The 72,089-nt window shown below is 29.2% G+C and overlaps 1 protein-coding gene across 2 annotated transcripts; it reads right to left on the bottom strand.

Annotated features, from left to right (window-relative positions):
• Positions 1–19,638: 19,638 nt before the first annotated feature.
• On the bottom strand, positions 19,639–66,354 carry LOC107456088 (uncharacterized). Of its 2 annotated transcripts, XR_015435667.1 has the most exons (7): positions 65,832–66,354; positions 41,890–42,141; positions 38,790–38,893; positions 37,865–38,205; positions 27,835–28,641; positions 21,571–21,984; positions 19,639–21,485 (listed from the first exon to the last, which is right to left on the bottom strand). XR_015435667.1 is itself a non-coding variant. In XM_016073862.4 (6 exons), exons 1-6 carry the CDS (start codon positions 65,874–65,876, stop codon positions 21,959–21,961), a joined length of 1,575 nt encoding a protein of 524 aa, XP_015929348.2. In that variant the 5' UTR covers positions 65,877–66,354; the 3' UTR covers positions 19,639–21,958. The 2 variants fall into 2 exon arrangements, 1 of the variants encoding a protein (XP_015929348.2); XM_016073862.4 differs by having other exon boundaries at positions 19,639–21,984.
• Positions 66,355–72,089: the final 5,735 nt, after the last annotated feature.

Below are 72,089 nucleotides of genomic sequence, written 5' to 3'. Positions count from 1 at the left end.
ATCCAATAGCTATAATTCAACAGTAAGTACGTTGTAAACAATGGCTCACTATAGTCAAAATCTTTAAAAAAAAAATTCAGTATGTTGCAGTAATATTGTTGGAAATTATGATAGCAATAGTATATAATTTGCTTTATAAATTGCTCACTAACTATATTTTTGTATAATCTGCCAGAATGAAGTTTCCTTATAGCTAACTTCATCTTATACGTAAATTTTAATCGAAATATTAACTAACATTCAAAATCTTCTCCCTTTAACGAAGGGGTTGTCTTTCTATATTTATTTTTTTTTAATGTTTTTTTTCTTCCATTTTCGTCATTTTCGGAATTTTTCTTAAGTGCTTCTTTCGAATTTCTGTTATTTTTTTAAAAAAAATATGGAATTTCTTTACAACTAATTCGCTTTCATGTGTGTCTCTTTTTTTAACAGCTAGAAGTTTTGATAACTTATCACAGACAAAAAATAAATAAATCAATAAATAAATAATTTAATTAATTTGTTACGAATACATTACCATACTATACCATAAGCGAATACCTGTCTTTCATCTGTTCTTTGTGACCGTATGAAATTTTTTATTTGTTTAAGAGCAGTTCAGATGGGATCGCTAAAACGAGATCTGAAAATAGCTACTCGCCATGTGGCGAGTCAGTGGAAAAGAATGGCGACTGAAATTTAATAAACAACCGGTCACTTTTTGAAATAGTTTTTTTTCTTCTTTTTCTTTCGATTTCTTTTTATTGCCCGTCGAAATTTTTTAGTTCGGTGATGTCGAATCATCACGTCTAGCTAAATTTTGTCGTATATTATTTTTATTGTTGAATTAACTTCTTACAGCAGTAGATTATTTCTAATAGAATTTTTAAAAAAAAATCTAATTTAATCCAAGTAAAAAAAAATAGCTATTAAATAAATAGGACCTAGTCATCGGCTATTAGAAATTAGTCATAAACTCTTTAAGTTTGAGGAAAAAGTGTCTACTGTGTTATTAGTCTACCGGCCACTGTCCACTAACTGAAAATTTAAATTTTCATGTCTAACTAAAGCCCCTTACTACCACCGAATGTTTATTTTCAGAGTTCATTGTAACGGAGTTAAACCGTAATTGTTATTCGATTATGTTGTGAAAGTTTTGTTTGTTTATGGCAACCTGTGATGAGGCCTTCTCTCTCCTACAAGGTATTGGATTGTCATTTATAATTTCCTTTTCCTTAAAACAAGCTTGAAGGAAAATGATTTCACTAAAGAAATTTTCCTGTAAATTAAGGCCCTGTTGATACATGGCGTTTACAGTAATATCATATATATTGGTCAACAAATGGTACAGTTTTATCACTTGAGAAATAAAATTTAATATTTTTTTTTTTCTGTTTGTATACTTGCAGAAAGCAGGGAGATTTCCGTATCGTGATTTGTGGCAGAATAATCGCCAAAAAAAAAAAAAAAAAAAAAAAAAAAAAAAAAAAAACCGCAAAAGGACACACTCAAAAGGGGTAACTTGTAACCACCCCCTGGCAAACATCTACAAGTTTTTTTTTTCTTTCAAATTTGCAAGTTTAAAATCTATTTGGCATCTTGGCGATTGTAGTTGGCGTGGCAGATCAGGATACTGAAATATCCCCCAGAAACTATTGTCTATGTGAAAAAAAAAGTTTTTTTTTTATTTGTTAGCCGGAATAATTAATTACAGAGAAATTATAAGAAAGGTAAAAAAAAATTGATTTAAGTAAATTTTTGGGATGTTTTTTATGGCACATACGTAAATCACTTATTTTTTTGAGTCTTGCAAAATGGAAAGAAATATTCTATACAAATGCCCTACAATATGTAAGTGCTAAATATTACTTAGTCATTTTTTATGCAACAGTTGGAAATGGTTTAAAAGCTTTGATTATATTAATCGAAGTTCTTTTTTACAATACTTTATCGCATTTATCAGTTTATTTTCTTTTAAATTACACATTTCCATGATAAAAATCGTATTTTCAACCATCTTTTTAAAGCACTGCGCTCAGAAGGCTGTAAATTATTGGAATATAATTTTCTAAAATGACATATTGTGGTATTTGTAAACACAGAAAAAAGCTCGATATAACAATCATGACATATTGTGAGAAGTCCGATAGTATGACAATATTCTAAGTCATAATAATACAAAATGTACAATAATTGCACGTTTATAACGACTTAAAAATTACACATCATCCGATATTACGAAATACTTTTAGGGCGGGGCTTGGGGATTTGTTCTGCCGCTTAAATCGCAATATTATAAGGAAAATGGCGAAGTGTAAGAGAAATTTTTTTTATTTATGTTAGCCATACAGAAAACTGTAAATGAACATCAATTCACCTTATTTCCTTCTTAGTCTTAACCTCAAATGGTTAGAAAGAAAACGCGTGGACGACAACCACTCATTTTCTTTGTAATCAGAAGTTATCTTCTTTTATAACAGAAATTATCTTCTTTTACAAAGGAAAAGTTTTTTATTTTTTTTAACTTCGACCTGGGGGGGGGGGAGAAAAAAAAATTTTTTGTTATCGAAATTAACATTCAGTGCTCGATGTCAAAAATGGACTTCATATCTTCTTTTACAAAGTTATCTGCTTTTACAAAAGAACAGTTTTTTGTTTCGACCAGCTGTGCACTTCCAAGAAAGAAAAAAAAAGGAAGAAAAAAAAAAAAGTTTGTTATCGAAATTAACATTTAGTGCTCGTTGTCAAAATTGCACTTCATATCATCTTTGAGTTTCTTTTTTACTAATATTTTAACATTAAATGTGAACATTTATTTATAACGATAATCTAGCTATTACGACTATTACTATTGTACACAGACTTTTATTGAATAAATTTTTAGTCTCCTTTATGAATTCCTACTCCTCATTTTATGTAATTCACCCTTATACAAATCGGTCTAAACTGGTAACATGGAATATAGGGTAAAGTAAAAAGGGGCACATTTTGCCCTTTTCTGCAATGGACGGTGGTCGGAAGTGATGGACAAATCTGTAAGAGGGCGGATTAATGGTGCATTGTTATGCGTCCACCCTCATTCCATTCTACCTATTGTTCTGCATCGTTAACCTCGACCGCAGGAGTAGATGGGGGCCGCCCCTGCACTCAAACGACGCGAGGACAATTTGAGTGGGAATAAAACAAAAGGCGTGTTTATGCTACTTTCTATTGGATCGAAAGGGGTGGTCCAATTAATCATATCAGAAGTATTAAGTGTCGATGGAAGAAAGGAATTCCCTTTTTTTAGATAATTGGATAATGTTTGTAATACAGCTGATAAAATTGGTGCTGCCGCTCATAAAGATAGATTCTTAGATTAATAAGGGATAAAAAAAATACCGGGAAATCTTTTTTCTTTCCTTTTATATATTTTCATACCTCTATGTTTGATTGTAGTTACTTGATTTTTTTTAAGAAAGTACAAAATAAATAAACATTTTGTTAATTAAAAAGCACAAAAATGTTGTAGTTGTTTCAGTACAGATCTTATTTTAATTTTAACGAGTACTTAGTAGGTAATGAGTAGATAATCTAGATACAGTTGGACCTCGATTTAACGAATTGATTGGGACTGATAAATCCGCTCGTTAAATCGAAGCAATTCGTTAAATTGAACATCAATTTTTGAAAAGAGTATGGTATGGTATGGTATCACTGCAAAATACCCTTAGATATACAGATATGAAAAAAAAGTGATTATTGTTTACTACGAGCTTAAAAATTATAAGTTACACGTTAGGAACACGTCAACTTTAAACTGATATTAATTCTTTAACGCTACTTCCTTAAAAACTTAATACATACATATAATTGCAAAATTGGATAAGGGTGTGAAACATTCAAAAATTTAAGTGCGATAAATTCAAAATTTTAGTTTTATGAGTGAACTAGTGGGCTGCGCCCCCTGCTCGCTAACGCTCGCCAACCCCCGAAAATTGCTACGCAATCTTATATGGTTTGCTTCGCTCGCTGCTAACTTAGGTACATTGCAAATGCACAAAATTCTAAGAATTCAAAACAATCATTCAAATCCATATAAAAACTTGTTTTTTATGGAAAATTGCATCTTTTTAGTAAATACTAAGTCATTAAAATAAATTTGAATTCAAATAAATGACACGTAATTCGTTAAATCTATTAGAAATGTGCTATAGTATAATTCGTGATATAAATCAAAAATCGTCAAATAAATTCGTAATATATAAATTCGTGAAAAAAAGCTCTTTCAACAAAATACTAAAATAGAGATCTATCGACAAAGACTACTCACTTCTGCCTAGCTTAATAGTATGAGATTGCCGCAGCTGATGCTCTCTGGTTATTTCTGTTTCCGTTTTTAAAAGCGCTATATGTTGAGCCACCTCAGCTAGATTTGGCATGTGACATTTTTAGCGGCAATCATTGGTCGATTTTCTAGCGTTGCCATTCGGGGAGTTGTAAAGAGGCTTTTTTTTGTCGCCATGTAAGAGAAATAGTAACGTAAACAGAACAAAGCAAGCATTGCCACCGGCGAAAATGAAATGCATCCAATATTTGGGAGCCACGTAAGAGAATTATATATATTAGATTTTTTTCCAGGGATTGTTGTTCGTTAAATCAAAGCTAAATTTTTTTCAATGAGAGCCTTTTAGAAGCCTTTTTGTCGGGACGGAGAAAATATTTGTTAAATCGGAGAATTCGTTAAATCAGAGTATGTTAAATCGAGGAAATGCTTCACAATAACTTTTGCTTCTTATCAGAAAATAGTTTTTTTTTCAACGAGAGTTGAAATATTCCACTTAAATTATATGAGTAAAATAATTACAAAATTAAAAACGACACCAAAACTCAAAGGACTTCGCATCAAATAATTAAGAAAACTGTACTATTACGTTTAATAAAAGGGAAGATTTATTATAGCATCGCCTTTCCAAAAGAAAGCTCTTATACACTCACTCAAAAACAATTTACATTCCGAAACTATCACCGTGGCAACCACAAAACTCTACTCGTTGCCATCTACTAACTGACATATAATAAGTAAATTATTTTACGAAAAATACTGTGCGCATAAGCACATAATATCTTACAATATGTACTGAAAAAAATTCAGCTTGCTCTATGCTTGTGCCCCACTTCCCAAGTCTATCAGTAATTTCATTAAATTAAATGTTTATTTTGAGACATATTTAATTGGTAAATAGTATAAAAGATTTCGGATGATTCTATTAAAATATAGAATGATATATTAAAATATGAACATGAATAATTTCGCTTAGTAGCCATTTTTTAAAAATAACATTTAAAATGAAAGGTAACAACTTTGACGAGTTCACAACCGTAATTCAATTTGTGAATCCATCACATAGTACAGGGAACTGATAATTAAAATCTAAATCATGTAAAGAATCTCTTGGATGGTATTTTATAATAGCATATTAATGTAATTTACACCAAAAAATGCTAATTGTAAAGTGTTTCAAAAGCTGAGACCCTGTTCTCAAATAAGTTTATCTTAAAATGTCACGTAAAAAGGTAATCTTGAAGAATAACTTGAAAACGACTAAACAACTTTTCAGTTTTAAACTCTTAATTTAGAAAATAGAAAACAATCAAAATCAAACACGCAATATTATTCGAGTAAGATAAGAAAAATAAATATTACTGGTAAACACCCCTTTAAATTTAGGATATAAAATTATTTTAAAGCAAGACAATACATTTATGACTTTGTTAATTTTATGCTGATGACAACCAATCGCAGAGAAGGATCTAGATTTGTGGGAAATCTAGATCCTTCTCTGCGATTTTTGGGCCAATAAAATTGTACCGACAGCAATAGAACTGCAACACCATTGTATTTTTATGTACAGTAAAATAAAAAGGCTTGATTCAATCTAATAGCTTAATTTGAGCAGCGATGGCTCAGGAGATAGAGAGTTCGCCTTCCAATGAGGTGAACCGGGTTCGAATCCCAGCAATGGCTGGTCGATACGAATTCCGCATCCGGCTTGCATCGACCACAGTGTTGACGTTAAATACATTCGGTGGTAAACGGAACATAGGTTAGTCCTTTTGCCGTCATGCTAACCATGGGCGGTGTATGTGGTTTTCTTCTCCATGTGACGCAAATGCGGGATAAATGCAGGTTATACTTGATCCAGGAGTTCTCTTATCTTCTAGATTTGGTTCAAAATTATAAAGCTACGGAGTTGAACATTAGTAGTCTTAAACTCAAAAAAGTGGGCCGGCTGTTCAACGACGGTTATAAAATAAAATAAAAAAAAGTTTAAATTGAAAATTTGGGATTATTCGAATAAATCTTTCTGCTCTACTCGTCTTTTAAAATTTTACTTTACGATGCAATATTTATTGAATAAAATAACACTAATTTAGCATGCACTGAGCAAATTTTCTTTTAATGAAAATATTTTATAGCCTTAGAACACGAGCAACCGAAACTATGTTGTCATAGTAACAAAACAATAATTTAATGCTTCGGACTGATAAGAACAACTTCATTAAGCTCATGTTAATACTGTGTAGTATTACTTTTAACACGCAAAACTATTTGTAGATAGCAAATGTTTCTCACTGCTGTATAAAATTAACTTGTTTTCTTATTACATTTGAAAAGCTTTGATCACGGTTAAAAATTGCTGTAAAAAGTACTAGCACGACTCTGAGTACAGTGTCCGTGAAAACCGTTTACCATTAAATCCATTTTTATCCTTAAGTTTCATACCGTAATTTTTACCATGATTTTTACAATAATATTTATTTAATTACGCTCTGCAAAAAATTTCTGTTAAGAAACATAATTCTGTAATTTCCCTGTAGAAAATTTCTGTTCTTAAAAACTACATGGCAATCTGTAAAGAGATATTTTTTCCATTAACAAATAAAATCTGTAATCATTGATGCAGATGGTATCTGTTTGGGTACAGCAATTTTCAGTTTCGAATATGAAAAACTTTGGTTTCAAAGCTGAAACAAATTATTTGATACATTTAAACAGATGCCAAGTTTAGATGATTATTTTTCAAATACTAATTAATCTTAACGATCAAATCAATCCTAACGAAATCGTCCATTACGTTAAAATTAACATGTTATAATAATGTTCTTACGTAAAGTTACAATCATTGTATATTTTGAAAATAAAATTTCTCTGTTTTGTGGAAAATATTGATGTTTAAGGGGGGGAGGGGAGGAGAAGCAATTATGGAGATTAGTAAGCAGAGACTCCAAGTGTTTTAAAAAGTACAAAAACTACTTTCACAACAAAATTATTAAAAAAAAAAGTTTTAATTTTCATAGTATGAAGGAACTATTTTAAATAATTATATCCTGCGCAGCTTTTAACACATTTTTTTTTCTAATTTTAAAATGATAAATTTGCAATTAATTAAAAATTGCTCCGAAAATTGTGTTTGATTTTATGAAAATCTTCAAAGTTATTGAAAAAAAAAAAAACATTTTTTTAAATAAAAATGTTCATATCTCCAAAAATATTTAAGCTAGGTGTACGAAATTTTATACAATTATTGCAAATAATAACCAAAATAATTCAGACAAGTTACAAACTTATTGCAATATTTTCTGGCATAGGATGTTCAAAAATATTAGTTTTCGTTCATAATTTATTACCGATCTCTCAAACCTTTATAAACTTAATAAGTAAAAGAAGTCGCATGACCTCTAAAATTATTAAATAATCGCCTAAATATTTATTGAGAAATTTAAAAAAAATGTTAAAACTGAAGGTGTTTCTTTATTGTAGGGAAGTGTATTGTTATCTGAAAATCTGTTTTCGAGTTCATGGGAAAGAAAATAGTTAAGTCGTTTTTCTTGAAATCTGTGATGAACCCCTTATATTGATGTTTTTTTTAAATTATATAACAGCATTTGTATTTTAAAATTAAAAATTTAGAGAAAAGTGTTATTAGATGAATTATGACATTTCTAACGATAAGAAAATGTTTTTAATATTATTAAAATGCAAACAATTTCGGCAGGATGACTACCCTGCTGCGTAAACCAGCCATGATTTGAACTTTTCTCTAAACTTTATCGTAGGGACCGAGGATGTGCGGTATTGGTCCTCGTTAAACTGTTCTACCTTAAAGTGCTCCACTTCGCATGCAGGTCGTCGAGCTACCGAAGCGGGGATGAGATCCCCTCTGCAGAGGATCAAAATCGTGATGGCATGTCATCAGATCATCCTCAGGGATGTTTCCCAGACCGTCGCCAATAGCTCATTGTGCAGCTCTAGTGCGATATAAATGAACTACAACTACAACTTTCTAAACTTTATACTTTAATATGGGCGAACCGACCTGTGTAGGGGTCAGGGAACTGGCCTTGAATCGGAAAGGTTCTGGGTTCGAATCCCGGGCAAGGCATAGATCATCCTCTGTACTATGTGTCCTTTTTGTGGGAGCAACGTTGGCCCACCTAATAGGGTGCCCCTGAAAAAGTGGCCAACAAATCTGCCCTGTAAATGCCTGTATTAACGAATGTTAACACTGGTGGGTATTTGAAATAAAATAAATAAATAAATATTTAACATGCTTTTTCAAAGCTCTTTCTCCAAGGAAATTTTTTAAAAAAACCACAGTTTAAGTGGCTTATACTTGAAGCAAGGCTAAAATTTTAAACTGTACATGCCATCTTGTTGTGAAGCATTATCTGGGCTTTATAACGGGCAAATAACTAAAATATTTTAAATGTTATTATACTTTTTTTAAAAATCACCAATTTGGCAAACTTTTTCCACCTAGATGAAAATTATCAAAATGTATGCCTTATTCCCTTTTTTCTCAATTTTTAGGAGCCCAGATAATGCAGGTTTGTAGTTTGTTTTTAAGTATTAAAAAATTAGACCACAAACGCTTTTCATTTTCTCAAAACTGTGGCTTTTCTTCGATATTGACGTTTTGTGCTAATTTTAGAATAAAAATGGTTGGGGGGGGGTGGCTAAAAATAGGCTAAACTTGACCTAACAGTCAATATCGAAGACTGTTAGGTTACAACTGATCAGATCAAACTATTTTTATTTTATTTTGTAACCGTCGTTGAACAGCCGACCTAATTATGGGTTTACGACTACTAATGTTTGACTCCGTAGCTTTGTTATTTTGAACCCAATCCAGAAGACAAGGGAATTCCTGGATCAAGTATGATTAGACATTTGCAATTGTGGAGGACTTTTTGATGGAACTAACCAGGATTTGAGTTACATGGAGAGGAAACAACGAAAACCTCTCACTGTTAGTCAACCACAAAGCTAACGTGAAATATCCTCAAAAGCAAAGGCGGGTTATTACATGGAGAAAAGAAACACGACAACCTACCACGGTTAGCTTGATGGCAAAGGAACTCTAATCCATGGTCCGTCTTCCACTGAGGATATTTTAAGTCAGCACGGTTGTCGGTGCAAGTCTGGGGCACTCAGATCTGTTATGAAAATGGCATATCATTCGCAAAAAACAAAGGATCATTTCATGCGACTACAACGCCTTCAGAAAACAGCTTTCATTTACAAATGAAAGGTGAAACGTAATTTGCCTAGCAAAGTTTCTCCCTAGGTATAGTGTGCTCAAAAGAATTCTTTTTTAGAGTGCATATTTAATTTCAATTCGAAATACAATTTAATTTGCTTTCACCAGGCCACACAAACAAAATATTATCACAGGGCAAATATTCTTTAAGACAAATTAGCCTAAACGTCAATTACGGCTTCTTGATGATGCGAACCACGATACGAAGTTGGGCCGGAGCGCGTGTTAAAAGGAAGTTTCGATGGTTATGGAATGAATGTGACTTCCTCCCCCCACTTAATGCGCAGGATGTGACGAGTTCTTTGTTTTTGGAACGTTCGTAACTAAGGTGGTTTGGGTAATTTTCAACTTACCGAATCTCTGCAACCTCGTGATTGCTTTACTAAATAGACCTCTAATCGACTCCCTTCTTCAGTGCTGACCGCAGTGTTACATATCGCATGTAAAAAACAGTGTTCGCCAGTTTGGCGATTTTTTTTCTTCTTCTTCTTTGTATTTGTATACTTTCCGCATTGTTATTAAGCATGGGCGAGTACCGCATAATGTCCTCTTTTACATCGAGTAATTTATTTTCGAGAAAGCTTTCTCTTTTTTAATGATCCTTGTAGACTGCGTTCGTGTCTGATTTTTCATGTACAGAAGCGCGAATGAGTAGATTTGATAGTGTCTCGAACTTGTAGTTTTTTATTCGTGAATTCATTCACGGGAATAATTAACAACGCCCTGAGAAATACGTTAATTTCAATGACACTTAGTACTCGTACTTCTCACGCTTATTAATGCTCTTTGCTTTCATGACTATTGTACACCATGTATTAAAGCATGAGTCACTACTGCGACTACTTGGTGAAAAAAATCCCAAACTTGTAGTTTTGTATTTGTGAATTCATTCGAGGGAATAATTAACAACGTTCAGAGAAATACGTTAATTTCAATGACACTTAGTGCTCCTACCTCTCATGCTTATTAATACTCCTTGCTTTCATGACTATTGTGCGCCATGTACTAAAGCATGAGTGACTACTGCGACTACTTGGTGAAAAAAATCCCAAACTTGTAGTTTTGTATTTGTGAATTCATTCGAGGGAATAATTAACAACGTTCAGAGAAATACGTTAATTTCAATGACACTTAGTGCTCCTACCTCTCACGCTTATTAATACTCTTTGCTTTCATGACTATTGTGGGCCATGTATTAAAGCATGAGTCACTACTGCGACTACTTGGTGAAAAAAATCCCAAACTTGTAGTTTTGTATTTGTGAATTCATTCGAGGGAATAATTAACAACGTTCAGAGAAATATGTTAATTTCAATGACACTTAGTGCTCCTACCTCTCACGCTTATTAATACTCTTTACTTTCATGACTATTGTGCGCCATGTATTAAAGCATGAGTGACTACTGCGACTACTTGGTGAAAAAAATCCCAAACTTGTAGTTTTGTATTTGTGAATTCATTCGAGGGAATAATTAACAACGTTCAGAGAAATACGTTAATTTCAATGACACTTAGTGCTCCTACCTCTTATGCTTATTAATACTTTTTGCTTTCATGACTATTGTGCACCATGTATTAAAGCATGAGTGCTATAACTGCGACACTGCGACAACTTTGTGAGAAAAATCTAAAGAGACCTACTACCTCTCCTAAATGCATTGAACTCACGAGCATTACGACCCACTATATACAAACTGAATCTCGCTTCAACCTCAGCTCACTGAACTTATGTTAGAAGTGCGACTCACTTTATAAACAGCGAATCTATAGCGACTCGTTTCATCCTTATCACATTGAACTTACGAAAAGCGTATGAACATTATGTAGTATGAACATTGCGACCCACTTTATACAAACTGAATCTATGGTGACTTGGTTCTTCCTAGAAGCATTGAACTTATGAGCATTGCGACCCACTTGGTTGAAAAATTCCAAAAGGACCCATTTCATCCTCCACGCATTAAATTTTCTCAGAAATGAACAGCACACGGTTTTTCCGAAAGAAGTATCTATTAAAGAAATAATAATAAAACAATTATTAATTATTGAAAAATAATTTGGTCTATTTTTTTTACTTTTTTCATTTGCATTGCTTTTTTCATTGATTTTTTTTTCAGTTGCAGGAAGAAAAAAAAATACATTGTTAAAAGTAGAAATGAATTTTTATAAGTATCGGACGAAAGTGTTAGAAACTATTTGGGGTATTAAATTGCTAAGCTACATAGCTTCGAAAGGTGAATTTTTTTTATCCTGCTGCTACTTAGTATAGTTTCCAAATACGCGTTTTTGAAATTTTCCTTGAATACTCGCATAGTTTGCACAATACACTGAAACTTGTTTTTTTTATCCAAATTCGTGTTTTTGACCAGAAGTGCTTTCCCAAACAGTTTAAAAATGTGGCTTATCATGATCCCTTCATAATATTTTTATTTTTCGATATATTTATTTATTAATTTTGATATATTTATTTATTAGTAAACTAAAAAAAAAGCATTACTATCTGATGAAACACATTTGCAAATATAGATTGTAGTTTGCATTCGTAATAATTTTAATAATTAGCTTTCATTCCCTGAACATATGTACTTTTATTCCAACTGATTCGGCCTTAATTTATTGAGAATTGCCTTTATTTTTTAAACTAGTTATCCAAAAAGAAACTTCATACAAATATTTTTAATAATAATACTTGTATGAATAATACTTATATTATTTCATTGAAAATTATCAAAAAAAATTGAATTGTAAAATAATTTTTCTGCATCCACTTCTTAAATACTTTTCACATTTTTTTCTTACATTTTGTGGACCATACATTTTGTTACCATTGTGGCAAGGGGTGCGATTGCTCTTGTTTTCCAATAGCGCCATCTATGGCTATGAATTCGACCTCTGTTAAACTCATACGTCATGTTCGTTTATTGGGCGAACCCATTCATACAACCATTCATTCATGCACAGATCGTAATTTTGATCTGAACCAGAGAACGATCAATCTCCAATTCAGTACCCCTAGAGGTTTAATTTGTTATGGGAACATGGAGAACATTGTGACTCGACAGATTTAACATGCACCAGTCACAATTTATTACGCGGGAGTCTTCAGACCGCTAGATTCGAACTCCCTACCAACCAGGCTAACCTGGCCCTTATATTCAATAATGTGTATAATTAATATTCAGTAATGTGTATAATTAATTTGTCACTGATTTTAGGAGTTTTGTAAAGTTATTTCATAGTAAGTGACGAGTATACCTTTCGAAGAAGAATTTTGATGAACCATATTTTTCATACTTTTTTCATTATTTCGTATTAATTTGGGTCAAGCCGGGATAGCCTGGTCGGTAGGGGGCTTTGCCCATGTCCGAGAGTTCATGGGTTCGAACCCAGCCGGCCGAAGACTCCCCGTGTAGTAAAATGGTGACTGATGCACATCAAATCTGCCGAGTCGCACACTCCTCCATGTTCCCATAACAAATCAATACCTCTGGGGATACTGAATTGGAGATTGATCGTTCTCTGATTCAGGTCAAAATTACGATCTGTGGATGAATTAATGGATGTATGAATGGGTTAACCCTAGAAACGGGCGTGACGTATGCATGTGGCAGAAGTCGAACTCTTAGCCACAGATGGCGCCACTGGAAAACAAGAACAATCGCACCTCTCTACCTTAACAGGCATACGCAAACAACAATGTAGGTCAAAATTTCTGAAAAACATTATATTTAGCATTTTAATAATTTATGGTTATGAAATACAGCATGAAACACTGGTGTGTTTTTCTGCGTTAAAGTTAAAATCTTCCAAACACTGCACACTTCCAAACTATTACTTTTGAAATGCTGGGGCTATTTAGATTTAAGATTATTCATCATTGAAATTTCGTTAATTTATGAATTCACTTATTGATAAGGATTTGAATAAGAATGAAAAAAAATTTTTTTTTCAAACTACTTTTTCGGATTTTATATTTTAGTACAAATATGATTCCGATAATCTAACAGGCTTTTTTCAGTAACTATTAGACTGTTTTTTATAATTTTTATAATTGAAAAATACCAAAATATATTTTTGCTTGGAATTAAAGCGTCAAAAAAATATAAAAAGGGGAACGGTGTCCTATCTGAGTCAAAGGGTTAAAATTGTTTTTCAATGTTTTTCCTGAACTTTTCTTACATTAAAACGAATGAAACGTGAAAAATAATTTCAATTTGCATTTTATATATGCACTTTGAAATAAGTCTTTTGAAAAATAACGGAAAAAGCATGCATTATAAGTCTGCCAATTTCTCAATCTTTGACTTCTGAAGTTTAATGTTAAAAAGAATTTTAAAAACAAAAATATAGTGGCGTGTACATTAGTGTTTTTTTTTATTTATTTATTTAATTTTTCTCACTTTCAAGAGTTACATCATTCATTTTACTTAGAAAACATCGATTTGAACTAAAGTTAAAAAATTATTTTTCAATTCATGGAATAAAAAGAATTTGCATAGAATGATTCTGCCTTCGTGAATAACGTCTATAATCTATTGAATTGTAAGTAAAAAGTAAATGAAACCTGTAACGATAATTATTTTTATTTTATCAAGCGTTAAAATGAAAACATATAAAAAAATCATGTTAAACTTAATGGTAAACAATCGTTTTCAAATAGTATTTTACGCAATCTGAAACTTCTTTATCGTCTGCCAATTTTTTCAGCTGTGGGCAAATATTGTTTGGTTATGAAATACAAGCAAATAACGCATCCAATGTTCTTAAAAAAAAAAAAAAAAAAAAAAAAAAGAGAGAGAGAGAGAACAATTCTGGTTTCTTTCTTTTTTTTTCACACTATGTTCATATAAATCGTTACATAAAGTGTTTCCGTTCATCAATTACACGATGTGAGCTGTAAGCATAATAGTAGCCAGGTGAGTTTTTCTTTTGTTTTTAAAGAAATCGTAGACGAAAGTGGGAGAAAAAGAAAGGATATTCTAAACGATGAGAATGAAAAATATAGTCTCAGATATTTAATTCTTTATCGATTTTTTTTAAATAAAAAAAGGGTATATTTCTTAAACGCGTGCGGGAAACAATTAAGTAAGTTGTGGTTGAAACAGAATTGTTGAAACAATTATCCTTTATTTTTTTCCTTACAGGATGCAAGGTGCTTCTACAACTTGTTGAAATATTTGTTAACGATATTTTCTTTTGTTTTTACCTTATGTGCAAGCGGTAAAAAGAATGTAGGTTTGGTTGGAAAAAAAATGCATTCGATTGAAACAGTTCCTTTATAATTGAAGACACTTTCATTTTTTCAAATGATTTTTTTCTAAATACATTTTTATATAATTAAAAGAACATTTAATTTAAATGTATTGTAAGTATTGTAACTAAATTGCGAAATATTATTTTATAATATTGCGGAATAATATTTTTAAACATTACAGATATATTATTTATAGATTTTAAAAATTATTTTTCTTTCGAAAATACTGCAAATCTAAATCCTTGCTTGTAAGATAATGTTTTTAACTAGTCATGCATCATTATTATGATATATTAAAGATTTATCTGAATTCTATTAACTTTGATGTCATTACTTCATAAAATACAGTGTTTTCATGATACTTTGCATGATACAGGAGAAAAACTCAATTAATAACACGAAAATGGGTTAAACTTTGTATATCTTCTCAAAATTGGCTATAAATATAAACATGAAACAATAAAACATAATAAAATATTCATTCGCGATCACACGCTACGTAAATAATTTCTCCATTCATACTTTACGATGTTAAAACAGAAAACATCTAACGATTTCTTTTAAAGGTTAAAAGGTAGCTTTTAATTATTTTATTAATGTAGTGTTCGTGATAGCTAACTTATTATAAGGAGGTAAACTATGTGTTCGTATTAGTGCCATTTACGAATAAAAAATTAAAGTGTATTAACTGACTTTTATATACAAAAATCACGCGATCGTGCAGAAAATTATTCTCAATTTTTTTCCAAGGAAATGATTAGGTGAATCTGTTTTAACATTTTACTCACGAGAATATGCGCCAGCAAATGTTTTTTAATATTTTTTATTATTATTATTATTATTATTATTATTTTTTTTTTTTTAATTTTTTATAATTACGCATTTCGTTAAAAAAAATTTATTAATTTATTCGATGCAATTATATCGAATTCTTCAATATAGTTTTAGTGTAGCCGTGGTGGCTCAGGGGATAGAGTTCACCTTATAAACCAGGCTCGAATTCGACCAGCGATTACTGGTCGATACGAATGCCGCACCTGGTTTGCCCCGACCACAACGTTGACTTGACATTTCCTCAGTAATAGACGGATCATGGGTCAAAGTCCCCTTGCCGTTAGCCTAACCATGGGAGGTTTTCGTGGTTTTCCTCTCCGTGTGACGCAAATCCGTGTTAGTTCCTTTAAAAAGTCCTCCACGACGGCAACCTTGATCCAGGAGTTCTTCTGTCTTCTGGATTGGGTTCAAATGCACAAGACTGCGGAGTTGAACATTGGTAGTCGTAAACCGAAAATTGGGTCGGCATTTTTAGATAACTGAAAGTGAAAAGCCAATATGCCATTTCGTGAACCCATTTTGTCTAACATTGATATTTTGAAATGTTCCATTTGTAATTTCGCAGCCAGCCTTTGAATTTCAGAATTAAATAGAATTTTTATATAATTGAAAGTTAAAATAAAAACCGATGCGCCATTTTGACTAACACTGGCAATTTCAAATGTTCCATTTCTCATTCTCACAGCCAGATTTTCTAATTCAGAATAAAATAGAATTTTTATACAACTGATATTCTAAACAAAAGACAAGATGCCATTTTGTGAACCCATTTTGTCTAACATTGACAGTTTGAAATGTTCCATTTGTTATTTTCGCACCCAGCATTTGTTATTCATAATTAGAGTTTTTATAGAATTGAAAATGAAAACAAAAACTGATGCGCCATTTCGTCTAACACTGACAATTTTAAATGTTCCATTTGTCATTCTCATAGCCGGCTTTTCTCACAGGGGAAAGCCAATTTCAATTTTTCACTAATTTATTTTGATTTCGAATCCATCAGATTAGAAGAGAGTAACCCTATCAGATAGTTACTTTAGCAAGCAGATGCCAGCCTCAATTATGGAGTTCCTTTACCGGGCTTGGTGACCGGTAGCCGAGAAGCTTCATCTATCATATTTTATGGCAGCTGTAAGGAAGGATTTGCACGCTAATTTTCCGCCTTCTCTGACTTTAAAAACTACAGAATGGATTTATTAAGATAAATCACTCTTTTTAATCGTTTTTCGAAACATGGACTCCAGAAAAAAGTAAACAGATTCTGCGCGCGTGACTGTTTTTAAATTCGGAAAAATATTCTTTTTTTTTTTATGAGTACTCTGAATTAGCATATTTATATCAGAGAAATGTCGTTTCTAGTTTTATAAAATAATTTTTAATGCTATACTATATTGATTAAATGTGTCAGATGATGAAAATAAATAAAATAAACCGAAATTGAATGAAAGTATAATAAATTTTAACTTAGCAATGAATTATAATTTTAGCATCTGCCAAGTTCTAATGCGTATTAAATCCGGGTTTATTGCTTGTTGCACGTCAGAAAATTTAAAAGTTTGTGACTGGGTTTTATTGAAAATTAACTTTTCGAACCAGATTTTAGGAATAATCTGTAATCAGAGCTCATTGAAGGTATACATAATTTGTTGTTGGTTAAAATAGTAATTTTTATTGATAAAATGCGTCTTTTAGTGTATAACTGTGAATTTTTTTAAATAAAAATACAGATTTTTTTTTTGTTAATAGGAGCACATTTTTTTAGCTAGACTTTTTGTAGCATTAGTTTTATATTCATTTTTAATCCTGAAAAAATACTTTTTACAACTTCTTCTATTTAGAATATTTTTCAACTGAGAAAATAAATTTATTTTCATTTCAGCTATTTTTTTGTCTTCAAATTTTTTTTCTACAAGTTTCTTTGATGTTCCTCGATTATAACTCTATATTTCGTTTTGCAGGTTTAGTTTCATAAGTTTTCATTTAGTTTTTAACAAAAAATTAGTTTTTGCTTTGCATAGCTTCTAATTTTTTATCATGGTTTTTTTTAGAACAATGCTTTCTATTTTATCAAAAACGAAGTTTTTTTTTAATTTTGAAAAACATATCTCATTATAGCTGGTATAAAAAAATCTCAATAAAATTTCATGCGTTAATAAATAATATATAATTCAAATATCAATATCAAAAGAATGTAATATTAAGATACTTCTCAATAACAAAAGAAGTACTTATCAATCTATAGTCGATTATCAATCCAATTTTTACCTGTTAATAAAACCTGTTATACCATCCATAGCTTTTACCTGTTATATTATTGTTTACCTGCAGATAAAAGCTATGGATTGATAAGTAATTCTTTTTCAAGCACTACTTTTGTTTTTGCTATATTTGATAGTCATAGACAACATCTGAACCTATACACATTCTTCTAACTGAAAGCTTTCAAGCACTGTGAAAAATTGTAATATTAATCTATTTGTTGAACAACTCAAAAAATTGGTTATGAAAAGTGATTTGCAAGGGAGGTAAATTACATCAATCATAAGGTTTGAGAATTGTTTAGCAACCCGTGGCCGAAAATGTCGTCATGTGCCGGAAGGGGCACATCATTTCTATTTATCTAAATTTCGTATTTTCAAATAATTATTGTCAAAAACTTTCTTCATATTTTCCGAGATTTAGTTGTTTTATGGAAATTTTTTGATTTGGGGACTAACTTGCTGCAGTTAAGCTTGTGATAAAATAGCTATTTTGGGGCCCGATGAAAATATAATTTCCGTCAATAATTATTGGAAAACATTAAATTAAGATAATTTAAGTAAATGAAAGTATCGACTCAATTGCGCACGAAAAGTTAATCCTCAATAGAGTTTAATAAAAAGGCGCCGATAACGACAGGATATAAGATTTCCGGATATGAGTTACATATGATATACCTTACCTCCCCCCCCCCATTTTGTAACCGATTTTCTGAAAATTCCTGTATGGCCTAAATATATTAGTATCAAATGTGAATACAGAAAAAAAATTCTTTATATTCACAAAAAAAAAAAAAAAATTATCTGTGCAAAATAATTTCTGTACTTATCCATTCTCCGGCGATAAAGTCTCCATTGAAAAAATAACAAAATTGATTGTATTTTTAAAAAAAAATTTATTTGAATAAATTTTTAAATGAATTAACAAAAAATAAATGAAATAATAAAATAACTATATTAATAAATTAATATTAAATGAAATAGAAACTTTTCAGAAAATCGCACTGTGTTTCACACCAATAACTTTAACTTTGCTTTAAACTCGATTGGTGATTTCTAAGCTTTACGTACTATGTTCTACAAAAATTCGAGCAGGAATGCTGCACAACATGCCAACATGGCTCGGAAAAAATCCGGTAGAATTTACGAAATAATACAAATTTCATGATAATTGTCACAAAATGTACTAAATATTTAACACGTAGGGAATTTTAGGGATTTTCATAGTCATCAAAATCGAAAAATTGCAATATTTTCTATTTATGATTAACATTAAATGAACTTTAAATGCCATGCATTATGTTCACCCATAATTTTGAATAGTAATAGGCATGTAATTTATCAAAGATAGTTAAAAAGATTTTTTAATTAATTTAAAAAGACAATTCTTAATAAAAAATAAACTTTTTAGAACAAAATAAGTATTAAACTGATATTTATGAATGAGGCTCGCTTCATTATGCATTAGTAAGACATGTGTTTTAATAAAAAGGAACTGTTTCTTTAATGTAGCATGATTCGTTACTACACTTACTCAATTTTCGGGAATTTTGTAAAATGTACAAAGACCAGGAGAATTTTTATTAAACCAGGAGAAACTGGCAAAATTCAGTAGTTATGCTGGAAAAACCAGTAGAGTTGGCGCGGCTATGTGTGCCCCATTTGTAGTCGTTAGGTCAAAGTGAAATATTGTCTGTTAAAACTGCGAATGATTGAAAACAACAATTCATTTATTCCAAATAAATTAATTTTTTATTCATTATTTACAAATAAATCTATATAACAATGTGTTCTTCCAAACACTCATTTGAACAATTAAAAAAAATGCATTCAAACCAGACATGTATATTTACATTACAATTTATAAATCTACAATGAATAGAGTTTATACAATTCCATTTATTCATACATTTTTTAAAAAGAAAACAAATTTGAAATCTAATTCGAAAAATCAAAATGAAATAATAACAGTTTAGTTTTGCTGAGAATAAAATTATTGCAAAGTAATTATCAGTTTCCTATTTTGTTTCAATATACACTGCAAATTATTTACACAGTAAATAAGTAAGCACAACTCTGTAGATCACAAAAAATTATTAAGTTTCAGCATAAACAATTTGATAACCACAAACCATATTTTTAATGCATGCAGCTAAATATTTATACAATAAAATATTATGTATACGTCTCTGTCCAACAAAGACTAAGGTATACTTTGTGCTATGTATACTAAAGCAAAATAAATCATGAACAAAGCACAAATAAAAGCACATAAATGGACATACTACAGTTTCAATTCTCTAAGCAAGAACCTTCCTCAGTGTCTAAAACCAAATGATTTAGGTGTTAGGTCAGAGAAGAGACGCCACTAAACACCAAAGGTGTTTAGACAATGAGGAAGATTCCTGCTTATAGAACTGAATCTTTAGTACGTCCATACTTTCATTTGTGCATTATTCATGTTTTTTTTTGCTTTAGTATACATTTACAGTTTATTTAACAAATTACACTCAATACAGGTAATTACTATTTTATTCAAATGAAATTTAATAAGATTGACCAAAGTTAAAAATAATAAATAGATGCATGAAATGTTAACCAATAATGAATGGTATTTGGCTTGGAGAAGGTAAATTAGTAAACTATGCACGCCAAAATCAGTTCCTTATTATGAACATAACATTTTAGTCGCAATTTCCTGCACAATGAACCTGCGGCTTACATTAGATAACTGAGGAATTTAGTGGAAGAAAGTTTCAAGTGACATTTTTATGGATTTAGGAGCACCAGCTTGCCGAAAATAGGGCAATAACCTGTCTACAGAGAATATTTTCAGGCTTATTTGATGAACAAGCAGAAAAGAAACTTTCTATGAATGTTAAACATTACTTGGTTTGAACCACAAAAGAGTTGCGACTTGATACCTTTTTCCACTAAGTTCTTCTAAGAAAAAAACTACAGCAGTAAATTTATCTTGGCACTTTTTGAATTAGTTATTGAGTAATTAAATTTACTAGTACTTTTTATGCTTAAAAATATTCAAAATATTAAAAAAAAATATTCGTTCAACAAAAGTAAAAACTATTAATTATTAAAGGCATCAAAAGCTTTACCAATAATTTTATAAGACTGCAATTTAATTTTTTTTCCTAAAAGAGACCCGAGACTAAACAAATTAAAATCATACTTAAAATTGCTGACTTTTTCCTTTAATAAAGTTATGCATATTTTCTAATAAAGTAATTTCTATATTTTGATAACCGAAGTCAGTAACGTGATGTTTACAAACTTGAAATGTCTTATTAAAATACTGTTGAAATTATTATGTCTTGTTTAAAGTTATGTTCGAGTCCAAATTTAGGAAAACGACAGACTTTAAATGTATTCTTAAATTTCGAAATTTCAGCATTACCAAAGTGAAGCTTTACATGTTCTTCCACTAAGCTTTTCTCCTTTAAAATTTGCTAAAACGTCATTCTAAATTTCAGAAGATTTATATTAGATGTAGAAAACTAAACACGGAGATCATTCTAAATATCAGAGCATTTATATTGGATGGAAAAAACCAAACACAATCTAAAAATCAGCATTTATATTAAATGGAAAAAACCAAACACATTCTAAAAATCATCATTTACATTAAATGGAAAAAACCAAACACGGAGATCATTTTAAACAACAAAGTATTTATATTGGATGAAGAAAAAAAAATTTAGAGGCATATAAATTAAATATCTAACTTTCGAAACTGCTTTAAATTATTGCAATTGTATTTCAATAGAATATTATTATCAAAATTACAGTAGTCTCAAAACATTTCAATAAAAGAATTGTGTGTGCAAATATTTTACAGTGTGTAGTTTTACTAGTGTATCTTTGAAAATGGTTACTACATTATCACTAACAATCACATAACAGCAATAGACCATTTTGCTTTTCAAGGGAAATGATTTAGGCTATCTTCCGAAATATTGAGTCGGATTTGACCATTTTTATTTAAACAAACAGAAACAATAAAATATAGCTATGGGGAAACACGTGACTTTTTGTTAGCTCTCGCACCGATTTGGAATATCTGAAAAGAGAACAAGAAGAAAATATTAGGTGTAAGCCATAGATTTATAGAAAATACAATAAAATACTATATAACTAAATGAAAACATTGAGCACTTTGTGGTGCGTGTCTGTTTTTAACCATCACATCAAATAAATATCTTAATATGTGCAATATTGCTCATCTAAGTTGATTAGCTTTGGAGAAATAAATTCTGAAGTTGTGTTTCGTGAAGTGTGAAGTTGAAATTCTTAAGTTGTGTTTAAAAAATGTTTTTTTCTTTATACTGCTTAGTATATTTATTACCGGCAAAGTTTGCAATCCGTCATCCTATAGAATGCCTCGGCATTGTATTTAATGCCTAAAACTAGCCGGCAATGTATGAAACGATTTATATTTTCCACATTTCCTAGACATTCTATAGAATGCCAAATGAGAAACCGGCAAAGTATAAAATACATCTCCGATTCGTTTCGTAATGTAATGAAATGTAATTCTAAATGTCATTCAAGCCTGCCATGTGGCAATAAGTAGATTAATTTCTTATTTTTAATATGAAAGTTTTGTTTCCCTTAATAAGAAAGGCATAAATTATGTTTTGAACAACTTTCATTTTTCTTTACACATTTTGAATAAGTTTTTTTTAAATGGCACTCTCATTAATTTTTCAGAATAACATTTTTACTTTTGAGAAATGCACATCACTTACATAATAGCCTCATCAGGAAGTTTTCATACTATGCCTAAATAGCATTTGTCATTCCATAGAATGCCTAGGTATTACATACAATGCCTAGGGAAAGTATCTAATACTTCTCACATTTCTTACCTTGCCTAAAAACATCCTGCATTATATACCATTCCTAGGCATTCTATAGAATGCTTTCATGCTTTGCCGGTAACATATTCATCTAATAAAAATTTATTCTAACCAGTATAACAACTAAGTATAAACTTAATAAAAATTCCAATGGAGGCGATGTTAAAAAGAATATACATCACATATTGTTTCACGAGTAGTTAAACTAATATAAATTCTAATTAAAAAGCAAGTTCTTAAAAAAAAATCGAAAAAAAAATTGACGAAAATTGAATTTAAAAAAATTGACGAAATGTTGAGTCTAAAACGGAAGTAAATAACGCTCAAATGACATTTTTTTTCTTTAAAATATTAATAAACGTCATACAATTTTTCTTTATTCTAATCATTCTTTTCTAAGAATAACACACAAAAAAAAAAAAGGTCGAATAATATAATCAAACGATTTCCAACGAATTATTTTTTATCAATCATAAAAAGCTATGTAGCTCAACAATAATCGTTTTATTTGGAAAATTGAAAACGATAGGAAGACAGGCGTATATAAATAACTCGCTTCAAATTGGGAAGAAAATCGAAAAGTAGTTTCATCACGCAGATGTATTGAACTCTTTCATTTAAATAGTCAACTTCTCGATTTCCTTTTTTTTTTTCCAGAACCAAATATATATAATCGTTTGCGAAGTGTGAAACCCTCCTTTTTAAAATAATTAACCTCTTACGAAACTCTAACTTGATGGATCGAACAAGTTGAAGGGATTGTGGAATCACCAGGTGCTCTTTTATTTTTTCATCTCGCCTTTAGTTTCACCCACAAAAAATGTTCGAAGGAAGGTGGTTATAAAATATGGCCGCCAATACGTGATGAAAACCCATTGATCTTTGATGTCTTCTACTTTTGTAAATTAAATTTACCTCCACAGGTGGAATCTGAATAGAAAAGAATCCATTTTCTTTCTTTCTTTTTATTGTTCTATAAACTCAGTTGTTAAATGCTTATTATTTCAAGATTAATTGCATTATAATGACACATTCGTGAAAAAGAAAAGGAATCTGTAGTTTAGTTTTCACTTTTGTTTCTAAAAATGGTATACTTTTGTTAAGAGAAATTTGAAATACACTGCCTCACCAAATTATTCGATGCACTATAAGATTCTATGTAAAATCTTGATTATCAGGCGATATTATACAGCTTTATTTGTTTCTACTCTGCTGAAACCGGTTTGCACTTGTTTACGCTTGTGTGACTATTTGTTAGATTAGACGATATTTAATATAAGTTCAACGATTGGATAAATTAGACGATATATTATATAAATGTAGAATAATTATTATATCAGGTATTATATTAGTATATTATAATAATTAGGCCAAATTATTAGACGCACTGTAGTTTTTGAATAATGACGTGTTTTGCACGAGTTTATATTCAATACTTTTATGTTTAAACATGCATGATTTTATTCAGGAGACTTTATTAAATATACTTCCTATTTGTATTTATTTCTTACATATTGCATTATAATGCTATTTAATTGATACACGAACGTAAACAAGTGCAAACCGGTTTCAGCCGTGTAAAAACAATAAAGCTGTATAGTATCACCAGATAATTAGGATTTTACAAACTCTTATAGAGCGTCGAATAATTTGGCCAGGGACTGTGTAGCGAAACTGTTCTGTTTCCGTTGAAAAAAGGGATATTTGTTGAAAAAAAGGGATTGAAATAGAAAAAAAGGGAAAGATATTCCGAGAAATTGTAACGAAAGTAATAGCTAGAATAAAGAAAGTGACAAATAATAGATATAGTAAAGATAGTAACAGAAATAATGAAGTAATAACAATAGTAAAGTAATAATAAGAAGTATTAGAAATAGCAAAGAACAAAAATTTAAATAATAAAGATATCCTAATATGGATAGTTACATAAGCATATTTTCTACAGTTAGCTGCATTGTAGAGTTTTTAGTTCTTTAAACACTTGTTTAAAAACGTTAACTTTTTTAACGGTTATACTTTTTGATAATTCTTAATAAATAAAATATATATATTGATTTCTATGTTAAATTTACTATAAACTGGAGCAATTTAATTCCTAATTTGTTTCCATTCGAATTATCATTAAAAAAAAATAAATAAATAAAAGATAACGCAAAAAATTTTGCGAAAAATCACTTAAAACCACTGGTCAGCTCAACATTTCGTGAGGAGTCCAGTTTATATGAATTTGTGAAAAATCAACGAGGCTCTGTGATTTTCACAAAAAAGCCAAAAGTGAAAATGATTTTTTTTTTCTTAATGAGTTGTAGTTTTAAATTTATCAATTAAAAACATCATTGGCGCCATCTTTCGTAAGAATTTCGAGAAAGGTCCATTTTTGAAACGAATATATTCAAAATATATGTATACAAAATATATGTATAAAATAATTTTATTTTATTTTATATCCGTCGTTGAGCAGTTTTCCCCATTTTGGGTGTACGACTACTAATGTTCAACTCTGCGACTCGACAGATTTAACGTTCATCAGTCACCATTTACTACACGGGGAGTCTTCGGTCTGCGGGGCTCGAACCTGCGAACATGGGCCCAGTGCCATACCAACCAGGCTATCCCGGCAGACAAAGTAATTTGTGAAAGATCAGCTTTTTCGGTAATATATTTCACGAAGGTACTGTTTAAAGTTACACATGCGTAAACAAGAGTAATATTAGTACACCATGGTTTAAACACAAGAAAACTTTGAGCAGACGAGAATTTCCCCTAAAATGACCCCAACCAAGAAAAGAAAAGAAGGCTTGTTTAAAAAGAAAAAAAAAGGTAGCTGACCAAAACTCTCCGTACACAATCCCTGAAAATAAACAACCTCTAATCGATATCATAAAAAAGCGGAAATAATAAATAGCGGAGTAATTTTCCTTTACTTTCATGTAATCTTCCTTCTCTGCTTCCGAATAAACTAATAACATAATTCGATAGCTGACAAATGATGAATTACTGTGTTCGATTATTAGTATATTTATCGCAGAAGTGAATCTTTATTTTTGACGTATATCTTCCATTATTTTTACCATCTCAATTACACAAAAGCGCGTAACTTCGTTGCCATGGTGACGGCAGGTGAAAACTCCCGACCATTTAAGAGATAAAAGTTAATAAAAACATGCGCCATTTTTTTTCTTTCTTCCCTTCCTCAACGAAAGTTGTTTTGGAATTAAGCTCAGCAATTAACTTCATAGATACATGAGAAAACTGACATATTCTGATAACTTGTAAGCTTTGCTAGAGCGTAATATCCAAAAAGTTTTCTTATCTTTTATTAATGGAGTTCAACGATTTTGTTTCAATAGATGGATTGAAGTAGTTTCATGAAGATAACGCAACGAATGCAACAATTACGTTCATGAAGTCGTTATAAAATCCATTAATTTTCACGGAAGATCTTAAACTGGATTTATATTTTTGGTTTGTCAGAAAAAAAGAATCGGATCATTTATACTTGTCCAGAAATACAGTCTCTTTTCCCATAACCTGAATTTCAGTGCTATCAGAACATTAACCGCTCTACCAAAGCACGGGTTTTGTTCAGGTTCCGCTGACTGTAAAAGTTGAACAACACTGTAAGCTACAACAGTATTTACCCCGACAGTTTCTTGTACTTTTTACGGCGTAGTCATGCAGAAATATGCATTTACATAATACATTTACTAAGAAACTTATGCCTTTAATAATTGGTTCATAAATGTCATCAGATATGCATTTACATAATACATTTTATTTTATTTCATAACCGTCGTTGAACAGCCGACCCAATTTTTGGGTTTACGACTACAAATGTTCAACTGAACTACTGGATTAAGTATTGGGAGAAATTTGCCTTCGTAGCGGACTTTCTGATGGAACTAACCAGCATTTGCGTTACATGGAGAAGAACACCACGAGAACCTCCCACTGTTAGCATGACGCCAAGGGGACTCTAGCCCATGATCCGTCTACCACTGAGGATATTTTACGTCAGCACTGTGGTCGGTGCAAGTCGGATCCGTAATTCGTATCGACCAGCCATCGCCGGGATCGAACCCGGTTCACCTCATTGAAAGGCTAATGCGCTATCCTCTGAGCCATCTCGGTTCTACATAATACATTTACTAGGAAGCTTGTGTCTTTAATAATTAATTCATAAATATCTAAAAAAAAGTACTTGATATTTCAGTAAGGGAAATCGTAATACTTCTTAAATCGCTTTTACAGAACAAAACAGAGTTAATATCATTTTCAGTATTTATAACTGACAATGAAATGCAAATTTGAAAATTTTAACGTTCCTGAAATATCATTTATACGGTTCTTCCAGTAAGATAAGTGACGGGCGCAGTGAAAAAACATGTGTGATATTTTAGTGAAGGAAATCATTTAACTTTTTAAACCACTTTAGTTAAGTCAGACTTAGAATAATGTTCAATATATATAACCGATCATACGATGCAACTTTGGAAAATTTAATATTCGTAAAATGACATTTAACATGCTGTTACATTTAACAAAAATTGTGTATTGAAATCAGTGGATGATCATGTGATATTTTAGTGAAGGAAATCATAAAACTTTTTATACCGCTTTAGATTCAAAACAAAGCAAACTAATGACCGATGGTTACTACTGGCCATAAGATGTACATTTTCAAAATTTAGCGTTCTTAAAATATCAATGCCCAGGCAACAATTTTACCCCAGTTGGGCTCAACATGGGTCCCATGAGAACACGCACCGAGGGACCCATATTCGGATGTCTAGATTTTTTAATATTAGTCCTAAAATGGCCTATATAGGGCCCGCATTGGCCAATATAGAGCCTTTATTGACAAAATAAGGGATAAAAACTATCGGGTGAATCTGACAATTCTATATAGGGTTAATATCGGAAAAATAAGAGCCTCTTAGAACCCTTTTTTAGTCAAGATTCATAAACATTGGTCCAATATTTTGCTGCTAGGGTCATGGTCATCCACTGAGATCTTTTTAAAAGTGTTTAGTGTATGTATTCCAACTTACCATCTTCTAATTTCGTCCTATTGGGTGCTGATGTAGAAACTGTATGATACATAGACGCTGGAGCACTTGTAAAACCAACGGGATATGAAAAAGAGGATGTCCTCAAGAAAGCTGGCTGAAATGTCCTTATGTCTAGGGGATGTCCCATTTGGGCATAAAATTGTCCATAGTCTATAGGATTATGCCTCAGAGTCTGTGAACTGTCACCACAAGGTAAAAATCTACCATTCAGAAGGCGATTGTAATTAACACTTGGTGCATGCGTCGCGGACACTTCTGCACTGGGTGGTAAAACGGATGGGGATCCCGAGGAGGATGGTGACACAGAAGCTAAGTCACTTCGCTCGTGGGAGGTGACACTACCGAATTTGTCACCATGTGGGAAATTGGGCAACTCTCCTGTTCTCCAAAGGGGTGGTGACGATAAAGATGATTCGGCCGAACTGTCCTGCGGAGGAAGAGGCCTGTGGTACGGTGAAGGATGGTATAAGTGTTCATTGTAACCCAACCTTCTTAATTTTTGGTTCAGATCAGTTTGGTGGTCGAAGAACTTTTTTTGGGGTGGTGGGCTCTCTGAGGTGGCAGTCTGAGCTAGAGACCAGATTTTTGGTTTTTCAATTGATTCTGATTTGATGTGTTCAGGAAGTTCAGGGAATTTGGTTTCTGAGGTTTCAAGCGCTTTCATTGGAGACCTGTCTTCGGGAGCACTGAGGCTGTCACCAGCGGGAGAGGTGCATTTCTGTTGTCGGTTTTCATCGTCCTTGATACTGTCTCGTCTTGTTCTACTGGAGTCATTTTCCTGGCATTCTGAAATTAAGTTGTTTTTTTATGAGTCTTAGGACAACACATCATTATAAAATTTTATTTTTAAAACATCCTATTTTGATCATCCTACAATATCATCATTATTAAGTTTGTTTTTTATTTCTTCCAATTTGGAATTATTGGTTGTAAAACCAGTTCCATCAAATTATTTTATAAATAACTTTTTCATATAGCTCAGTCTAAATTTTTTAAAATTAATTTTTAACCAGCTCCATCTAGCCTATTCGTAATCAACACTTGTCAGTTTTCGAAAATCTTATACAATAAACTGTTTCCAGGTTTACCTAAAACCACTTTTAAGTGTTGAAATTTTTAAAAATAAAACGTTTAACTTTTTTTTAGCAATAAATTAGACGTTTTTATTTTTGAAAACTACATATAATTTCAGTATTTTCTGTAGTCCGCTACATTTTTATTTATCTATTTTATTAATCGTATTATTCTAACTTTAGTACATCATAAGCATACTTAACTAGAAATTTATAGATAATTAGTTTTTTCTAATTTTTACTATAGATAATTGGAACTATTTGACAGAACTTTCATTGTTTTTAACTTTAATTCATCGCATTAATTTAAAATCTGTAAGAATATATGCTTTATTTATTTATTTTTAATTTAACATCCACGCTATAATAACTACAGTATAAAAAAAATTTCTATTAAAAATGGCCGCTGACATCACTTGCAGCATTACAAATCATAAGAAAAATCATTCCTGATTGTATTGATGCAGTATTACAAAACATGTTGCCCATCGTAAGACAGACGTGTAATTTTATCCCTCGCAAATTTTTATTAATACGCAACATCACGCTCAGCATAATTTCTCTCTTTATATTAATATGCCATTCCCGAAAATCATAAAGGAAATTAGCGTTGAACAAAAAAGGAAAAAAAAATAGCTGAAATTACTTCGATATTTTTTCTTCATGAGAGAAAAAAAGAAAAGATAACACATTACCTTAAAACATATACCTGGTCTAAATGCGCTTTTCATGCTATTGTTGAGTGCTAATGTCTCAATTTCGTAGATGACAGAATCACAAGGCAGTTAGATTTATGACATAATAAGACACTGCTGGTTGAAACTATAGTTTGCGTGTACGCAACACCCCGTGGGAGTCTTTGAGTTTTCCCGCTTTTTTCTTCATTCTTGCCCCTCCCCACCCGTTACTCATTTTTATGGCACCCAACCCCCCATTCCGTATTCGATGCTTGCACATTATATTCAATGGATATTTTTCTTAAGAGTGCCAGTGAAGATTCTACGAGGAAAAAAAAATTTTTTTTTTTATTCTTCCCTGCCAAAAGGATGTTTTTTTTTTTTTTTTTTTTTTTTTTTAAATTTCATTTCGTTGATAGTAACAAATGCTTATCGTAATGGATGTGGTTCGAGTGTTGTTTTTAAAAAAAATTCTGCACAAATCCGAATAGGAAAAAAAAATCTTTTGTTATTCGAAATAAAATTAAAAAAAATCAGTGTTCATATTCACATAATGTGCCCATTAAAAATAGAATGCCTGACTGGCTTGTTCAAACTATTATGACGTAAACATATTTTACGCAAATTCGAACCCCCACCCCCGTCCAGCTTCGCTTGACAGCACAAATAAACTAATTACAAACCATGCTTACACCAAAAAGTAGCTGCACAGTTTTTGCAGTAAGTAATCTTATTTTAGGGTTAAATTTATATATACATATATATATATATGTGTGTGTGATGTAACTTTACATACATTTACGTCATATATATATATATATATATGGTTTATAAAATCTTAATCATTAATATATCAAAATTACATTTTTTTTTATTCATTTTATCAAAACTTTGAATGGAATATTCTTTGACCTACGTGAAATAACTTATCTACTTGTAATAACTTTCGTTGCATTTTTTAATTTGCTTTTTAAGAAGAATTTGAAAATAAGAGTATTTTAATGTTTTACATAAACATTTCTTATGCACCTTCGTTCTCAGCAAAATAGCAAATCACAAAGGCCCTTACCCTCCTTTAATGAGCCTTTTTCATTTTTAATGCAATTTGCAGGCTGTGTGCGAACTTGTTGTCAGAACCGTAGAAGCTGAAAAACTCTCAATATTAGCCTTTAAAATATAATTATTCGCTAATATATTTCTTCCTAATTCTGATAGTTACGAACATAAAATAAAAATTTTATATATATTATCATACATATGTATATTTTTACAAAATTTTTTTAATAAAATTTTTTCATTTGAATATTATTAACTATTTTTAGAGGTTTTTTTTTTCTTCTCCTTTTTCACGTACCCTGAATTTAAAATACACATTCCTAAATGCTAAACACGTAAGATAAAATTTTGAGATTTTCCAGTCCTTGCTATTCTCTTACTCTGGCAATTTTTTTTATATTTTCAAATGAGACTGTTGTTAATAAAAAATATCCTTTGTTACACAAATGTAATTTAACAATAATTTTCTGAAAATTTAATAAAATTTTAATTTTTCTTTCTCAATTTCACGATGAGGTACATTAACTAAATGGTGTCCTTAAGCATATATATATATTTTTTTGAGATTTTGCAACCTCCCCCCTTTATCAGGCAAAAAAACGCACATCACTTCTCCAGACCCTTCAATATTTATATATTTTCGAATCTTAACCCCCTCCCCCATTACTGGTTTTCTCCCTAACTTAAAAGCGTTTTTTTTTTTTTTTTTTTTTTTTTCCGTCAAGGAGATTCTATTGCATTGCGGTAAGTGTGCATCATTCTACAAATAAATAAGTAAACGAATAAAAACTGAAATGCAAATTCCTGCATCTTCTCAAATGATTAATTAACTATAATTATTTAGTTAATGCCCAGCCCTTTCATCGATTATTTCACGGAAGAAAAAAAATATTTAGACAAAAAGCAAATAAGAACATTTTTTAATATCATAACTATCAGTCTCGCATTATTGACTAGCTTACTGATAGGCAGTCATTCATTGTTATTAATCCTTAGATAATAATTTAGCTTTAATGTGTCTCATTTCTTTCAATTAATAAATTTAAGTAATGAATTAAAATATCATTATAATAAAAAAAATATTAAAATTCTAAAACTGATAACGAATTTTTATCATTAATATATATATATATATATATATATATATATATATATATATATATATATATATATATATATATATATTGTATCATATAAACTCCTTAGCTTTAAAAGATGGAGGGGTCTGCTTGTTTAAAGATGCATAGTTTTTTCTGAAATAACTTCGTTTTCTAATTTAACTTTTAACTCTAACGCACTAGCAGAGCACTCTGACTGCAACATTAGATTGTAGAAATCGTCGAAAAGATCTCTCTTAATAAGAGTTTTGCACAAATATTTTGAATACATTCCAGTTAACTAATTTGTTTTGCTAATATTTTTTTTTCAAATATATTTCCGTTTCGTTAAAATCGTTCAGAAAATGAGCTCAGTTATATTTTTCTCCGATTTTCAAGATTTTTAACGACTGAAATATGTATTGTCTTAGGCCTTTATCATGGAAAAATAAACAATATTTTATACAGTTAAATACTGCACTGCCTACCTCTTATACTTATCTCCCTACATATTAATGGTTTTATCTTTTAACAGAAACGTGCAAATTGAACTTTATTATATGTCTTAATAAGTAAGGAGATTGAACCCTATTCTTTCAGTGTATGTTTGAAGTCAAGGCAGATTTTAAGTAGTGAATCATTTATTACATAGTTAACTCCTGCAAGGCAAAAGCGGTCTCTCATACTTCCGTTTGATTAGAACAACCCCAAAACATGTCTCATTCCAAGAAATTAAACCGATACACGGCGCTAATCTCTCAATTGGGAGCTTTCGCGTGAGACAGGCCTATAAATATCGTCCAGATCTTTTCTGAAACAATGCGGGGTTTCGTCAAAAATGGCCTTTCTTCTTTTTGTTTCGGCTATTTTCTTCTTCGGGGAAACTCCTCTTACCTAGTATAACTGCGTGTAATTATTGTTGACGGACGGGGCCAATTTGCTAGGAGTATGATTTGTGTGCCTTGTGTTGAAGGGCCCCTCCCCTTTGTACCTATCTCATGGCACGTTGGGCCCCGAAGGTTGCACGAGAAATCTCTGCTCCTGGAATATATAGCACTCACTTATCGTGGCTCGTAAATTTTGCGTCATGGGCTTCAATTGAGTTGTCCACCTTCTAGCGGGCTCTGGTCAATGGGCCTGCCGTGCCCAAAGCCGGCAATTACACACTCTCTAGATGTCTCAATTATTGCTCTTTTTTTTCTTCCCTTGGCAGAATGTCTTTAGCATACAGCTTGACAGGTGTTGGGCAAGTTATAAATCGGGACATTAAATAAAAAGTATATGAGGCACAAGGCATGTGACGTGCATGTCAGTCATAATTCTGTAATGCGCTATTAGCCGCTTAACTTTGCCTTCGAGGGGCAGATTTCCTTGTGTGCGTACACGTATACAATTTAGTTTTTATTGCTTTACGACGTGTGATGACTGGTCGTTAGATGGTTCGTTTTTATAAGGTTGTTTTTTAAACACTGGTTGTGGTTGGAAATTAAAACATATACCAGAAGAAGGGGGGAGGGATGTCAGACATATACGAAAATTGAGATGTCAACTATGCGTGGTTCAGTAATGAAGTTATTAATGTCGTTCTCGTTATTTTTGTCGTTCTGCAAAAGGCCATTTCTAAGGGGAGAGCAATAAGAGGCATGTCGGTTCCCGTTAATGGGCCACTTACCGGCGCCACTGAACAAAGTAGCCATTTCTGAGAAATTAGATTTTTTTTTTTTTTTTGCCTTGAAGTAGAAAAGTATGATAGGAATCTTTCATATCACTCATTTAGATTCGGTTATAAATGTGCATTGATAAATGAGTGATCTGATCTATGTTTACAAATAGGTATAATTTTAATAATGGTGAAATGATTTGCAATGTTAATTATCCCCAAAGAAGATTACACTGAAGAGGTATTTACAACTAAATTTGGTCATCAACTCTTTTTTTATTTATTATTATTAATCTTATTGTGAGCATGCAAATTTGACTCGCCAAATTAACCGAAAAATTCCCCTTTTAACAAATAGAATGGAATAGGTGGTGTAAAAAATTATTTTAATCAATACATAACATTATTTTTTTTTTAAATCAGTCATTTCGTCAAAGGCGAAAAACTTTGACTAATAAAATGAGTTATGATACTTTTTTTTATCTAGATGAAATTAGTCTTAATACCTTACATTTTCGATCGTTTATGCATTTCGTAATTCCAATTCTTAAACTTTCCTTTAAATATATTTCACATTATTAGCGACTGTTGTCGTATACGTAAGCACTTAAAGTGGTGAAGTTGAATTATGATCTGGTTATTTAAGAGTGGAGACAGGGTATAAGCAATTCTTACGTAAGACGTAAAAATACTCCTATTTTTAAAATTTTACCACTAGCCAATTATGGTTACGTCTTATTGAATATTTTGAAATGAAAATCAAAATAATTCAGCTATTTTGAAAGATGCCTGTAAACAAAAAAAAAAAAACAAAAAAAAAAAACAAAAAAAAAAAAAAAAAAAAAAAATGCGTTTTATTTCAAAAAGATGAAATCAAAATAAAGATATAATAGAAAACAAAACGTTGCAAAATGATTAATGATACAAAATAAAACAGGCTATAAAATCTTTCCTGATGTTAAAATAAATGAAGTATACTTAAAATAATTTTATAACATTTTCTTCAAGTTCAATACTAAAACGTTTACAAAAAGTACATTAAAGGCAGTTATTGTTACTTAATGTTTTTTCTTTTCTTCCTTTATCTGTTATCTGATGCAAATGAATTAAAGGAGACAAATCTTTCTTTTAACGATACTTGATTTTCCTCCTAAAGTCAAGTCCTCTTCATGAATTTAATACGTAATAACATAAGGAAATGTTTTTCAAAAAAATTAAAAGCTTATTTTTAAGTTGTTGAAAAATGCTTTTTAGCTGATTATTCGTAAATGTTTGTGCTTGAAGATAAGAAAAAAGACAATTCGTAACTTTTATTCTAATGATTTGATCGTGACTTTGAGAAATAATTGATTTCGATGTCAAATAATCGTGTTCTCTAATCTTGTTTAAACAACCTCAAAGAGATTTACGACTCGCAAGAGATTGTGTGTTCATTGTTATTATGAAGCATATCTACAGGGAAAAGTGTAGTCCTCAAAAACAACTTAATAACAGAGTTGGAAACATTTCACAGCGATTTTACATGTCATTTAAGAAAAATTATTGGATATGGAAACACGATACAAGCTTATAATTTGATTGCAACTAGAAATTGAAATCGTATCTTATAAGGTAGAAGAAGATATTTTTTAATTTAGTAAAATATGTTCTTTTAACACTAGAGAGACTGATACTTAGTATATACCTATGTTGCCCAAAAGCAGTCGAAATGACTGGATTGTGAGAAAATAACTAATGTGCAAAGAAATTTGTTTAAAATTAATTTTTGATATTTTTCACAGTTATATAACAAGCTATTAGTAAACATTAACAATAAAAAAATTATATATTGCACAAAAAGTCAACAAAATTCTACGAAATTGTGTCATTATATACATCATTGTTTTTCTAATTGAAATTAAAAAGCAGTCAAAATGACTTCCTTGGGCAATCTAGTATTAACTGTAAAAAATGGATCCTCAAATTTCTCCGAACTTTTTACGATTTTAACGAAACTGTTTCTTGGTATTTGCTCTTGAGCGAACATTTCGTCAAAGTGGCGAAATACCTATCGTCACTTCTACGAAACGAATTTCGACAAAGGTAAAGACATATTTTGTCATTCTAGTTAACTCTCTCCCATAACGCACTGCGATGAGCCTCCCAAGTTGAGGAAACATTTTCGCCATATTTTTGAGAGTTTGCTTTTCGTTACAAATCATGTGATTTCGTGACTAAATGATTATCAAAATTAACGAAATACAGCTCAAGTATTACTGAATAGTCAGAAATGATGTATTTGTTTCCGAGAGTTTGTTATAGTGTGTATTTTAAGTGCACCACATTAAGTGCACAAAAATATTGCTCAAAAATTAAGCAGGCACTTGGGGGGGGCGTGAAGGGGTGTTGGCAATGCTTACGTAAGACAAATAAAACCTCCTTATTGTCAATTTTTTTTTAAGCCAAAATATTTTCTAAATCCAAAATATTTTGTTACTTCTTGTTAAATGACAAAATGTTTTTAAAAATGTGACATTTTTGAAAATTTTTATCTTAGAAATAAAGGATAAATTTTGGGAAAGAAAAAATAAAAATTTCTTTAAGGCGCTTCAGATTTTTTTTTTATTTTATAATAAATTAAAACTTAAATTTTATTGACTACATGAAAACTGAATACAAGGGGAAAAAACTTTTTAAAATTTCATTACCAAGAAACAAAAATTTAAATTGTATTCTGTATGCAAAAAACACAATCTTATTCTATAAACCTATATCAAAAAGGTACTAAGGAACTAAAAAGTTTCTTTGAAAATAAAGCCGGAAAAAAAATCTTTTTAAATTATGTTAATTACACAAGTTTTATTTAAAAATACTCAGTTTTTTAAATTTTGTATCTGCTGATGAAAGTGATGGAAAACCTTTAAAATTGTAGAGATACGCATAAAAATAAATAAATAAATTAGAAAAAAAATTATAATTATTATTTTTCATAATTATAATTTTTTTCCCTCTAAAACAAAGGCTCCCACAAAAATTTTGATTGCGTATCCTTTTCTGAATGAAACTTATTTTAAATTTTATAAAATTTAAAAGAAAAATTAAAATTGTACCTCGTACCATTTATTTTCACTATCATACATAAATATAAACTTGCACTTGTTTTATTAGTGTTTAGTCCTGCTAAAAACTATCTGACATAATATTTATAGAATGGTGTGCAACTCGATTCATTCCATACAATAATATGATATAATATGTTTACCACGATGGGTGAACAGGTTCGTATCCTGGAGTTGGCAATTATAATTTTTATAATGTTTATTAATAATTCTTTGAAAAATATGCATCGCCAAACTGCATCTTTCAATATGAATTGTTACTTATGCAGCAACATTCAGATTGAATTCTTGAGCTTTCAATTGAAACTCAAAAGGGATAAATAACAATTCCGAAAATTACAATAGAATGTTTCCTTTGATGAGATAGTAAAAAAAAAAATTAATCGAAGGTAGGGGGAGGGGAAGTAGAGATGTTTTTCTTTCCTAATCAGATGAAAACGTTCGATAAATAAAAACAATTGTTTTTCTATCTGTTTATGGACTTATTGTTTTCATTTTTATTTGTGTATCTTAGTAAAGGAGGGACTTCTGAAGCGTGACATCTAACGGGATAGTGTGTACACAATTGAACAATGGATCAGCACACAAAACATTGAGTTTGCATGCTTGTAGTGACACTAGTATGCAAACTAGTTTGCTAAACTCAAATTGAACAGTAGATGAAAATCTCTATGACACTATCACCAGAGTAAATTATTTCATTCTTAAAAGCATCCAACACGTACCAGTTTAGAAAAGTTTTAACTGCATGCACATGTGAGTAATCGAGACATTTTAAAGAGTACTTCAATTGCATAGCGTTGATGCATTTTAAATGAATTAAGAAACACATTTCTATACAAACTTGTTAAGGGGCATTTATATAAGTTAATTATAGTATGATACTTTTTAACCCAAGTAAGATATTTTTAAACTCCATATTTTTAAGCACGGGGTATGATATTTTTAAACTCATGGTGTGATATCTTTAAACTCATGGTGTGATATCTTTAAACTCATGGTGTAATATTTTTAAACTCATGGTATGATTTTTTAAACACAAGGTACAATATGCTTTACTCATGGTATGATATTTTTAAACACACTGCATGATATTTTTAAACACATGGTATGATATTTTTAAACACACTGCATGATATTTTTAAACACACTGCATGATATTTTTAAACACATGGTATGATATTTTTAAACACACGGTATGATATTTTTAAACTCATTGTATGATATTTTTAAAGACACTGTATGATACTTCTAAAAGTTTAGAATTACTTCGCACATTTCGTTTACAATAAGAATCGAAAGTAAAAATTGCAGCAAATAAGAAATGAGATCAGGATAATGATCTTACTTTGATTTTCATTCGAATCGCTGAGTTCGCTCTTAAGGTCATCCCCACTCTGCTGATCATCTTTATCATCATCTTCATCCACAGATACATCATCTAAATCATCCCCAGTTTTGTTCCTTGGCTCCCACGTCATTTTGTTCTCTTTTTTCAGCCTCCTGCGAGCATTTGCAAACCACGTTGAGACTTGTGTGAGAGTCATTTTGGTGATGATGGCCAGCATGATCTTCTCACCTTTCGTCGGGTAAGGATTCTTACGGTGTTCGTTGAGCCAATTTTTCAACATACCCGTTGTTTCACGTGTCGCGTTGCGACGTCGCGCTTCACTATCAACAGGATCAAACCTAGGACAATGAAAAAAAATTAGTGCCCTTATTAGTTACTATAATAGAAGAAAAAAAACATTGTAAATACAATTCGTTTTTTTTTTTTAAAAGTAAAAATTTTTTTTGTGAATTTTTATATTTGGTCGTGATTGTATAAATCCGTAGAGACAGCTTTCTAGATTTGCGCATACGCAGTTAAGGTATACCTCGAAAGCTCGTAAAAAACTAATTTTAAAAACTGAAAATTTTCAGTTGGAATTAAAACGAAGTATAATTATTGACGCATATCTATATCACAAATGAAATAAACGAATATGTTAATGAAAATTAAAATAATAGTAAAATAATACAATTCCTTGTTGCAAGGTGATAGCAAGAAAGTATATTAAATTATAAATGGGACCAAAAAAAAAAATATTTCAGTTGGAAATATTTTGTATTTTATACTATGACATAATAGAAAATTAATATTATAAAAGTTCATGAGCAAATAAAAAAAATTAAAACTATTTAAAAATGTAAGTTTTTTGTAAAACATAATAGTTAAGAAAATGAAACTTATAAATTGTGAGTTATTAACTTTAATAAATTTAAAAGCATACCGATCTCCGTACGGAGAATATGCGGCGAGTACAGGTTCATATCCGTGTCCTGGTGGTAGGGATGCCCAGGCAGCCCGAGGATCTTTTATGTCATAAGGAGATGCCTGAAAAACAAATTCTATTAAAATAAGGCACATTTTTTCACTAATTAATTATGTTTGTTTTTACTACTGCATAAAGCCTATAATAAAAATTAAAATTATCAATGAATATTTAAAAAAAAAAATTCTAAAAATCATTTTGCATTTGAAAGTGTTATAAATTTATGCATAGGGTAAACAGCATGAATAATTTGCGATAAACTACATTTATGTTAAGGATTTGAAAACAAATCTAAGCACGTATGTATTAATCAAATAAATTGAACAGTTACAAGGTCAAAAATCTCTTTGTGTCTTGGACCTATTTTAATTATAACTGATCATGTAACACTGCAATTTTTAACTGAAGATATACTACTCATTTTTATCCGGATACTTAACTATTCTGTATATTTTTACGAGTTAAATTACACTGCATATTAGTTGTAACTTTAGTTGAAAAATGCTATACAAAAGGAGATTTTTTTTAATTCGGATGATTTATATTTTGAAGGGTATTGAACTATCTTATCGTTTAAATGAATAAGTTGCTAAATTAAAACCATCTTATTGTTCAAATAAATAAATAAGCTGCTAAATTGAACCATTTTATTACTCAAATTAGTAAAGGTGATTATCGTTCAAATGAATAAAGTGCTAAATTGAACCACATTATAATTCAAGTGAATGCGTTACAAATTTGAACCATTTTATCGTCTAAATTAATAAGGTGCTAAATTGAACTATTTTATTGTTCAGATTAATAAGGTGTTAAATTGAACCATCATATCATTCAAATGAATTAGTTGCTAAAATAAATCATATTATTGTTCTTCTTAAACTTGATAATTATGGTTTCAATGAATAGAAATATGGTTTAATTGTGCAACTTAATAAAGTGGCAGTAAATTTTGCTGTGTAATTTCAAGGTACCCATATTATGGTTCAAATTTGTACTCATTTTTCTAAAAGTGTATGATTAAGACAAAGCCATACCGAAATGAAATAACATTTACCAAATGATCTAAACACAAATTTTGACGATGAAGGGAAGGATATATTGATGCAATAATCTAGAACTGAATCCACTTAAATGCTAAAAATTAATACAGTTACGAATAAAAAGTTTGTTAAAATGTCATATACGTTTAATTTATTATTCTTCAATTTATTTTTAACATATGGTAACTAACATATAAATTGCCATAATTTTTAAGATCCGAGCCGAAATTTAGAAATATTTTATTTTTAGTACTTTAAAAAAGTATAAATTGTTTAACCGAATACTACAAGTGTAAGTGAATAAAAATTATAGCAAAAACTTAGTAATGAAAAGAAATTAGTAAACAGCTTCAGGAATTATTATAATTATTACTAATTAAGGAATTGAGTTTCATTATTAGTAGTTCAAGCATGAATGAGATTTGAAATCAAAAATCTTCGTTATTGATAATTAACAGTTGATTTTAATTTATTAGTACAAAACTGTCTAGTTTCCCATTTAATAAATAATCCGTAAATTATTTTATCAAATGTTATACACTTTGTTTGTAAATTATCTTAGAAATAAAAAAGAGAGCAGAATTTCTAAATATCTAATTAATATTCTTTTTTTGTCTAAATAATATTGCAAGATTTAAAACTAACTTATTTTTCTTACGCTAAGAAAATTAATGTTTTTTTTTTTTTTTTTTTTTTTTTTTTTTTTTTTTTTTTAAATCAAAAATGAATACATTTACGAATAAACAGTTTGTTAAAATGTCATATACTTTTACTTTCTGACATAATTTATAGTGTTTTCAAAATTTACGCATAAGCTATACCCTAATATTATGTTATTTTTTAAGAACTAAGATTCCAGTTAGAAAACACTTAACATATATTAAAACTGAATTAATATAAATAAATATTAACTAAAGAAAAATTAAACAGTATGAATATTAATATAAATTTTACTGTCAATATTATAGATTAATATTTATTCCTGTTGTTTTTCTCTTTAAAATTCTTCTCTATTGCTTTGGAAAAATTTTAGAATAACTTGAAAACTAGATGAATAATTGATACAATTTTAAAATGAAATCGAAAAATTATTGAGTAGGTAAACTTAGAGCACAAAAGTCAAATGAAAAGTATTCATCAGTAGTAAATGAATTTATTATAACCGTCCCAAATCAATTTTCTTGCATCAATTGGCATAATCGATAATAGATGGACATAATCGATACAAATTTAATTGACGTATTATTAAACTCTAAAAATAACAGTTGAAAAACGCCTATTTTAATGAATGTTTCTGTCAACTTTCTTGTTTTAATGCATTTTTAAAAATGAGGAAACATTTTATTATTTTATTTATTGATTAAAAAAATAATTAATATTAATTAACTAATAATAGTTCATCTGAACTTTACATTTTAGAACAACAATGGGGACGAAAAAGAATTAGCCAAGGAGGGTTTTTCCCGCGGTATAGCATTATCTTAACAATCAATAGAAATATATATATAACATGAAACAAATGTAAAATAAATAACGTAATTTAAATATTGGGTTTATATTAAAATTAAAGTCGAAATTCAAACAGCAAAAAGTGGCTTTTTATTGTTTTAACATCAGGTCTCTAATAGAATTTCTCTAATGAAAATTGTTATCTCTATTAAAAAATTCTCTAAAAGATTAGTCACAATAAGTCCTTCAATACATAAGTTCGAGAAATAAAAAAGTAAGTAAAATAAATTACTTAATAGATTTAACGCATTTGAAAGTAAAAGCATTCTAACTAGAAATGACTAACATAAAAAAATTTTTTAAAAAAATAAATATTTTAATAGATATATCATAATTGAAAGTAAAAGCATTCTAACTATAAATGACTAACATAAAAAATAAATAAAAAAAAATTTAATAGATATATCGCGATTGAAAGTAAAAACATTCTAAACATAAGTGACAGACAAATAATTGATATGGTTTCATACGAACCACCCCCGATAGATCGATAAAGAGGGGTGACTTACCAAGGTGGTCGAATAGAGCATGGCAGGGTGGTGGCCGCTCATGTAGGTAGCAGCGGCGACATGGTCTGGGTATCCAGCCGCGCCTGCGGCGTACAATTCAGAAAGCCTCGGGTAGGCCGTGCCTAGAAGCCGACCGTCATACGGTAGGGAACAGACGCTAGAGCCGGGATGGGCCTGACTTACTAGTGTGTCGGGTGGCATGCTGTTTGAGGCTGGATAGTGGACGCTGGGGTGCTGGCCTGTCATCAGAAGCTGAAAAATAAAAAATAAGAATGTTAGGGAAAGGAGAGATTGGTTGGTACTAGGGGGAGTGTCTACGACCCCCGATAACTTTTTTCACCCCCAACAAAAATTTGAAGGAAAATGCTTTTTTTTTTTTTTTGTGCAAAATATACCCATATGCTTCGATATCATCAGTATTTATTTCATAACCTGGTAATACAGCTTATTGGTACCTTAACTAAAATTTATTAATCATTAGTTTGCTACAATGTTAGAAATTTCACGGAAAAAAATGGTCACGTAACAATTTATTTGTCATTTTACCAAATTCAAACAAAACTGTCAAATTACCGTAAATAAGATGGTAATCGAACTGTTAATTGTGAGAAAAAACAGTTTATTAACTGCTTTTACCTAATACGGTTAAACAACCAGAATTTCATCGCACGAACCAAGTCCATCTAATAAAGCGACTTAATTTCTTGCAACTGCGTAAATGATACAAATGAGAGGGCTAATCTATCAGTCTCGTGATCGACAGGTCTGTACCACAATATTTCCCCTATTCCTTTGTTTCTAGTGTCTTGCACTTCCCAATTTGTGCCCTGCTCTCTCCAGTGCCCATTATCTGAAGAAAAGCCTAGCTCCTATGTCCAGTTTAAATTTCTTTTTTACGTTTTGAAACCATGCTAGCTCCCAAATGATTAAAAAACCGTTTAGTTTCGTATTCATGGTTTCATAACCTTCCTATTTGTAAACGGTTTCAAAACCATAAAAGTAAAAAAATGTTCTTCACCGTGAACTTTACGGTTAATTGAATGGACAGATTGTTGCCGGTTATTTTACTATAATTTGAAGTTTTAAGAGAATGCTCTATAGCGGGATAAAACCTTCATTGCTAATTCTCTTTCACCTGCATAAGTAATTTAGAACTTGAAATGTTTAAAAAAAATTTAAATTGAATTAAAAAAAAAAGATTTAAAAAAAAGCTAATTCAGGTTTGAGTCAGAGCAAATAATGAAGTTTCAAATGTTGAAATGTTCCTCATAATTTATTTGCATTTTAATATTTGAAAACATTTTTCAGCATTTGAGATTTCATGGTTTACACTAGATTTGCGTGGACCCATTCTTTTTCCTTTCAAATTAAAAAAAAATCGCTAGCCAATCTCAAAACATTATTGAAATATAAAGTTTTTTTTTTTTTTTTTTTTTTACCGTGTTTTACTTTTTTAATAGTTGTAAACATTAAGTATTTGGAACGGAATGTTAATGATTTTCATGCTGTCAATGTGTTTTTAATATATATATATTGGAAAATTTGCATTTTGGAGTGAAAATAATTAACTTAGACAAGGTTCAAATATTACTCTAGTATCTAAAGTTATATTTTGTTTGTTTTCGCTAACAAGGGAGGGGAAAAGAAAGATAAACAATGTTTACGTAAATCACTAAATTTCTTTAAAATGCACAAAAATTCCCTTTGATCAATAAAATTAATTAAAAGATAAAATGCTGCATTGAAAGTATCACAGTCAAGAGTAAAGAACTGCTTATTTTCAATAAATGACATATTTTCAGTTCCTTATTTTAAATAAAAAAGCAAATTTCAACAAGCATTACTTTACTTAAAGCTAATGAATCTAGAATCGTTTTTAATTACAAAGGCCAATTAAATGCTGTTCTGTCTGAGAATATGTATTTATAAAATAGCCCATCAATTTTAAAAGGGTATATTGTTCTTGGTATCTCTAACGTTCATTTAATTCAATTTTTTCAACTAATTCAATCTTTTCAACTTAAGTAATGTATTACTTTACCCATCGCTACATCAATAAGTGTTGAGTGATATTTCTATTAACTGAAAAAACCGATTCTTTTGAAAGTCTCACATGGTCAACTAGTTTTTTTTATTCAAAGCCGATTGCGTGCGTTTGCATATTATTTGCGACACACACACTTTTTTATTCTTTAGTTCTTGACTTCTGATCTTTTCGTCAGGGTGATTTGCAGATTTATTGCTTCCTCTATGAAGTATGGCGCTAATAACTACTTGGATATATTTAGAGAAAAAAAAAGGAGAAAAAAAAAGGGAAAAAAAAAAGCAGGTGCCTTTTTTTCAAGCGTCTAAAGAAGGGAAGAACATGAAAGAAAAGAATACCACATTAAGGTGCAGACCGGTACGAAGATTCTAACTACCCATCAGTTATGCTTAGAATATTTTGATAAGCATCTGTCGCCAATTCGTGACTCGTCAGATTTGTAGCCACTAATAGCGCCATCAAATAAATGAGGTGAGAAAATCCAAAGCCAATCAAAAGCGAAATAAAGGTGTTTCGTATTGGGGTGTTAACATGAATGAGACACCATACACATATTAAGTTGTATGTTCACTTTTAACCAACTTCCAAGTAACGATTCAGTTTTTATGTTTGAAAATTCAAGAGTTAAGCAAGCATAAAGTGCATAGTTAAAAAAGTCAAGTACGCATGCGCATTATAGTCGAGGTAGGAAAGATAAATTTCAATTAAAACCATTTTTGAAATGTTAAGCCCTTTCTGTTGACCGAAAATTATGAATTAAGCTTTAAAAATGTTATAATAAAGAAATGGCAAATAAATCTTCTTTCTGCCATCTAAATCTTCTTTAAAGGAAAATAAGTGCAAAATTAAAGTATAATAAAACTATGGGTAATTTTTTACCCATAGTTTTATTATTCTTCAAAATAATTCTATGATATTCTAAATTTTAATTTTAGAAGCAATGAATCTTTTTTTTTTTATATATATATTACATATGGTAACGAAGATATAAATTGTCTTAATTTTTAAGATCGTAGACGAAATCTACAAATATTTTATTTTTGGTACTTTAAAAAAATATAAACTTCTTATCCGAATACTATAAGTGTAAGTGAATAAAAATTGTAGCAAAAACTTAGTAATAAAAAGAAATTAGTAAAAAGCTTTAGGAATTATTTTAATTAATAATTATTATTACTAATTAAGGAATTAGTTTTATTATAAATAGTTCAAGCATGAGATTTTTAATCAAAAATCTTTGTTATTGATAATTTGTATTTGATTTTAATTTATTAATACAAAATTGTCTAGTTTCCCATGCAATAAATAATTCGTAAATTATTTTATCAAATGTTATATATTATCTTAGAAATGAAAAACAGATAGAATTTCTAAATATCTTATTAATATTTCTTTTTTATTTAAAAAATATTGAAAGATTTAAAAATAACTTCCTTTATTTACGCGGAGAAATTAAATGTTTTTTTCCTTCAAAAATTATGTTTTTTCTTATTTAAAAAGAATAATTACTTAAGCAAATGCTGTAGCAAACTTGTCAGGTGTTTTAAAATTGAAAATTTAAAAAAACATGGCTGATTTGAAATAAATATTTAATAACCGTCTTAAAGTGCCCTTAACTTTAAACTATAATTTTTGATTTTTCTTCTTGTACTAAACAAACAAAAATGAAATAAAAAACTTTGAGAACCACGAGTCAATTTCTAATTGACTTAATCATGTTAGAATCCAAAATCATGAATTAGAAAATTCAAAATAATGATTGTTTAAGCAAATGCTAACTTGTTAAGTGTTTTATAAATGAAAGCTTCAAAAAAAAAAAAAATTGCTGATTTTTAATAAATATTTAGTAACAGTCTTAATATCAAGGTTATATAACATAATTTGTGATTTTTTTTCTCTCTCTTGTACTTAACAAGCAAACTAAAATGAAAACTTTGTGCGAAACATGAGTCGATTTCTAATTAACGCTTCAAGTAATAAGCGTCATAATCGTGACACAACAATTCATTTTTGATTCATGGATGAACTCCTAAATCATCAACACCTATTTTTTTCTTTTAATTTTTTTTTTCACCTCTTTCAATCCTGGAAAGAATATTCGGGCTATTGGCAATAAATTACACTTTTCTTTTTCCATCCGCAACATCAAGCACGAATCGTTCGAAATTTCGGAATAGAATTCCTCTTTGATCGTTTTATTTATTTTTTTATTAACGCCCAAAATAAATCATTCCTTTTTTTCTCTCTTATTCTTAATTCGTTCTTACGTGTAATCCAACTTGTCTTGGAACACAAGATAAAGTCGACTTGTAACTTAATAAGGTGCTGTAGTTAGCAGACATGTTTCGGTCAGAGTTTTATCTTGTAAATTCCCTCCCCCCTCCTATCATTCTTTTCTTGCTCATCTCCCCCCTCTTGTAATCGTGTTCCTAAATTGGGGTGATATTATTCAAGGGAAAGGTAACTTGTAATCGGAGGTGAAAATTGTTTAATCGAATTTTCTTTTTATTTCTGGAGGTGTGGCTGCGTTTAGATATCCGAAGCATGTTTCGCCAACCCAAAGTTGGTTTTTGACGCCGTCTCAATTTTCCAATTTTGCGGGGATGAAAATTAAGAAGTTATTACATTGTTATTAGTTACAACATGATAACTGACAGGGAATATTATTTTAAAAAAGTGCTCTCTTTACACCATACGTGATATTTTAATGCGTTTGCTGACGTCATAGCTATCATAGCTGCCAACACGGATAGGAATGATATTACGAAATAATATAAATTTCATGATAATTTTTGCATAATGTACTAAATATTTTACGTAAGGGGGATTTTTATAGCAATCAAAATAGAAAAACTGCAATATTTTCCAGTTATGATTGACATCAAAAACACTTGGAATGTTATGTATGTTTCGAATACTAATAAGGCATTTAATTCATCAAAGATAATTAAAGTTTTTTTTAAAACTCATTTAAAAAGAGAGTTCTGATTAAAAATAAACGGAAAATTTTAGAACAAAAAAAGTTTTGAATTGATTTCTATAAATGGGGTTCGCTTCATTATGTATTAATACTACTACTTATTTAAATATTCTAGCAAACAAACAATAATCTGTGAAAAAAATTTATTTCAATAGGGATTTTTTTAGGAAACTTACTTAATTTTAGTGAATTTTCTAAAATGTACAAAAACTAAGAGAATTTTTATTAAACCAGTAGACCAGGAGAAACTGGTAAAATCCAGTAGTCTACTGGAAAATCCTGTAGAATTGGCAGCTATGCACGATGAACACAATTCACATTGCTGTGACTGTGTGTTTTGTTAATATATGGAGCCACTAGAATAGCAATTTTTATTATTTTAGTGTAATTTGGAGTAGATATTTTTCAACGTTGTTGTGTTCACCTCATGAAATAAATGCCTGTAATTTACAGTGATGCAACAATTTTTTTGTATAAATGGTAGTACTCTATGAAGTAGAAGCCAGCGATTGGATTTTTACTGTTTTGAAGCAAGTATTAATATTGCTGTTTGCGTAACTCGATATTGTTTACCATTAATTGATGAGGGCAAATTCACGAAATAGATATCTGCAACTCGTAGTTGATGGTATTGGATATTTGTATTTTTAAACATTTCTGTTTAGTTTTATACATAATCGGGACTAGCTGGATTTAATACTCTACCTGGAATGTAATTAAGAGCAATCATTTTTTTAAAAATCTGTGCATAAATTATTTATCAATGATTCAATTTGCATAAAGCTTTTCAATTCTTTAACTTAAAAAAATCTAGTATATAGAACTTCATTTTAAGCATAATAGAATGGATCTAGAACACTTTTTTCGTAAGTTTATTCAGGTTGAATTGGCAAAATTGCTCGTTTGTACATAAAACTCATACATTCGAGTTGTGAAAAATTTGTTGCGTTGCTATGTTAGGTTGGAAAAAATAACATTATTCAATTGCATTAATGGTTCAAATACGAATCAATCCTTTTTATTCAATTTTTTTCCCCTTCTCAAATGCTTGGTCTTATTATTCTAGAAAAGTAGCAACCCACCATTCTCCCAATAAGAACTACCTCAATAGTTCTATTATTCCTTCTGTTTTCCTTTCTAAAGCTAAATGTATTTTTTTGGTGCAACTTACATTTTCTTCGAAGGCGAGGGAAAAAAAAAATGTTTTTTTTCCTCTTCATGGGTGGGTGGTAAAACATATCCACAATCCTTTCATTAATTGTTTTTCAGTGTATCCAGCACTACATGTTCCCTCATTAGGGGACTGAAAGGTATCATAAAAAGGCATCAGAATCCTCCAAAATCGAAGGTAGCATTCCTAACACGCTTTCATCAACTAACAAACTACAAAGCAATAGCTCCATCCACTACAAAGCCTAAGTCCATGGTATTGTGATACACAGCGTGACCGAATATAATTAATGAACATAGCCGGTCATTAACAGGGGTCACTTGTTATACAGCCATCCAATCAAAAGCCTTTCACACCACCAACAACCAATCCCGATCAGCCTTTGTCTTGTAAAAGACGATGCAGTTGGAAGACCAAGCAAACAAGCCTTATAAAAAAAATACATACCGGAGATGGTGGCAATAAATAAACCCATTGGTGTCATTTTTTTTTCCAAAATTATAAACAGAAGCGCAGAACACGACTAGGGTATTAATACATTTTTCATTCGTTTTTATCTATTTCATTCAGGATTTCGTTTGGAGTCCTCAACGCGTGTTCGTCGTTCTGCTTGAATGTTCTGGAAGGAACAAAATTGTTCTCGGAGGCTTTTAAACTTCATTATCTAGATTCGAACATTCTAATTTTCTACTTTTGAAAAATGGCACGATGTTATGCGATTCGATTTCTTGTCTTTCAAATTACATCGCATTAGCTTTTATCTTGTGGTTGTTTGAAATGTTTTTTGAAGCAAACCGATTTAAGAAGACGGATTAAAAGAAAACATAGAAGCAGAAAAACTCAACTGATTGTTTCCGAATGTAGCAATATTTCTCCGAAGATCTTTATCTCTGGGCGGCTGTCATCTTTTCAAAACAATAAAATGTCATCCCGATTACGACCTGGATAAGCGATCACTCATTTAAATAGTGATCCACTTATAAAACGATATCTGAAAAAATAACATTCGTTAATCCCTCGTTACGAAAGATTTGTTTTGAAACATTCTTTTTATGCATTAATTGTTTATTCTCTAAAGGCTTATTTATCGAAAATTCTAAGCGATATTGTATATTGTTAGAAATTTCTCAGAAAAAATGTTTAAATAACATTTTATGATTGCTATTTTAATTATTTAATGGTTGTTATTTTCAAACAAAGGTCTAATAACCATAAATAAGATGGTATGTAAACTGTTAACTGCGAGAAAAACAGTCTGTTAACTGCTTTCACCTAATACGGTAAAACAACCAGAATTTTATCGCACCAACTAGACCCACCTACTGAAGCCACTTTGTTTCTTGTAGATTGGTACATATTACAGCCGAATAAGCTAAAGTGTAAATCTCATGACCGACAGATCTGGGGTTCGAGTCCCATCGTTGACATCAAAATATTCCCCCCCATTCATTTCAACACGTGATGAGTTTCAGTGTCCTGCACTCTCTAATTCGTGACGTTGGACTATTAGAATATACTCTCTTCACGCATAGATATCAGCACCATGAAGGTGGTAAACTATCTCCAATGTCCAGTTAAATCTGTTTTTTAACGTTATGAAACCTTGCTAGCTGTAAATGGGTAAAAAAAAAAGCGTACATTTTTGTGTTCATGATTTTTTAACCATACTAGTTGTAAACGGTTTTAGAACCAAAAAGGTAAAAGACGTTCTATACCGTAGTTGGATGGACTGACTGTCAACAGTTATTTTAGCATATTTTATGCATGATATTTGACAAAAATTTATTTGTTCAAGAATTGATTTATGAACAATATTTTCTTGAAACTAGTCGCAATATAAATTCGTTATGTATTTCATTTACATAACGAATGCATACATAACGAATAATTACAAAAATAACAAAGAATTCATAATTAATTTTATTCCTTGTCTATGATAAAAGTTTATTTGATTAATTCATTAAATTGATTAGTTCATTTGGTTCATTTGATTAATATTTATTTAAGGACCAGGTTTTTCTAGTAAAAAAAATCTAGTAAAAAAGATAATAATAAATTATTTAATGCAACAAGCTTGTTGCCTTTGCAATGTTTTATTTGTTGAAGAATTGGAATAAAATTAATATTTTTCGTTAAACTATTTAAAAAATTTATTTACAATGAAATATTCAGTTTGATTTGAAAAATAAGCATTATATTTGATAAGGATTCATTTGCTAAAGTATTTATTTAAACACAATATATATTTAAAACTATTCGCAATATTAGTTTATAACCATAATTTTATGCACTGGGTTTTCTAATGGCTTGCTAATTAAGGATCTCTAAGCAAGGTATTTTAATACCTTACAATACCTTTGAAGAGTCTAATCGTTCAATTTTTGCGGTGGGAATTATTTTTAAAATATTACAAAATAATAAAGGGATTGTGTTAAATATTATAATAATAGAAAAATAATAATAAATAGAAAACTATTAATAAATAGAAAACTATTAAAACTAACCTATAGTGTCATTTTGGAAAACAGTTTTAATGACAAATAATTTTGAATTTTTGAAGTAAACTTTTCCATTGCTAAAAGAGTTGATTTGTTCCAAACGCTTTTCCAAAGAATATATTTAAGCATCTTAAAATCAGTATATCGCTGCATTACATTTATTTTTAACGCCTTTTTTTTAAAAAAAATAATTTTTTTTTAACTTTTCCCTCTTAGACATAAATAAATAAATAAATAAAAAACAGAAACATTAACTTTACATCTTTAGGAAATGTGACAAATGCAGTGCAACCTCCCTTTTCCTGCTTTCTGTGACTTAAAGAACCGAAATTGAAATGAACTAATTTCTAAAATATCAAGAACCCATGTCACGTTGAAAAAGTTTAATAAAATAAACTGTTGCTGGGAGGTGTCACTAGAGATTGGCGTTACGAGCTGTCTCAATCAATCAGTCTTGTAAAGCCAACAAACCTCTTTCATTTCAACTCTAGGAATGGAAAGAAGCAAAAAAGAAGAGGATTTTTCGAATAAAAGAAAGCCTCATTGATAAATCAGCGACGCAAATCGAGTCATAGGGATGAACGTTTTTATCTGACAATGCACATTACATTTCCCTTATGGCGACAGTTACCTTTTTTCTATCCTTCCGTTTCACATTTATTTTAGTAGAATCTCGTTTTAATTTACATATACTAAAAAAAAAAATTTTTAAGTACGTTTTTTATTCATTCTAAAGTAAAATGAAAATTTAACGCATGAGTTAAAAATCTTATTGTCTGTATTTGTGTAAAGCACATAAGTGCATCACTGCCAACAAGAAAGAAAAAAAAATTTAGCAGTGTTTAGAAGTTTAAAAAATTATCCATATTTTATAGAAAGTTTTAGTGCTATACAAAATAGAAGTATTCCAAAAACAGTAAATTATAGGGATTTTTTATAACCAATAAAATAATACAAAAATACATTAATTAACTACAAATTTAAACTCACTATGATGTTTGCAGCTAACTGAATTGAATATAAAACTTTAAATCAGGTTTATTTAAATTGAGTTTTGAATAGTAAATAATACATAGAAAAGGAAAAAGTTGAACAGGAAATGATCTATATTTTATGCAACCTTTTAGAGCTATACAAAATAGAAGCAATATAAAAACAGAAAATTTAAGGAATTTTTTTCCATAAACAATAAAATGAAATACAAAAATCCATTACATTAACTACAGATAAAACTCACTATGATGTTTGCAGTTAAATGAATCAAATATAAAACTTTTACTCAGGTTCATTTAAATTGAGTTATGGATAGTAAGTTTTCAATAGTAAAATATATTAAAATCAATTTTGGACAGTTATTACAATTTTTAAAAAAAATTATGATAACAAGCAGTAAATATTTTTAAATTAATATCAAAAATATTTAATAAATGCTCGAGTTTTAAAAAAGTAAAATTTTAAACTTGAAAAATATCAAAATGCAAACAAATTATGCCCGGATTACTAAGGATTAGGCAGTGGCGAATTAATCCTACATTAATAGCATTTGCATTTTGACGCTTTTAAAATTATATTTCAGCATTTGAAACTTCATGGTTTGCTTTAAGTTTACCAGTATTTAACTTACTTTTCTTTCAACTTTTCATTTTAAAGTAGCAATGAAGGTGAATAAGAATTTTCCATTAAAAGTTTACGGTTTACGCGATACAGAGCCCTCTTTATTATTAATTTCGGACCTTTAATATACGTACTTCTTTAACTTCATTTTTAATTAATGACTTTAAAAATACATTATGGGCTAATCAATTTGCATTTTTGAAAAATGTTTACTTCAAAATTACCCAACCAGAAATATCATAAAGATAAATCATCTTCAATAATGAATCCTCCCAATTTAACATAAGTAATAGTTAAGCGGTTTTTGGAACAACATTTTCCAAAATTCCTGAGCACCATTAGGGGAGTACTAAATGATGCCACGCAAGAGGAGCTTGTATTTTTTCATTCGTCACTAAGTTCTCGAATTCCCATACTTGTAACCCTGGACTCGTGTTATAAATTTAAACGCAAACTATGGTAACAGCCACCCTTGCATTATTAAGCAGCCATCGAACTAGATTTTCTCATTTCATAACTACAAATAGGCATGGTCAAAAGAGGGGGTGGATTTCTAAAATCGATAGTCCAGACTACTTTTTTGAGACTCAGGCCAAAACAGGGACGACTGAAGCGAGACTATCTGGAATCCCTTTACGCAACACTTGTTTCGAATATTATCAAATAAGTGTGGCTTTTTTCTGTGGTTTAATTTCCTATTCTTGGATTCCTTTGGAGACATGCTAGAATGATCAGTGAGTGAAGTTTTGCAATAAATTGAGCATTTGACAGCTTTTAGATGATTTGTCAGAATTTTTGTCTCTTGCGTATACGCGATAATCCGTGTTAAGTTTGAGTTATGGATAAAATCCCCGATTAGAGTTTGATAATAATGTTTGGTTCTTGTGGTAATAAAAATCAACTTTTTCTTTATTTTGAAGTTAACTTCGTTCTATCGATGTTTATCGAGACATTAATACACGATAGTTTTTCAGTATCTTTAAAATGTCTCGAGTTAATGAAGCATGAAGAATTCGAAAATTCTGGAAATAAATCAGCCCACCTTCTAAGAAAAAGATAGAAAATAAAAATGGGTAAAATTTTATAATTTGGATTATACTGTCCACTAGGAATAAAAGGGATTTCTTTGGTCAGTATAATCATTTTCAATAAAAGTATCGTATGACATTATTAAAAATGCATTCAGTATTTGATTATTTTTTAAAATGAAAATGTCGTTTTCAATAAAAACATCGTATGACGGAACCGCTAAAAATGCAATCAGTATTTAATTATTTCTTGAAATAAAATTGAAAATGTCGTTTTCAGTAAAAACATCGTTTGCTAGTATTAAAAATGCAATCGATATTTAATTATTTCTTGAAATAAAAATGAAAACATCGTTTTCCATAAAAACATCGTATGGCAGAACCACTAAAAATGCAATCAGTATTTATTTATTTCTTGAAATAAAAATATCGTTTTCAATAAAAACATCTTATGATAGCATTAAAAAATTTTTGATTTTTTGTCAGTATTTGATTTTTTCTTGAAATAGAAATGAAAATATCGTTCTCAATATAAAAACATTCTATGGCAGAACCACTCAAAATTCAATCAGTATTTAATCCTTTCTTCAAATTAAAATGAAAATATCGTTTTGAACAAAAACACCGCATGACAGAACTACTAAAAAAAATGCAATTACTACATAAATATTTTTGATGTAAAAAGAAAATAGCACGCATCGTATCATTTCAGCACTAATATTAAACTTGCTATCACTATTTAAACATTTATTAAAGTAAAAATGACATTATCTCGTTTGTAATCAAAACAATTATTGATGGAATGACTTAAAATGTAAAAATTATTAAGTTTTAAATAAGAAAAAAAAAAGGATCATATTTGACACAACTACGGAAAATGCCATTACTATTTAAACATTTTTTGAGGTAAAATTCAGATAAGTATAAACTACAAAATCGTTGAAAATTGTTAGAAAAAAAAAAAGAACAAAATTGTTGACATGCTTTGAGAAACTCTTATTGCCGCCATTGTTTGCAGGCTCATTACATATGAAAGTAATATTATATTTTTGTCTTATGCATCATCTTTATATTAATAATAATGTAATAAATGATTTTAAGGTATGGAAATTTAAGAATTTTCAAACATCAAAAGCTTGTATCTTACAAAATAAATGAGATTTTCTTGATAGCAAATAAATAATAATAACACTCTTAAAACTAATTCGATTGTTGGCAAAAAAATCACCGAAAAGATAAGAGATGAAAATTTTTTTTTCTTTTCAAACTAACATTTCATCGCCCTCATCGGCTCTTATTTCAGTTGCGCGAGCATAAAAAGCGGGATTATCGGGTTGTTTTTTATCGCTTCCTTTTCCAAACATAACAAACAAGAGAAGGGGTTTAAATTCTGCGGTGAGAAGCAAATTGCGTGTTTATATTTTAAATGCGAGTAATTCTCGGCGCACATCTTTCAATCAAAGAGATAAATATTTGCGCACTTATTTTTCGACACCTTCTGGAAGTTTTTTTTTTTTCTTTCTACCTTTTTGATCGTTTCCTGATTTTAAATTCTCTTCCTTACAACTTAATTAGCAATAATTAATGGTTGCTACGAAAGCGATATATTGCTTTTAAATTCTATATAAATGTTCTTTTAACTAATTGGTTTCAAACTACTACAGCTTCAAATCGGTTTAATAGCTTATGAAAAAAAAATTTATTTTTCAGGAATTTCTCTATCTATTGGCAATACTATAGTTACTAACCATTTTGTTAGGTTGTTCTTAGGTAATAATGAAGCAGTGTTTAGACCATTAAAAGTAATTTAATAAGTTTTAAACTGCTTCTATTTTACATCGATTATATGAGTCATGAGAATTACAAAGTATAGAAATGCATTACAGAGTAATAATAAAAGAGTGGCTTATCATTTTATTGCCCCAAGAGGGAGACGAAATAGTTTTGTTTATTTAATTACAGCAACTTTAAAGGATAGTTCTCTTTAAATTTATCGATTTCCATCCTGTGTAGTTAAAAAAATTATAAAAGTGTCACCCTGAAGATGGTAAAATGACTATAGGAGAGCATCCCTAAAATTATTGATTTAAGAAAAATAATAATTCTAAAATATATTTAGAAATATTTAATAATATTTTTATTTTATTTACAGTACTTTAAAATTTTTTCTAAAATACATCAAAACAAAATTATAATCTTGAATAAAATACAAAATAATTCAGAACATCCTCGTTCTACGAAATGTAATTTACAACTTCCGCCATTAATAAGCCATCATTTCATTAAGAAGTTATAAACAAAAATTGCTAATTCTAATATTAAAAGGTCTAGAATGATCTATAATGACATTAAAAATCACTCATTTCCATGTAATAGCGCGCAATTATAAATCGATTAGGTATTAAGGCCAATTAAAAAACAGCTGTAAGTCTTATTATTCTAATAGAATTAATTATTAACGAACGAACGAGTTTGGGGTGGTTGCTTAAGTCCATTATATTTTAAGTAGTTCGTTGTTTGTAATTAAGTCTAATTTATTCACCGAGAGGTTCACCATTTCATATATAAAAAAAAATAATAACTTAAACCAGTACTTTTTTATATCTTAGCCATGAATGTTAATTTCATAATGATGTCGGCAAAAGTATATGCAAAACTGGATGAAAGCGAAGGGCGACAGTTACTTTTTGGATTGCATTTATTTCGATAAAAACAGTTAACTCTCATACTTAACATAGAGCACTAAAAGAGAAATTACTCCACTATAAACTAACTCTATTTCTGTAAAGTACAAATATTTAAATTCTATGGAAATGAAATTTAAAAAAAATAGTGGGAATCGCTTAACTACGCTGTTATCGTGTCTGTTGTTGCCACCATTTTTGATGTTGAGATAAACTGAATACATTTTTGAGTCGAAAACTGTAATTATGGGGCAAAAATTACATAAAATTGAAAAAAATAACAATTGTTTGTAAGAATTAGCGGGAATATATTTCTAAAAATATGCTTGTTTTTCAAACGAAATGTTTTTGCATTGAAGCCATGAAATCGACTCTAATGCGCATGAAATATGTTGTCAATAAACAAACAAACAAAAAATTAACAATTAAGAAAAACTACAGCAGTGAAAAAGACATTTTAGTTTACTTCCATTATAAGCACCAAAAATGGTGGCCAAAATACTGAATACATCAAAATTTGTACAGTATAGTTTAAATTGTTAAAACAGTATTAATTTAATTTTAAATTCATGGCAGCCAATCATGGATAGGAAAAGATACAGTAGATTTTATGAAAAAATATAAGCTTCATTATAATTGTTGCATAATGTACCAAATATTTTACACATAGGGAATTTTTAGTCATCAAAATAAAAAAACTGTAATATTTTCCAATTATGACTGACATAGAGCATTCTTGGAATGTTATGTCTTATCTTTACTCATAATTTGGAGTATCAATAGGCATTTAATTCATAAAAGATAGTTAAAAGATATTTGTAACTAATTAATTTTTTAAATTAATTTAATCTGAATAAAAATAAACAGAACACTTTAGAACAAAAAACGTTTTGTACTTATTTCTATAAATGAAGTTTACTTCATTATGTATTGCAATACTTATTTAAATATTCTAGCAAGTCAGCAATAATCTGTACAAAATACTATTTCAATAGTGATTTTTCTAGGAAACTTACTCAATTTTAGGGAAGTTTATAAAATGTACAAAAACCAGGAGAAATTTAATCAAACCAGTAGATTTGCAAACTCCAGTTGTCTTACCAGTACAGTTGGGAAAATCCAGTACAGTTGGCAGCTATGTAAATTAAATTTACAAATGTAGTTTTTTCATATCAAATGTATGGTATAAGGCATGAAAGTTGACACTGCGCATAGTGTACGCTATCAAATCCATAGTGCAAAATATTTACATTAAATTTATTATTATTGCAAGAGTTTAATATAAAATTTATTATAAGCTTATTGTATGGGTGCAATTATAATTCCTACCATATGGTTAGAAACATTGCAATTACATTTCTTATTCTTTGACAATCTGACAAAAAAGAAGAAGAAAAGAATAATACATAGTGATTGGAAAGAAATATTTCGGAGATGTAATCTTGAAATATAAAAATGAATCATTTCTGAGACTTCATGAAACGTTTCTGTAACTTCGCTCAACAAATTATACAAAAATTACATTACTGAAAAAGTTCCAATATTTAATTTTGTATGAACATACAAATCGCTCCATCTTGAGAATACTTAAACCGAAGTGGAATTATTGTTACTGTAGAACAGTGGTTCCCAAATGGGGTTCCGTAGCAGAGTTGAAGGGGTTCCGTGAGTTAGCACTTTTTAAAACCAGATGATTTTTTAAACCTCTGATTATATTTAAATCCAACCTAAAATTCAATATTTAATGACATTTTTTTAAAAAATATATATATTTCTAGTAACATTATAATGAACAAATTATGAAAAAAATAATCATTAATAAAATATTGCGTTAGTATTTCCTATTACAGTTTTCAAGTCAAAATAAAATAATTAAACTCTTTAATAAAAAAATATATTTCCTTAATCAACATTTTCAACGTTTATAACAGTTCCTTTAAGTTTTCATCTGAAAGTAATCTATTATTATTTAGTTTTATTTAGGCTTATTTAGTTTATTTTCAGCCTACGTATATGCACCAAAAATAAATTCATAACTAGACTAGATTAACACAAGGACTGCAAATTTAGCAGTAGTACATAAAGCCTAATTTAAAATTATTCATAATAAAACGATGAAAAATCTTTCCTCTAATAGCTAATACTGTTTAATTATAATGTTTAATAATGTCTAATAACCTTTTATAATGTTTAATATTTTACAAATAGTCTTTAGTAGGTTATAAAGTTTACAATTGCCATAATAAACATTATTTATAAAGTCAGGGTTCCACTGAAAAAAGGTCGTTTATTTAGAGTTCCTTAGCCGAAAAAATTTTAAAACAGCTTGTGTAGAATAACACATTTTCTTGGTGGAAATATAATTGTCTGCAAACAATTTCAAACTTTAGGGCAATTATAAAGTTAGCATAATCGAATTTGAATACGATAATCATATCAAATAATAAATGATATCGAAAAGCATTTTTAAATTGCAGGATGTTCATTGTTTTTTAGTTATTTCAGGAAATATTAAATACTTAACATACTCACAGGATAGTGCTAAAGAATTGATAACGCTGATTCTTTCAATGTGTAATGATTACTTAAAAGGTATTCCTTTATGTTACGTTCCATGTTATGAATTAACAGTGTGTAAAATTTAGCATTTCTTTAAAAAATGTTTTAAAATAAACTTTAAAAGTCAAAAAACCTTATAAAATGGTCAAAATATTGGTGTAACATAAGTGATAATGATAAATTAGTATAACATAAATGAAAAATAAAATAGCGAATATATTGGCCATACAAAGAATTTTTATTTAACTAAATGTTATTTCAAGGCTTCAAAATTTTAATATTTCACATTTTTTTAAAACATACACAGTTAAAAATAATTCTTTATTTGTTAAAATAAAGAATGTAAATCATAAAATCACCTATTGCCCTTCGATAGAGTTATTCTTTTTAAAATGTTTTTGTTTTCAAACCTAACTTAGTTCAGATGAAAAAACTGATAATAAATTTATGTTTAGACCAATATCTTTATATGTAGAACAAATCAATGTCTCTATTTATAATAAAGTGCTTGTTTATAATCCGTTTTCAATTTTTAGGATCCGAGAACGAACTCATTTTTTAAATATAAATATGTCTCATTTCTTAGTGTATAGATGGCGCGACATGTATTAACCTATAATAAATGTACTTGAATATACTAACTATAGTGAATAGACATCAAAACCTCTACAGTTAACCATACCAAGCAATCAGGTAATCAACATTGCAAGAATTTAATTAAACAAAAAGTTGTTTTTATTTTTTTTCACAATCCCGTTAAAATATTGAAAATTTTGCAGAACTCAATTGTAATTTTAGTTACCCAACTGCAATTTTCTTACATTCATTTCAAAATAAGCAAATTATTGAATAAATATTAACCTGACTTGTAACGAAATATTTGGCACTTAAGACATTATTCCACTTTAGTTAAATTCATGCAAACTTCACTATAATTTCACTAAAAAATATATGTATTCATTTTATTCATAATTACAGATGTAAACACTTAGAAAAATATTATACTAAATATTATAGACATTTCACAAAAATGTCACTGCAACATTCTACCTTGAAACTGTGAATTTTTAGTATATAACAGACACTAACTAATAAATCTACTATAAAAATGTTAAGATTAACGACAGTTTTTATTTTGAATTCTCAAACGAGAAAAGAGAAAAAAACACAGGACTAGTCATTTCGTATAAAACGGACTGATAAAATCATAAGCAAAAGAATAAAATGGCAGTTAATAAGTAATAATAAAAAAAAATTCTTCTAAATTGGCATATCTCCAGAAATATTTAATATATATATATATATATATATATATATATATATATATATATATATATATATATATATATATATATATATATATATATATATATTGTATCATATAAACTCCTTAGCTTTAAAAGAAGGATGGGTCTGCTTGTTTAAAGATGCATAGTTTTTTCTGAAATAACTTCGTTTTCTAATTTAACTTTTAACTCTAAAATAAATCATTGATAGCAACGCACTCTGACTGCAACTGACTCTGACCGCACTCTACTATATATATATATATATATATATATATATATATATATATATATATATATATATATATATATATATATATATATATATAAAGTATTTCAATCAGCCTAATACGTTAGCTTTAGCAGACGGCTCTTCTAATTAACAACAAATTATTTATAGTACAACAAAGAAATTCCCCAAAGGCTATTTTTCTTGTATGAACTCTCGTACATTTGTTTTACCGAGTAGAAAATTTTACTAAACTATAATACCAAAGCAGTTATCCTCAAAAAACTTTTTTTCTCTGTTTAAAAAAGTAAAGAAAATTTAAACTCAGGAAAAGTAAAATACAAATTTGATAGTAAAGGAAAATTTTAAAATAGTACTATTCTGTTATTTAAATACGATTTATGAAAAAAATTGCCTACATTTGGCTTTTTTTTTTTTTTTTTTTTTTAATATTTCAGTATTTCTGGAGTTAACAAGATCGATATTCTTCAAAAATTTTATTTCTACATCTTTATAGCCTTGATCATAATTTATCTAAATTATTTTTAAGAAAAAAGCTATTTACATCAAAATGCTGAATTCTACTTATGCTGAGAAAGTTAAAACAATTTTGTTAAACAAAATTATAACGTATGTGCGATTACTTAAACTGCTATATCTTTTTTTCTTGTTATTGTCTTGTTGCGTTTCAAGATAGATTTAATATATACATAAGATTAAGATATATTTTTGAGATAATCTAAAGTTTATTTTTATTTATTAATTTTTTTAATTTCTTAACATCCCTCAAAGATAAATACTTGTTATGGTAATAATTCTATTTACAAAATTACTTATCTCTTATTTCAATGAATCTAACTTTCATATATCAAGCTTATTCTATTATGTTATTAATGTTCCATTTTAATTTTGATTGAAATTTTGATTTTCTTGATTAATTATATCATAATCTCATGTTATTATATGAGGTAATATACGGATATTGGATGGTATGTAGGTACAATGATTGTTAAATGAATAGTGATAATTTCATAATTTTGTCCATTATAAATCACTAAGTTTTATTAAGTTGTGTTAAGTATGTAATAAATCAAACTCTAATTCTATTGGCAGACTCTCAGAAAAATTTACTGCTCGGATTCACTGTTAATAAGGATTAAACTTACAACTCAGATTAAGGTTTTTACAATTAGTCACTGTAATTTGTATACAAATGACGACGCATAAAACATACAAAGCGAAAAAAAGCAAATTTATCGTTTTTTGTATTTTTTAATCTGATTTTAACACATTAATTGTTAAATTAATGCAATGGAAGAAAGCAGTTCAGCTTACAATATTTTAAAGGCAGATGCCTTCTAATGTGAAGAATAAAAATTATAATAATGTAGGGAAAGAAAGTGCTGTAAGCTTTAATTTACAATCTTTTTTCGAAGTAAAATACATTAATTTCTAAAGCTTCGTAACGATATTCAATACAGTAGTACAATAGCTTGAAGAACAGTTATCTATGGTAAAATATACTTGTTCAAATAATATACTCAGATTTGAATAGTTTTGAAATCATAAAGTACAAACTATTCTAGAACAATAATAATTTGTCACCCAGAAATTGTTTCATTGTACCTTTTTATTCCGAAACAAAGGATTTAAATTGAAAATAAAAAAATTTTTATTAATAGATTAATAAAAAAGCCAATTTTTTATTAATAAAAAACATCCTTTTGTTATTTTATAACTTATTTTTTTTAAACTACTTTAAAATTTCAAGACAAAGTCTTTTTTTCGGTTGTATCAGTATGAAATCTAATTTTAATATATCCATATAAAAATCTGACCCCCGCTTAATAAACATTTCTTTAACCTAACTCCACGCATTAACAAACTTTTATTTTTCTCCAATTAAATTGAAAAAAAAAAATTCCTTTTTAACGACCGAATAATAATAAATCTGAATTAACGAATTATTTCATTTAATATTTTTTATTTATCACTCTTAAACTATTTTCCCTATTTCGAAACACTGCAAAGTATTATTATTATTATTATTATATTTTTTTTTCGGTTGCCCCAATTTGAAAAGTATTTTTTGCTTTTAACTATAAGAAATGGACCATAATTTAATGAACCTTTGTATAAAAATTTTTGAGATTTAACAAATTTCTCTTTTTCCCACCGATTGTTACAAAGACAGAAATTTCCATTTTACGAACAATAAACCCCTAATTAACGAATTATTTTAACTCTTTTTTTTTCTTTCTCTTTTTACCAATTCACACGCTTTTTGGTTGTCCCTATTTGAAACGTATGGATTTATCCTTATGAAAAGTGAACTCCGATTTAAACTATTTTATCAATTTCGAAACACTGCAAAGTATTTTTTTCGGTTGTTCCAATTTAAAAAGTAGTTTTGACATGTCCCATTAAAAAGTGGATCCCGATTTAATGAATTTTTATTTAACAATTTTCGTGATTTAACTAATTCCCTCCCCCTCCCCCATTAAAATAAAGACAAAAACTTCTATTTTACGAACAATAAACCCCTAGTTAACGAATGATTTCAATTTTTCTTTTGCCTCTATTAACGAAGTTTAATTTTTTATTTTTATTTTTAATCAATATCCCGCTGTCCTTCAATTTCTACAAAAATTTAAACTGTACTTTGACAACAGGTTTAAAGTGACAGATTTAAAAATAGCATGATAAAGGTATTTGTATAATGAAATCAACTTTGGCAATTTCATGTCCAATTATAACAACTTAAACTGCTGTAAATAGTTCTCTTTATCGATTTCGTGCACATGTTATTACCAAAGCGTCATAAAAATCCGCAAGAAATCGATTCCCACCATCACTGTGGGTGGCCTGAGTGCTTTAAGGAAAGTGTCTCCACAATAAATCAGCGTGGCCAATCGGCACAAAAGCCATGTTTTATTGTCGGTGTTTTCAATATCGTCCACAAACCACAGTGGTCAGTTATTTTAAAGGCCATAAAAACTATGGAAGATTCCACGGTGTCTACGTTCTAATCTTTTGTCGATTTGTTGCACATTCGAACGATGAAAAGATTGCGGGTAAAATGCTTCGTTTTGAGTGGTTTCTGGGAAGTGTTGTTGCAGTGGATTGTAAATCAATTTCATGGGAGGTTGCAAGGTTTAAATGACGGACAAATGGTTTGTGATAAATTACAATTTTACGACAGTATGCTCGATTATACATGCTTAAAAATCGTAAAATCGTGTGAAAGTTTAGGTCATTAAAATCTGCTCTTGCTACTAACATGTTTACAACATTCACACATGTTTGGGCTTTATATTTTGAGTATGTAATATTACATTGTATATTTTATCTGTGTATATCTTACCCGTATTATTATATTTGAGTCTGTAATGAAGAAAAGCTTTCAAAATAACAATAATAATCATAAAAATCGGTAAAAATTACAAACAGAAATGAAAAAAAAAAATTAATTTTTATTTCCATAGCTGATCACATTGGAGGCAAGACAGCTTTTACCAATGAGTATTCTTTGCAAGTTATTAAAATTTTTTGTTAACTACCTAAATTAAGCCAATATTCTCAAGTTGATTTTAAAGATTATATTTTAAAAAAAATCATAAAATCGTAATTTTTCTAATTGATTATAACAAAATCTCATAAAAATGAAAGAAAAAGAAAACATTTTGAACAATGTCAATGTTAATATCCTAAAAAACTTTTCAATTTATTGTTACAAGCATTTTAATTAGTAAGTTAATCATGCTTCAGTCATTCAACTATTAAATAATTCCTTTTTCTTAATGCTTCAAACTAAATTAATTGAGCGCTTTGAGAAATTGCTCAATTAATCTTTGAATTCTCATTTCTGGGAAATATGTATTATACAATAAATGCATCCCTTTGAATTTTAGTTCATTGTTTACATCTAAAAAAAAAGCTATATAAATAAACTTCTGAATAATGCAATTGGGGGGAAAAAATGCATAGCTTTTACTCTATTATTTATACTTAATTGCATTTCAAAAGCTTCACCTTGTATTTTATGTCAAGAAATATTCATCAAATAATCAAAATATATATTTTACTCCTACTTACTAGCATTACTATAGTAAAATTTTAAACTTTGAAAATAAACAAAGAACAATATCATGAGTTACAGTTAATAACATTTAGTGTCACTCCAGTACTTCATATATTAATGGTATCTAAACAAGTATATATTAATATATATATTACGTATTAATGATATCCGATATGTTGTTATATTAATTGTGTCTAACGGTGTATCAAACAAAGGAATTTATTATCAATTAATTTATGGTATTTTACATTAATTAATAGTACTTAAATTTAAATAAAGCTATCGGTAACACTGTAAGAATAAATTATAGACCTTACAGCCAAATATTTGATTAATGAGAGGATAAGCTACTAGAAAAATAAACGATTTGTATAAAATGATTCAATTGATTACAATAATGTAAGAAAAAAAAGCTATTATTTTTTCGAAATATCGAGATCGACTTCATTTCTTTTAAGGCAGAAAAGTTCTACAAATTATATCTTCAAATTTGTTTTTATCAAAATGCATGAATTTACAGTTTACATTTACTGTTGCATGAATTCATTTTAGAATGAGTTGTGCAAAAACATTTAACAAGCTTAGTTACGAAAAGATTTTTCCTTTAAAACTTTATATTTTATAGTTAAACAACCATCGATGTGAGCAATAAAATAAAAATGGAATGTCATTTTAGATTGATTAATACTAAATAGATTTTTTTAACCATCGAAAAGAAGTTTGATGATGTCACATAAACAGATTTTTTTCGTTACAATTCTATGTCACCCACACGCGAGCAATATCGACGTTTATGTGACATTATTTGTGCTTTTTTCAAATTGTTTTAACTTCATGTATAATCAACACAAAGTCAATTTTTCTTTATACAAATAAATAAAGAGTATAGTTTTATTTGGCATTCTATGGAACGTAAGATAATAAAATTTAGAATGTATAAAAGCATCAGGAAGGCACACACAAAAAAAAAGAAAGAAAGATAAATACATATTGGAATAATTTGGTAAATTGGTATGTTTTATACTCGTATTATAGGTTTTTATTAACAGCGAAATTAGAGTGCTAGAAGTCGTTTATTAAGTTCTACAATTAAAGTTATTAATTAAAAACTTGTCTGCCAAACATAGCTTATTTGTTAATGTTATAAGCCATCCTTTAAAAAAAATAATAATAAACAAGGAACTTGTCAAAAAAAAAAAAAAACAATTGCAAAAACTTTAAAATTACCGCTAAAGAGCAAGAAGCTGTTAAAAGACAATTACTATGATTAATTAAACATATTTAATTATTAGTTTTATATAATCATTAGTTATCTATACATATTCAATTTTAAGCAGTAGAAAAGTTGCTAGATTAAAATAACTGGGCTATAAACAAGGCTCCCGCGTATCTTAGAAAAATGTAGGTGTAGTAACAAATAGGAGAGAAACATCTTTCATGATTTAATACATTCGTGACCACCCGTAAATGTTATTTTGTTAAGAAAATATATCTGTAAGAAAAATATTTCCTACTAGATCTCTTAAACGCTGATGCAGTACCTTAAAGAAAATTAAATTTCTCCTATCATTAAGGTTAATTAACATTAACTTATCCTACCAGACCAAACATTAAAGTAGAATCTTTAAAAAAATAAAATTCTTGGTGGTATTGGCGTGAGTTTACTAACAGTTTCAAACTTTTTAAATATCCTAAATATCCATGGCAACACTATACATTGTTGCATGGAAATTCTTTTAAATATTATAATGAAATTTGATAGACTTACTTGAGGAGATGCAGTATAGGCGAAACCACATGGAGAGCAGGACATACTATGATGCCACTTTCGATTGTTAAATCTTCTCTAGAACACTTATTTTGTGCTCTAGATTCTTCCAGTTCGAACACTAGCACAAATTAAGAGTCAAATCAAACACCACTCCGCAATACAAATCAATTAACAAATTTAATTCTCTATCGCCAAGCCATCGTGTTCGGAGAACATAAAATAATTCTTTTTATTTTTTGTCTGAAGATGCGCCAATAATTTCCAAGAAAACGATAACCACAATGTAAACAGAGAATCCGATGACGAGAGAGCGAGAAAAATCGTCTGCAAGAGAGTAGCAGTTTACGCCGTCGGAATTATCGTACTGGTTGCCGAATAACGAACGATCTTGATTGTCGACCAGCCCCGAGCGCTTGTATCTTGTAGAGTTGTTAACATGCGTGATAGCACAGAGGACCAGTGCTAGAGGGAGGGAAAAAAAATTGTAAAATAAAAAAAAAGGAGCAGGTTTTGTGAATGAGGCGGTCCTTTCTAACGCGCAATGTCACATTGGATTGACTCCGCCTTTTGGCGACGCTTTGATTGACACGCAGTGGTAGCTCCGCCCCTTTTGTTCTTGCGACATTGCGACAACGATTTTTTGGGTGGTAAAACCTCTTCGTTAGAAATTAACCTTGTTACAACATTCTGTTTAAAAAATAATCAAATAAATCCTAAAATTAACTTTTTTTTTTATTTGTTACTGTGCCGCATCTCTATTCACCGAGCTTAGATAGATAAATTATAACAAATTATTGATTCTATTGAAGAAATAAACATAATTCGCTGTTAATAGTACAGTTGAGCCAATTCGTTGAATCGAATATCAAGTACGGTATAAAAATATCAATGCAAAATACCTTTAGATATACAGATATAAAAAAAAAAATGATTATTGTTTACAACGAGCTTAAAAATTACAAGTTATACGTTGAGAAATCAACTTTAAGTTATCGTAATTCTTTAATGCTACTTGCTTTTAAAACTTAATACATAATACACATATATAATTACACACTTGGATACATATAATTACACAATTAGATACATATATTTACACACATACATATAATTGCACACTTGGATTTGGGTGTGAAATAATCAAAATTTTTGCGTGCGATAAATTCTAACTTTTAGTTTTATGTGCGAATTTTTTTCCAGCGATTGTTGTTCGTTAAATCAAAGCTAAAAATTCGTTGAATGAGAGCCTTTTAGCACCCTTTTTGTCGGGACGGGGAAAATATTCGATAAATCAAAGTACGCTAAATCGAGGTTCGACTGTAATTATTAGTAAGAAAAGTTAATATCTTAACTTTTCTTTTAAATAAATCTTGAATTATAGATTCATGGCACGGATTTCAATGTAGCTGTCAAATTTTACGCTGTTTAAGAAAGTTTTTTTTTTCAATTGCTAGTGCAATAGTTTAACTACCAACTTGTATAATTGTTCGGAAAGATTTCACAAAGTGAAATTAATTTTCATATAAATGAGTCCTGCATTAAAGTCAAGATACATTGTAGCTATCAATTTCTTTCGCTTTTTAAGGAAGGACATTTTTACTGGGCGAAAAATCTACATAGTAGGAACCAGTTTATCTACATTTCTATATTTTTTCAATTCCTATTATTAGTTCACTACTCTCCCTATATTCTTCTTCAAAAAATACATTTTTTCTGAACTTGTAGGAGATGTCACTTGATGTGAATACAGTTTTTGCGAATATTATTTCATTCATTAAATTTAATTCATTAATTTTAGTTTCATGTGGGAGAAAAAATCTTAATTATTTAATAAAAAGCTATTAAAATAAATTGTTTCTTTATTGACCTAAGTAGGGATTGATTTTAAATTTTTCACATTTTTTTTAATATTACTATAATATTAATTATTTAATATTTTAATATTATGTGTCCCAAATTTAAAGTTGTGATATTTGTCTATCTCTACTGTGCTATTATTACGATTGTTTTCTAAATTAAAACTGAGTTTTTTCTTTATTATAACATCATTTTACAATATTACCTTATCATTATTACTACTATCGTTAAATAGGTTCTTCAAATGATTTTAAACTTAGCGATCAGCTTCACGCGCATGCTCCAATTGTTTTTAATATATCAGTCTGTTGGTTAAGTGGAAATATTAAATTTCGGACTCTTCAAATTGGTTTTAATAAGATACCTTTTAATTTTAAATACAGTCGGACTTTTATTTAACGAACTTCCATTTTGCGATTATTTTCGAGGAACCAAAAACTTTTTGGAAATTTCTTCGTAAAATACCTTTCAAACTGAAAAGTGAATTTTCTATTTAACGAACTTTTCTTTGAAGTCCACTTTCCCTATTTCCCGAAATATTTCAAAACATTTTAAACTTGTTAACGCATTTTATGGGGGAAATGACCTTTAATTGTTTTTCGTAGCCACTTAACTTTTATTAGAGAAAGCAGTAAAATCTCTCTTCCTCTTTGTTTGCATTTCAAACGAAAAACTCAGAAACAATTAACGGATTTTATCAGTAGTGATTATAATTAAGACTTCATGTGGTATTGTATGTTTAAAATGACTTCTATAATAAATGCAGCTATAATTTTATACATAAATTTAGCTTTTTTTAATTGAAAATGTATGTAGCATGTACTGGAAAATGTTTTGCTCTATTCATGCTTTCTATGCAGATTTCTTTTATGCTTAATATTAATAAAATAAATAGTATATACTAGTTAACAAGAGAAAGGTGTATCAATTGCTTTTTTAATTATGTTGAGTGTTTATGAATTTAAAACCTGTTTTGTGTTAAGTATTTCAAAGGGTGCTTTTCCATTTAACGAATTTTCCATAAAACCTATCGGTATTTAGCGACTTCGGTAAATAGAAGTCCAATTGCATTATTAAAAAGAAATTTTTGCTAAGCAAAATTACATGATAAGCATACGAGATCTCTGTGAAAAAGGATTTCTCGAAATTGAGCCGATATAATCGATTTTTTTTTTTTATTTATAAAAACCGTTGAACAGCCGACCCAATTTTATGGGTTTACGACTATTAATCCTCAACTCCGTAGCCTTGTAATTTTGAACCAAATCCAGAAGACAAGCCAACTCCTGGATCGAGTATGGGAGAAATTTGCCTGGAGGACTTTTTGATGGAGCTAACCAGCATTTGCGTTAATTGGAGAGGAAGACCAGGAGATCCTCCCATGGTTAGCCTAACGGTAAGGTGACTCTAACACATGATCCGTCTACCACTGAGGATAATTTATGTCAGCGTTGTGGTCGGTGCAAGCCGGTGGCGGAATTCGTATCGACTGGGATTGGACCCCGGTTCGCCTCATTGGAAGGCGAACGCTCTATCTCCTGAGCCATCGAGGCTCAAAAAGTCGAATTTTATATTTTATTTTATAACCGTCGTTGAACAGCAGACCCAATATCGAGTTTACGACTACTAATGTTCCACTCCGCAGCCTTGTCTTCTTGAACCAACCCAGAAGACAAGGAAACTCCTGGATCAGTACCCAAAGAGGTATGATTTGTTATGGGAACATGGAGGACTTTGAAACTCGACAGATTGCACGTTAAATAGTCTAATTTGAAAGATTATGTATATATATATATATATATATATATATATATATATATATATATATATATATATATATATATATATATATATATATATATATATATATATATATATATATATATATATATATATATAGTATATATATACGATTTAAAAGTACATTTCTGGGAAATCGAAAATTCATAGTAACCTAAAATTTTATTGAATAATATTCTTATGTTCTTTAATGTTTGTGCAAAATTGTTGTTATTTATTTATTATTTTTAATTTTGAAAGTTATGGACATTAATTTATTTTTAAATTCGGAAGAATATTATAATATAATTTTATAATATAATCGTATAATATAATTTCAAATCAAATATAATTTTAATATCAAACTTTTTATGGAATTGCACGAAAAAGAAATTTTATCTATTGATTTAAATTTTTAGTTTATTATTCTTATTTATTTAAATTTCCATTGATTTAAAATTGTTTTACTCCATAGAAACGCGTTTTAAAAGAACAAACATAAACAAAGCAAACAGGGGGTTTCAGAGAGCTTTGTGATCTTTGAGCTATTAAAAAATAATTGAATGTGCAGTATAAGTTGAAACAGAACAGTCTAAAGTCTTATTTGTAACAATGGCTAATGCTGAAGTCGTGCGAGAAAATAATTTTCCGAACATTTCTGCCGAACGGAATAATTAAAATTTGTAAACGAATTTTAGTATCAGCGGCTAAACTAATACCTTCGAGCATTCAAGAGTTAAAATAGTAATTATAATAGTTTTCAATAGCACAAATAGTTCTGAAGTTTTTAGAGATCTGACTGGGCGTTGTTTGACAAGGTCGGGCATAAACATAACTTTAGTAAAAAATGTACTAGGTAAAAATGTATTTAGTAAAAAATGTATTAAGACAAAAATGTATTAAGACAAAAATGCATTATTAGTGAGTTCAAAAAGAAAACTGAAAAACGTAATAACAAAATCCAACATTTTTTTATTTAAAATGTATTAAGTATATGCATAAAACTCAAAAATGAATGAAAATAACTTGTAGCAATAAAGGAAACGAAGGAAATAAAAATAAAAATATGACCACCGAAGCCGACCTCTTCAGGGGGTACCGGCCCCAGTAGCCATAAAACAAAACCTTTTCTATTGAGGGGGAGGCAATTGTCTAAAAGTAACACCCTCAGTAACCCAAAGGTTTTGTATAGAAGTCCAGGAAAAAACATGAAATACAAAGAACCAATTAATTAAACTAAAACAAATTCATCAGAAAATAAAATTATTGACAATCCAAAAAAATTCACCATGAATACTAAAAATTAATTATTTAAAATTAAATAATGAACTTATATTTGGAAACGATCTATTAACATCAATTGTCATCCACTACAAGTTAAATAAAATGTATTTGAACTAGATTGGATAAATAGAAAGAATTATTATCTGTCACAATGAACCAGAAGGGAAAGTAATAATTTTATTTAAAAGAATACGTCGATTTTAAATGCTTAATTTCTTTTAAATGGTATTTTTTTTTCTAAGCATAATACAACTATATTCTTTATAAATTGAAGTCGAATAAATTTTTTTTAATTTCTACTTTTGATACATTTGTTTTGTTTTTCGTTAGAGGAACTTGGAAAAAATATCTTTCTTTTTTTTTAACGTTAAATTTCAACAAAAAAAAATTAAATAAGTTTTATCTTTAGTCAGTGTTACACTCATGTTATTTAAAAATCTTTTTCAATTCTAGTGCATAAATTTTCAATGCCAGTTTAATAAAAATCAATTTATTTTAAAACAAAATTTCTTGAGACGACATATTGGACATCTCCCATATTTTCTATTCTTTATGGAATAAAGTAAAGTAAGGTGGAAATCCTATAGCGCAATATCGGTTGAGTATGGAGGCTAGTACAATGCCTCCATCCCAAATCCATTGATTTTTTACAAGGTTCATCTTCCCCATCAAAGCTAATCAGAAAGATTAAAATTATTGAATCCAAAATTTGAAAAGTGCTTCAAAGAAAAGAAATGAACTGATTAAATATTTACAGGCAAGCAAGTCCCTCTAACTTTAAAATATTTTTGGCGCGACTTATAGTACACAATTATAATTAATAAACCTCAATAATGTTGATTAATGAGAAACGAATACCAAAATTTACGGAAACGACAGTTCTTTATTCTTTCCCTATTGTTAACTATACCCTAGTTTATATTAACTTAAAGAGAGTATTTTTTTTCATTTAAATAAAAATTTATATTTGCTAATTCAAAATAAATATTTGTTAATTTATTTAAATAAAAAAAAAGATAAGAGTGGTAGAAATCATATTATTACGGAATAAAATCTAATTCGGATGTTACAAAGCTCCTTCAATAGTGAACATTTAAAATACTCAGAAGCCAAACCAGAAATCAAAATTATCTGTTTACATATAAAAAGGAGTCTTTTTGATGTCAGCAACAAAGGCAAATTGATGTTTTCTAAACCTAAGCATGATGCACAATAAATCATCCTGAATTATACCTCCGTTGTACCGTAAACAATTTAATGATTCTCCAGTAGAAGTTAATGCACTTGCGTTAAACACAAATCTCAAAGGGGTACTTTTGGATTCAGGTCTAAACA

Source organism: Parasteatoda tepidariorum, chromosome 7 (genome assembly GCF_982258835.1).
Source record: "Parasteatoda tepidariorum strain Cologne lab strain chromosome 7, Ptep-v5.0, whole genome shotgun sequence".
NCBI lineage: Eukaryota > Metazoa > Arthropoda > Arachnida > Araneae > Theridiidae > Parasteatoda > Parasteatoda tepidariorum.
The sequence above is the reverse complement of the archived record's forward strand: the minus strand, read 5'-3'. Positions and strand labels throughout refer to the sequence as shown.

Coding starts and splice junctions, on each gene's coding strand:
- LOC107456088 (XM_016073862.4), bottom strand. CDS start 65,876: ATGTCCTGCTCTCCATGTGGTTTCGCCTATACTGCATCTCCTCAA. Junction 42,142..65,831: donor CCTATACTGCATCTCCTCAA/GTAAGTCTATCA, acceptor TTTATTTTTCAG/CTTCTGATGACAGGCCAGCA. Junction 38,894..41,889: donor TGCTCTATTCGACCACCTTG/GTAAGTCACCCC, acceptor TTTGTTTTTCAG/GCATCTCCTTATGACATAAA.